This window comes from Psammomys obesus, unplaced genomic scaffold (assembly GCF_907164565.1).
Source record: "Psammomys obesus unplaced genomic scaffold, mPsaObe1.curated_primary_1811, whole genome shotgun sequence".
NCBI classification, from domain to species: Eukaryota; Metazoa; Chordata; class Mammalia; order Rodentia; family Muridae; genus Psammomys; species Psammomys obesus.
In genome coordinates, this window is record NW_026585689.1 from 16,372,066 (window position 1) to 16,444,154 (window position 72,089).

The 72,089-nt window shown below is 39.0% G+C and overlaps 2 protein-coding genes across 7 annotated transcripts in view; both read right to left on the reverse strand.

The window, feature by feature from the left end:
- Nucleotides 1-1,835: 1,835 nt before the first annotated feature.
- On the reverse strand, nt 1,836-59,899 carry Nsun3 (NOP2/Sun RNA methyltransferase 3). Its single transcript, XM_055593492.1, has 6 exons — nt 59,834-59,899; nt 58,884-58,993; nt 45,587-45,927; nt 35,617-35,771; nt 34,592-34,713; nt 1,836-3,111 (listed from the first exon to the last, which is right to left on the reverse strand). Exons 1-6 carry the CDS (start codon nt 59,843-59,845, stop codon nt 2,841-2,843), a joined length of 1,011 nt encoding a protein of 336 aa, XP_055449467.1. The 5' UTR covers nt 59,846-59,899; the 3' UTR covers nt 1,836-2,840.
- Nucleotides 59,900-71,437: 11,538 nt separating this feature from the next.
- Arl13b (ADP ribosylation factor like GTPase 13B) overlaps nt 71,438-72,089 on the reverse strand; it is a 65,111-nt gene continuing 64,459 nt past the window's right edge. For all 6 annotated transcript variants that reach the window (XM_055594466.1, XM_055594475.1, XM_055594483.1 and 3 more), the window contains one exon: nt 71,438-72,089. This exon is cut by the window's right edge and continues 1,364 nt beyond it. The gene's annotated coding sequence lies outside the window, so the exon portion shown is untranslated.

Sequence of the window (72,089 nt, forward strand, 5' to 3'; positions counted from 1 at the left end):
CACAGTACCACTAAGGGAATAATATGTAATTTAAGTATAAGGCTAAAAGGATATATGTAATAGGATAAAGAACAGTAGGCCACCTTGACGCCAAACCACAAATGGTATCTTATACTTTAAAAATTTAGTACAAACCATTTAAATGCATTACATTTGTTCTTAGTCTATTTGTGAAACTAGTGGCTGCTCAGTGCGCTAATGGCAGGGAGAAGGTAATGTGTTGGTAGGTAACCTAAATTTTTATGAAGCTGTTTTGAAAGTGACTGCATGCCACAGAAAGCAGCATCAATTATTTTTCAGTTTTCATTTGACATTGCAAGGCTGCCCAAATTTCTGTCCTTCAGCTCACCACCTGTGTGGAGAGGGAGGCATAACATACTTCTAAGAGAGATACCTTAGTATTACAATCACAAGACACACTTCCTCAGAAAAGGACTGAAATAATTCTTTTTTAAAATTTATTTGTTTACTTATTACAATTTATTTACTTTGTATCCAGGCTGTAGCCTTACCCCCTTCCCCCATCATCTCCCAGTCCCACCCATCCACTCTCTTCTCCCCCTATGTCCCTCCAATAGTCCAACTGATAGGGGAGGACCTCTTCCTCCTATCTCACCATAGCCTATCAGGTCTCATCAGGACTGTCTGTATCCCCTTTCTCTGTAGCCTAGTTAGGCCACCTTCCAAGGGGGAAGTGATCAAAGAGTTGGCTACTGAGTCCATGTCAGAGACAGCCCCTGCTCCACTTACTAGGGAACCCATATGGAGACTGAACTGCCCATAGGCTATATCTGAGCAGGGGGTCGAGGTCTTCTCCACGCTAAGTCCTTGGTTGATTCATCAGTCTCTGCAGGACCTTCTGAGCTCAGATTTTTTTGGCTTTGTTGGTCTCCTTGTGGAGCTCCTGCCCCTCCATGTCTTTCTATATCCCCTTTTTTTCCCAAAAGATTTCCTGTACTCTGCCCAATGGCTTTTCTTTCCCAAGTACTGGTGAAGCCTTTGATGCTCTGAGAATAGGGAATTGTGCATAAGTGGGAAACTGAATAGTGGATAACAGGTGTAAAGGCAGCCCAGCCGCTAATCTTGAAGCTCTTACAATCCATTTTGGGTGAGACAGCACAGTGACAGGAGGAGGGCCTGGCAATGGAGCCAGCTCTCATCTGGGTTCCCGGTATGTAATGAACAGATTAATGAACAGAACAAACAAATGCTATTGTTGATCAGTGGAATTTTATGCTCCCATAGTTGATTTTTTAAGTTAATTTTGGGCTAATGGCTGAGTAGTTAACAGCACTTGTTGCTTTTGCAGAAGACTAGGGTTCAATCCCCACATGGTGGTTCACAACTATCTACATCTCTAGTTCTAGGGGATCTGAAGCCCTTTTCTGACTTCCTCAGGCAATAGGTATGCACTTGATACACTGACATACATGTAGGCAAGACATTCATGCACATAAAATAGGATAAAAATAATTTGTTTAAATGTAAAAAGCTAATTTCTATGCTTTGTAAATTTCTCTCTCACTCTAGCTTTCCCTCCTTCCCTTTGTCCTCCTCCCTAGTTCTTTCTTAAAGAGGGTGTTACTAGGCAGCCCAGGCTGGACCTGAATTTATAATCCTTCTGCCTCAGTCTCCCAAATGCTGGGATTATAGGCATGAGCTGCCATGTATACTAGTATATTTTTTTTTCCTTAAAACATTTGGAAATATATGTTTGGATATAAGTGTATCAATTTCTAAATTAAAAAAAATCATGATTGAAAATTGACTCAAAAATCCTAAGCGCATATATATATATATATATATATATATATATATATATATATATGCACACACAAAACTCATGAGATATGACTAAATAGAGAGAGCCATTCAGTGAATGGTTTAGGGTCTTGGTAACGGGTAATTGACTCTCATTAGACAACTTCCTCTTCTACATTAATATGTGACATCACACTCTCATATAACATTTTATAACCAAGTGAAATAAAAAGCCCCTCCAGATTGCAACTGTAAGATAATCAGATTCTGTAGTACTCATTATGACTGCAATTATGTAAGAAAACACTCCAAATATAGTTCAGTTATTGCCGTTATTAATCATTCTGGGTTTGCTTCAAGTGCTTGCTTTATAGCCTGCTGGATAGATTCCATTATTCTACAAGCTGAATGTCGAAAGTCAAACCCGTGCATATGAATCTGCTGTTCTAAAGGCCTTTCAACATAATTTACCCTTTCAATTTCTATTTGTGAATAAAAGAAAATGGGGAGAAATAAAGCTGGTGTCAATAGAGTCACTGACCTTTGCAGTAAACAGAAGACAGTCCTTAACACAAAACAACTTTGCAAATAAGAAACTTATTTTGCTAGAACTAGAAAGTTGTGCTGCTTAAGAAGTTAGCCTTGGTGTACCAATTGTTTTCACAAAAAGTATCTACACATTTGATGAGGAAATGGTTAAGAGGATTGGCAAATACACATTTTTGAAGGATAAAACACCCATGTTTTAGAATACAGTCTTAAACATTTTATGCTCAGATCCATGTATTCTAGTTAACTATAAAATCCCAATTAAAAAAACAAAAATTTATTATACACAAACGATACCATATGTCCCACTTTAAATCATTACTATAGATAAGTTTGGTGGAACAAAATTATACCTGAAAATTTCTTAAGCCTAATCTTTGAGGCTGAAGTACTAACTAAAGAGGATTCTAAATGGTCCTAGGGAAAGTGACTGTAAGTATTTACATACTAACATGTGGTAAGCTCAGAAAATATACATATAATAACATATCAACACGGCTTACAAAATTCATGGTGCCATTTTCCTATACTCATGATTTTTTTTGTTTTTTCAGTTTGGCTATATACATTGGGCCCCAAGCTTTGCCCTTTTCAGGAATCACCAAAAGGCTGCATTTCTGGTTACTGGGAGCAAATGTGAAGTCTTGGGAGCAAGTTCTTGCTATCCCGCTAATATCCACAGGCATGATGTTACTGTCAGAACTTAAGACTTCACTGATCACGTCTTGATTTTCAGCCTTGGAAAGTGTGCATGTGGAGTACACAAGTAGCCCTCCAGGACGTAACGCTTTAATTGCAGACCTGTGTGTAATGGAAAAATGAAGAGATGAGTTAGGTACAAAAAGTAACATAGGGGATCCAAGTCAAGAAGATTACATACGAGCTTTACTCTGGCTCAGGATGCAGTAACTCTGGTGATTCTCTGATCCTACACATAGTTCGTTTGCATTTATCACTGATGACTAGGACATAGTAACCAGATAAATCAAGATGAAAAAGTCAGGAAAAGTGAGTTTGGTTAATGATTTGTTCTTTTAAGGGTAGGGAAAAGGAGAAAGAATTCGGGTAATGTGTTTGTCTTGTAAGCCATGAAAATAAAACAGAAATCAAAGACAGTAGCTGGAAACAGACATACTAAAGCACCGATCATAGTCTACATACTCTATGTTGGGCTATCAGGTGAAAATCAGAAGGTATTACCTAAGAAAGAGGAATAAGTAGTTTGTGGAGATATAAGCGAGTGTGGGCCATTCCTCAAACCAAAGACCTTGCATACTACTTTAAAGGGATCCTCTAGAGCAGTGGTTCTCAACATTCCTACTGCTGCAACCCTTTAATAGAGTTCCTCATATTGTGGTGACCCCAATTACAAATTATTTTCACTGCTACTTCATAACTGTAATTCTGCTACTGCTATGAATCAAAATGTAAATATTTTTGGAGACAGAGGTTTGTCAAAGGGTCATGACCCATAGGTTGAAAAACCACTGCTCTATATTAAGAGCCAGCTTAACATAGTGTGATATCAGCAGGAAAAAGCTCCCACCTTTATAATAAGCCTCCTGCCCATTGTTGTATTATTACAGACTAAAACAGTATGACCAAGGAGTCCCAAGAAATAAGTAATCAATACATAAGAAAAAGAACACAAATAGCAAAAATGTGGCCTAGGAATTAAGTGACAATGTAAGTCAGGAAACAAAATATGACACCATTACCACAAAAAGATCAGCAAAGATAGACCACTCATAAAATAGCAACATCCTAAGAAAACAACAAGACAGCTCATAGAAATTTAATATATGTTTATCAAAATAAAGAATAGTCTGTAAAGCACTGTAAAGTTAAAGGTCAACATATCCAATCCCCTTCAAAATAGAACAACAGATAGACTCAAAATGAAATCAATCAAAGTTGTCCAAAATTCAATTAACAGAACTGGAAAAATAATGCAAAGAATTTTTTTGACAACAGGGGTTGAATTAATATAATAGAAGATAACTTTCCAGAAATGCGAAAAGACATGACTCTTTAGTTGGAAGGAACATATCAAGAGGCTACCACATTCATTATTATTCATGTAATACCTAAGATATACTAGGTATTGTCTAGGTATTGGACATGTATCACTGAATAAAGCAAAACAACATAAACACTAACAATTTAAGACACCTCCTACCTGGTGTGATGTCTTACACATCTAAATTTAGCACTGGAAAGTCTGAGGAAAGAGAATTGCTATGAGTTTGAGGCCAGCCTTGGCTACATAGTGAATACCAGTGCAGCCAGGCTTACACAGATAGGCTGACCTGTCTCAAAATTCCCCAAGGAAAAGCACACTATATCCAATACCAAGTGCTCAGCCCTGAAAACATACATATACAAGTAACACTGTATAGGCTGAGCAGGTTGTATTTTCAAATTTAGGGACATACAAATATGTAAGAACAACTAATAAAAAAGAGGCCATGTGTTTGAAAGAGCAAGACGGGCTATGTGAGAGGAAGGAAAGGGAAGGGGAGGGAAAATGAGGTCATTATATTAGTCTCTTTTTTTCTTTATTCATTTTTAATATAATTTTTAATTTATTACAATTTATTCACTTTGTATCCCATCTGTAGCATCATCCTCATCCCCTCCCAATCCCGCCCTCTCTCCCTCCCTCATCTCCTCCCATGCCCCTTCCCCAACCCACTGATAGTGGAGGACCTCCTCCCCTTCCTTCTAACCTTAGCCTATCAGGAGTAGGACTGTCTTTCAGAGTCTTCCTCTGTGGCCTGGTAAGGCTGCTTCCCACTCAGGGGGAGGTGATCAAAGAGCCAGCCACTGAGTTCACGTCAGAGACAGCCCCTGTTCCCCTTACTCTCAAAATAATTTTAAAAAATCTCCTCCATTCATGAAGAAGAGTGGAGGGAGGGGAAATTACAGTTGGGATATAATGTATGAGAGTAGAATTTTGAAAAATTATCAAAAATAATAAATCCAGAGACCTAACAACAACATGCCTTTATTTTCACAAATACCACATTCTCACAGTTATCTCAGGGAGACTAACTATGGAAACACAAATATACCAGTGTATGATATGAGTCTCTTAAACAATGCTATGTAAACACACATTGTCTCTGCATGGAACTGAATTTGGAAAGGGGCTCCTTTATGAGTTAATTGAGCTGAAACCCAATCATTGGAGAGTGTACACTAATCAAATTTAGCTGATATTGTTACAGGAGGAAATTTAGATAGAGTTACAGAGAAAGGAATATGCAAGCAACAAAAGGGAAGGAAGTCATGGAGTGAGGCTTCAGAAGAAACCAGTCCTATTAGTGTCTCTCTCAGACCTGCAGCCTGTCAGCTGTCAGAAATAAAGTACTTCGGAAGCTCCTCGGTGTGGCGCACTTTGCCATGGTGGCCAAGACAAACTTCATACAAAGTATATGCACACATACAAACACAAATAATCCTGTGACAGCATCCATGTGAGTTTGTAAGAGCAAGAGCAGTGTGGGAAGTTTGGACCTTGTCAGGTTGCAAGGAGAAGGAGGTCTCCATGAAGAATGACTGATAGGTGAGAAAAATCAAGATATGTCATGCACAGCTGGGACAGAGAAAGTTTGATGCTCTCATTCCAGGAAAATTCAGTAGTACTCCTATCATAAAATTGAACTAATAGAAAGATAAAATTTAATTTTAACACATTACCCAAGTATACAATAAGCAATATTCATAGTGTTAAACAAACTGTTTATTGATCTTCAGTATTCAGAATCACTCCATAAATAAGTATTATTAATAGATAGTAGATAAAACTTCAGAAGGAATAGTACCAAGGTTGGCAACTATGAAAATGAAAATACCATCAAAATGTACTGAGAAATATATAAGAGAGATCTATGTTTGGCAGGGTCAGCACACAAATACACTTAATTTAGGAAGCAAGAAGAGGAGATGCCCTTGATTATTAGATAGATAGATAGATAGATAGATAGATAGATAGATAGATAGATATGGACAGATACAGATAGATAGAAAAATAGAAGATAGACAGACAGAGACTAGCCAGTAGTAGACTAAGAAATGGAGATCTCAGAGCTGACTCTGAAAGAAGTGGGTAATTCAGTGTCCAGGTGTATTACACTCATTATAAAATTAAGTCTGTGCAATCAGTAGTCACAGGATGGCTAAGAACACGGGATGCAGGGTCATGTAAGTGAGATAAATACCAGCAGCAGGTTATTAGCCAGTGCCCAAAAGCTACAGAAAGGAAAACATACTATTTAAAGATCTGGGGATGTTCTTTAGAGATTTGGCAGTGACCTGGAGAATAAAATAATATGAGAAATATGTGATAGTCATTGCCTCTGATAACAGGAGGAATTGTGGCAACATTTAAGGAGGAGAGAGCAACATTCAAGTAGACACTCAATTGTATTTCTAGATTTTTACCTTTATGGTTAATTTCAATGATAATAAAATGATAGGAGAGATTTAACAGTTGGATAAGTACCTACTTTTCCCACCATCATTAATTGGGAAAATTTGTACAAATTTTCATTGTTAGGGGATAACTTAATCTCCAGACAGCCTATGCCCTGAAATCCCAGATAGCTAACATTTTCTAGTACCTAGAATTTATAGACTTCCCATTCTAGTACCTAGAATTCAGACTTCCCTTTGCTGAATAAAATGTACTGTACACACATACTTGGGGAATTAAATGACAAAAGCAGTAGCAAGTGGCAAGAAGCATTTGATGGGAATCTCTAACGTTTTGCCTAAGGTTTTGAGATTAATCCAATATGTATTAAAAATAAAGCCTTTGTGTTATTGCATATAATTTTTAGTTTAGAAATTAATGTGGCCAGCTAAGTTATGCCAACCTAAGTTTAGAAGATAAATTATGGATTTTGGAATAAAAACAATGGAGAAGAATCAGAAGAATATTGTACAAATTAATTTAAATTTGCATCAAACCAGAAACATATAATTTGCAAATGGTGAGGCTTCTGTGTCCTTTGGTGCAACATTAATGCGAGGAAAAAACCCTCATCCTTACTTCATTAAGTACTAGCTTTGTTATCTGTGGAATTAAGACTAAAATAGTTCTTTTACTGGGAGTTTAAAGACATCTGCATTCAAAACTACATATATATCTTTTGCACAGTGACAACCTAATAGATTTTTTAAAACTACACACCTACTGCCATAGTCAGTATAAAGTGATCTCAATTGTGAGTAGGTCTAATACACATTCTGGTAAAATGACAACACATTTAGTGGCTTAAAGTATATCAGCCATATCTCCATCAGGTCTCTGGACCCCACAGTTTATAATAGGCTTCATGAATCAAATCAGGGTGTTCCTAAGCTACATTACCCCTGCAAGCTCCAGGGGAGGAATCCTTGCTTGTATTTTGTTTTGATTTTAGCATCCATGTACCTTGGCCGGGCAATGCTGTCATTCCAACCTGAGCTCTGTCACCACAGCTACTAGTCTACCTCTGTGCTTCCTTCTCATTTCAAGGACTTTTGTGATGACTCTGGTTCACAGAGATATGCTGCACAATCTCCTCCTCTCAGATCATAATTTGGTCAAATATTAAACACTTTCATCCTATTCGTGTGATGAGACTCTAGTCATCACTGTTCTTAGCACAGAGGTGTTATCTTATTGATAATTCTCATCTCTGGTGTCTATAGATAAGAAGCCTTTTCCTGACCCTAACACTATATGTGTACATACTGCAGAGAACAAGACGAACATATGGGTAAACATTAGGGACTAAAAGCATGCATAAAGAGTAAGTAGACCCTCTGGGGCAGGCAACCTCTAAGTATGTTTTTTTTTAAATTTTTTTATTAATTACACTTTATTCACTTTATATCCCCCCTGTGGTTCCCTCCCTCCTCCCCTCCCAGTCCTTCCCTTCCTCCCCCTTCTACACGTATGTCCCTCCCCAAGTCCACTGATAGGGGAGGTTTTTTTTTCCTTCCTTCTGACCCAAGTATGTTTTTAAGCAATGAAGTTTGGTAGACCTTAACAAACTCACTACAAGGCTAAAATTTGGGATGGAAAGGCATTTAAAGACCAGAGAGTTGAATAATACATTCTGGCAAATTAGTATGATGTTGGCCACATACAAAGACAAAGGAAGACCAGGCAAAAACAAATAAACAAAGAAACAAAGAAACCCCCCAAACAAAACAAAACAAAAAACAAATCCAGACACAAAGAGGCAGAGAGAAGTTAACAGGCTTCTCCCTCCAGCATGAGCTTCTGTGCTGTTGACATTATTCTTTTCTGTTTCTACTGAGAGGGAAGAACACTAAACTGCTATGCTAACTTTCTCCAAAGGAGCAATGGCCTTCTTTCTCAATATCCCTGACATACCTAGGTTAACAAGACCTTGGCAAACGTACCTGTACAATAACCATTAGCTATAATGCATAAAATGATCACAAATAATGTTGAGTTAAGACACATTATTTAGACAGGCACAGTGGCACATGCCTGTAATGCCAGCACATGGGCAGGCAAAGGCAGGCAGATCTCTGTGAGTTGGAGGCCAGCCTGGTCTACTGAGTGAACTCCAGGACAGCCAAAGATACAGAGTAACAAAAACAAAAACAAAAGCAAAAAAAAAAAAAAAAAGCGCATCATTCAACACTGAAAAGCAGCAGAGGAAGGCTTACTTAAAGTATCATGCTAACTAGAACAGAATCAGAAATGCTCATAACTCAAACTGTTACATCTCTATTTCTAAAATGAGAACAGATAAACATTATCCTGGGATATCCAATGTCAAAATATATCATAAACGTTGTTTGGAGAAGTGGAGAAGTCCTTTTTAAGAAAGCAGAATGCCACACTATACAATCCCTCTCATTTCCCTAAAGCACCTATATTTTCCCAGAAGCTTCCTACAGAAGTGCTCATCAGGCTTAAACCCCATTTGAAATATAAAGTAAAATTCTATCTCAGAGCACTGTTGTAGTAAACAGAGACAATACTGTTAAGAAAATAAAATGCAGTGGAAAATCCCTTATAGCAAGTACTACTAACAAAGAAAGAATGGCCACTCAGTACAGAAAGCATTCCACTTGCCCTGGTGTTTTACGGCTGATGTAGGATAGCTAGCTCTCTTCAAATCTTCTGTTACTTTTCAATGCCTTAAAGAAAAGGCTGAAATGCATCTTGTGCATAAGCATCTAGTTAATGACGCATCTGAAAACAAAGCCAGGCATAGTGCTACTGAGGAAGCCATTATGCAGAAGGGCATTTTGTGTTCTTAAATGAAACAAAACCCCTACTGTATCACTGGACATTTACTGAGTAAATGGGAATGGGATTTCAAGCCAACTCTCCCTTGTACTTTCCCATTAACACTAAAAAGCACTGAAACCTATAAATTTTGTTTTTCAAGTTTTCATTAGTCTAAAAGTAATAACTAACACAAATCTACTTATGGCATATGGTGTAACTATCTTTATGTTTTTGTAAGAGTTAACATGCCTGATTACAGAGTATCCCTCTAAACTCTCTGGCAAAGAAGAGGGTGTCCTATATATCAAATATATACTGTACTCTCTCAACCCCCATCCAAATGTCTAAGATCTGAAAACACCAACACCACACCGCAGGTGTTTTGAATCTGATTTTGAGCTTCTATCTTATATTCAAATAGGCTTCACTGAAAAGTTTTATAAAATAGGATCTGTAATATATCTACAAATAACCACATAGTTATCCATTGAACATTCTTTCAGTGCTTTATATAAGCAGACAATGAAAATGTTAATTTTAAAAGGCATCAGAAAGGGTTGATCATGTAGCACAGCGGTAGAGCACTTGCTTAGCATGCCTCAGGCGTGGTTCAACAGGGGCAAATCATCAGGCAGGCATATCTACTAATAAGTAGTCTGTAATGCACACCAGTGCTTTCTTATCCTAACATAAGAAGAAAAACTATTTTTTTTTTTATTTTGTAAGACATCAAGGGTTCCATCCTCTTGACATCAAAGTGCTTTGTGTTTGTATTAAAAACAACAAAACAAACCAAAAACCCCAGAGCTATGCGTATAGGTACTAACTGAAACCAATTGTTAAGGCATTCCTTTTATCTTTCCGAAAATTAAATTCTCTGCTTTTCATCCTTCAACGGTCTACTTACAGGAAGCTTCAACCATCAAGAAACCTTTGAGATACTGGCTCAAAAACAAGGTAAGAATGTGCTCCTTCTCTGTTCATCTTTTGGTTTCCAGATGGGCTCACTAGCTCCAACTACCAGCACTAGATTTACAGAGAACAAGAAGAAAAAGCAAACGGCTACCTGAATTTAAATCCTTGAAGGAAAAACATAGTACTTTCATAACAGCACATGTTTCATGAACCTAGAAAGCTAAAATAAAATAGATAAGCAAACATGTCTTAGTACCCTGACAGTTATCGAAGTACCAAAGGAAGGCAATGTAATACTCAGCCAAGATTTACCACATGACACAGAATGTCCTGTCCTATGTTCCTTATGACAAATCTCAATCTCAAAGAATATTCTATATGTAAATACTATTAAGTCCACCTAATATTTAAAAGCTATAAATTCCTCTTTCTCATCTATTCTTCTACTACCTGATTAGAAAGCCTGGCATTCAGCGGGGAGGGTCGCTGTTAATTAGATCAGCACATTTAACTGTTTTCTGCATTTAAAAAGGCCCAAAATTACATTATAGGAGAAAAACAAAACAAAACAAAAACCTATCAGCACAGCAACAGTGCCATCTTTTGACTAAAGAAGATAAAGAAGAAAATGGTTTTAGTTTTCCTTTTTCACTAATTCCTCAAGACCTGACAGTAGGTGACTTCCCTTTATGTCACCACTGTAATATAATATATTTAAAGATGTAGCTCCTGTCTCACCTCCAATTGCTGATGCCGAGGTTCCCTTATTCTTGAAAATACAGATGATGACTGAAAAATACTATAACTAATATATTTACTTTTCATATTCATTCCTGTCTTTCTACTATCATTGTAGAATTACGGCACTTGTACCATATTATTTGACATAAACATGGGCAAACAATAAAATGAAACTCACATACTCACTTTAGCAGACAGAACACAATATCAGCAAGCCTATCCTCCTTAGAAACTTTAGCATTACACTTAAAAAAAAAGTAAGGAAGACTCTTAACCAAGTGGTTAAGAACACTTGGTGCTTCCCAAATTGCTGAGATTGGTTCCAAGCACACAGACTAGGCAGCCCCCAACCATCTATAGCTTCAGCTGAAGGGTAGGTGTACCCTGCCTTCCTTTGGCCTCTACTGACACCAACACATATGTGACATATAGACACACATTTAGATATGAAAATAAAATCCTTTTAAAAATCAAGTAAAAGTAAAATAATTTTAAACATTTAAAGTAAGCATGAGAAGCCAATTCTGTAACTAGTTATGTTAATCACTTAGAGTCAAGCAATATTTTAGATTCTGGGTCACATTACTTTACAAGGCATTGCAACCTGTGCTGAAAAGAAAATAGGTCATGATAATATGAAAACTGGAAGTGTCCTACCTAGTCCCACTGCTCAAATGACAGCTAAACTACAAAAGTACGACACCTCGTTCCAGAGGACATTACATACTTGGCATATATCATCCCATAAAGACAATTTTACTCTTTGTTTGGGAATATATATATATATAATGCTCCTGAAAAAGGAAAATGTAGGTTTGGCTCCAATTAACTTGGAGCAGGCAAGCAAAACTCTCCTATTCTTCAACCCCATAAAAGGAAGCCTCACAGAATACTCAGGGCCTTGGAATATCTTCATTCAAGTGGCCCTCTGCTCTCTTGCAGCAAATCTGACCTGTGCTACTAATTTTTCTGAATAAAATATTTTTGCTATTCTGTAATCTGTGTACACTTTCATTTCATTCTTAAGATGCTAAGAACTTAGAAACAGGCAGCCTAAAAACCAACTGCTAACTACCAGTAACAAACTGATCTACCTGAAGGAAATGTGATCTGTCTATGTATAACATTATTTCCTGTTTACTTGATGCACTGCACATGCAGTCTTAATAAGACCTTACAAAGTGTACAAGTTAAATAGTCAGGCTCCATTTATCAAACCAAGGGTCACAAACCATGACTAAATCACATTGCTAATTAGGGAAGTGCAGACTCCCACCAGAGTTAGTAGCAGAGTAGGGCTACAAGCGTCACCACTGCTTTCCCCTAAAGCAAACAGTGAAACAGCTAACCTAAGTATGGAATCTAGGGTGACAAGACCTAGGATGCCACAGACATTCATTTATCATCCCGGCTATACCAAATACTCATGGAAGGAAAGGAAAACCTACATGGCTTCAGGCATTTTCACATAAACCAGAAGCTGGCATGTCTGAGGCAGTGACCTGAGAACCTGAGTGTACATAATGTTAGTTATACTTATTTACCCCTTCCTACAAGTAGAATTCTAATTCAACAGTAAGAACTGGACTGGCTGTCCTCATAGGCTCAGGCTCTGATGATTGTGGAACCTGGCTGTCTACTGATTGCCAGTATACTTTAGGAAGCTTACTTATATTATTATTTATTTAAGTCATTATTATATAAAGTGTCTCTTCTCTGTTATATCAGGAAAACAATTACTTTCATTAATACCAAACTTGGTATCATGCTGTAGTTGTTATAGCAGAATCTAAAATATGATAATGGTAAAATAAGCAGGTAATAGGGAACAAAGTTGCAAAACTAAACATTAAAATGCTAGAGTGATAACTGGTGACATTTTAAAACTTCATTGAACCACTATGCTCAGATACTTGGCTAAATATTATTCTGAGCATATCTGTGAGGGTAGAGGGGTTAAATAAAATTAGCATTTGAATTGAGAGACTAATAAAGCAGGCTGCACTTCATAATGTGGGTGGGACTTGAACAGTTAGTTGCAAGACTGAATTGAAGAAAATGATGACCTCACTTAATGAAGAAACTCTGTAGCAGACTGTGATGGACTCAAAGTGTAATATGGGCTTTTCCCTAGGTCTCCAACCTGCTGGTCTACCCTGTGAAATATGAACTTATTAACTTCCCTAATTGTAAAAGTTTCATTTGAGAACCCTAGCTAATTGGCCAATGACCTTGACTATTCCTCCATATTTTTTTTCAAATTTGCATTCTCTATCTCTTTAAAGAGTTATTTAATTGGCATGATTTCTTAAAGTCCACACACAACTACAGATCTACTAGTTCAGCCTGTATGCATAAGACAGTAGAAAATGTGAGCGGGGCAAGATGGCGGCGCAGGGAGGACTCTCATTCTGAGCAGCAGCAGCAGGATCAGCACAGTGACCAGCAATTAGAACTCGTGGCCATAAAACACAGTCATTGTGTTTCCCAGGTGAGAGGATAGCCCACGGTGGGGGATTCAATCAGCTTTTAACTCACCCAGCTAAACCACAAAAGAGATCCTGGTTCGGCCAGACGCTTGGCTACCCGCCGCCAGCCCCAGCCCCAGCCCAGAGCCACAAGCCAGTGTCTCTGGTCACGGTCCCAGACTGAACAATGCGCACCACACTATCAGAGACTGGAATTCCCAGTTGAGAGATAACCCCACGGTATAGGAAACAATTGGAACCGACCTTAGGTCACCCAGATATCCCCTGGAAAAGACTCAGGTTCCACCGGCACCCCAGGAGCGAGCCCGGAGCCAGAGCCGGGGACCCAGGCTCCAGCACAGAGCCCTGCCTGTCTGTGCGCCTGATTCACCACCTCAGATAGAACTGTGGACACCAGGACACCAGCGAATGAGTTTCACTGTCTGGTGCAAACACACAGGGAGGGAAACGGCTCGTCTGATCTCAGAGCACTCAGCCGACACCCCCCACCCCAAAAAGGTCTCCGGAAAATTACCCAGTTTAGGCAGACACCCAGGCTCCCAAAGGCTGGAAAGGCAGACACAGGCAGTTTCTGTGCACCAGCCAGCTGGTGGAGACTGAGCAGTGTGCACCAGGGCAAAAAAAGAGACTGAGAGTCCCTGTCTCCAGAGAATCCACAGGGTAGGAAGGAAACTGTACTGACTTAAATCACCCAATCCTTCCCTGGAAAAAGACTAGCAGACCAGCGGGGCCGAGCCGCTGGAGCTGTGCTCCATACACAGGCACAAACAGTTGCTGCGCGTCTGATGCCCAACTGGGTCACAGCAGCTGATCATTAAATTTACAGCAAGAAAGCCAGAAACAGGGCAGCTGTCCTCAGGACTTCCCTGGGGGAGAAGAGAACCGTCTCGACTAACAAAGACCACAGTTACCACAAAGGTCTCTATCCCTGAGGTGAGCAGCAGCAACTCCTAAAAAAACACCAGCCATCCAGGGACTATACCCAAAAAGCTGAGAAGATATCCTTCAGGAAAAACCAGCTTTCTGCAAAGGGGATTCTTTCCACCACAGGATCCACAGGAACCACCAGAAAATAACCCCAAACACCTAAGATAGCACAATGGGTAGAGGCCAGCGTAAAAGCTCAAGCAACAAAAGACAGAGCAATATGGCATCTCCAGAACCCAGTTACCCAGGGGCAAGTAGCCCTGGACACCCCAGCATAACTGAAATACAAGAAGATGATCTAATAACTATGCTCATGAAGATGATAACAGAGGAAACAAATAAGATACGTAAAGACATAGAGGAAGATAAACTCAAACAGAATGTTGCCATCCGTAAAGAAATAGAGGAAGCTGCAGCCAAACAGTTTATGGCCTTTAGAAAGGAAATGCTTAAAGCACTGAATGAAATAAAAGAAACAGAGTTGAAGGAACTAAAAGAAAAACAGGAAAGTACAATCAGAGAGGTGAAGGAAGTAAACAAAACAACTCAAGACCTGAAGATAGAATTGGAAAAATTAAAGAAAACACAAATGGAGGAAATAATGGAGAGGAAGAATCTAGGGAAGAAAACAGGAACTACAGAGGTAAGCATAACCAAGAGACTACAAGAGATGGAAGGAAGAAAGAATCTCAGGTGTAGAAGATACAATGGAAGAAATTGATGTATCTGTCAAAGAAAATGTTAAATCCAAAAAATTCCTGATACAGACCATCCAAGAATTCCAAGACAATATGAAAAGACAAAACCTAAGAATAATAGGTATAGAGGAAAAAGAAGACTCCCTTCTCCAAGGCCCAGAAATTATTTTCAACAAAATCATTGAAGAAAATTTCCCCAAGTTAAAGGAGAGGCCAATAAGACTACATGAGGCATACAGAACACCCAACAAATTTGACCAGAAAAGAAACTCAATCTTCCCGCCATATAATAATCAAAACAGTAAGTATACAGAACAAAGAAAAAATACTAAAAGCTGCAAGGGAAAAAGGCCAAGTAACATATAATGGCAAACCCATTAGAATCACACCTGACTTTTCAACAGAGACTATGAAAGCCAGAAGGGCCTGGATGGAGTAAAACACTCAGTCCTCATAGACAGAGAAAACAAGATATTCAATGACAAAAACAAATTTCAACAATACCTACAAACAAATCCAGCATTACAGAAAACACTGGAAGGGAAAATACAACCCCCAAAAATTAGCTTCTTTCAAGAAAACACAGGAAATAATTAACCTTACTACAGTAAAACAAAAAACAACCAAGCACACAACCTGATGACCACAGCCAACATCAAAATCAAGGGACCTAACAGCCATTGGTCACTAATCTCTCTCAACATCAATGGACTCAACTCTCCAATAAAAAGACACAGATTAACAGAATGGATACGTAAACAAAACCCAGCAATCTGTTGCATACAAGAAACACACCTAAGACACAAAGATAGACATTACCTGAGGGTAAAGGGTTGGAAGACAACTTTCCAAGCAAACGGACCCAAGAAGCAAGCAGGAGTAGCCATTCTAATATCTGATAAAATAGACTTTCAACCAAAATTAATAAAAAGAGTTGGGGAAGGACACTTCATACTCATCAAAGGAAAATTCCACCAGGAAGACATCACAATCCTGAACATCTATGCCCCAAATACAAGAGCACCCACGTATTAGAAACATTGATAAAATTTAAACCACATATACATCCCCACACATTAATAGTGGGAGACTTCAACACCCCACTCTCAACAAAGGACAGGTCAACAAAACAGAAATTAAACAAAGAAACAATATCTCTGACAGAGGTCATGAATCAAATGGACCTACAGACATTTACAGAACTTTACACCCAAACACAAAAGAATTTACCTTCTTCTCAGCACCTCATGGAACCTTCTCCAAAATAGACCATATAGTTGGTCACAAAGCAAGCCTCAACATATACAAGAAGATTGAAATAATCCCTTGTATCTTGTCTGATCACCATGGAATAAAGCTGGACCTCAACAATAACAGAAATAGCAAAAAGCCTACACACACATGGAAACTGAACAACTTGTTATTAAATGACAGCTGGGTCAGAGAAGAAATAAAGAAAGAAATTAAAGCCTTTCTAGAACTCAATGAAAATGAAGACACAACATACCCAAACTTGTGGGACACAATGAAAGCAGTGCTAAGAGGAAAGTTCATAGCACTAAGTGCTACAAGAAGAAATTCGAGACAGCTCATTCAAGCAACTTAATGGCTCACTTAAAAACCCTAGAAAAAGAAGAAGCAGACACACCAAGAAGGAGTAGAAGGCTGGAAATAATCAAACTCAGGGCTGAAATCAATCAATTAGAAACAAATAAAACATTCAAAGAATCAATGAAACCAAGAGCTGGTTCTTTGAGAAAATCAACAAGATAGACAAACCCTTAGCCAAGCTAACTAAAGGGCAGAGAGACACCACCCAAATCAACAAAATCAGAAGAGAAAAGGGGGACATAACTACAGACACTGAGGAAATCGAAACAATCATTAGGACTTACTTCAAAAGTCTATGTGCCACAAAATTTGAAAATCTAAATGAAATGGACAATTTTCTTGATCGATTTGACTTACCAAAGCTGAACCAGGACCAGGTAAATCAACTAAATAGTCGTATATCCCCCAAAGAAATAGAAGTGGTCATCAAAAGTCTCCCATCCAAAAAAAGCCCAGGACCAGATGGCTTCAGCGCAGAATTCTACCAGACCTTCAAAGAAGAACTAACACCAATTCTCTTCAAACTATTCCACAAAATAGAAACAGAAGGAACATTACCAAACTCATTCTATGAAGCCACAGTCACCTTGGTACCTAAACCTCACAAAGACCCAACAAAGAAAGAGAATTTCAGGCCAATCTCCCTTATGAACATTGATACAAAAATACTTAACAAAATACTTGCAAACCGAATCCAAGAACACATCAAAGATATTATCCACTATGACCAAGTAGGCTTCATCTCAGGTATGCAGGGGTGGTTCATTATACGGAAATCCATCAATGTGATCCACCATATTAACAAACTGAAAGAAAAAACCACATGATAATCTCCCTAGATGCTGAAAAAGCATTTGATAAAATCCAACATCCATTCATGTTTAAAGTCTTGGAGCGATCAGGGATACAAGGCATATATCTAAACATAGTAAAGGCAATATACAGCAAGCCTATAGCCAACATCAAACTAAACGGAGAGAAACTTAAAGCAATCCCACTAAAATCAGGGACAAGACAAGGCTGCCCACTCTCCCCATATCTCTTCAACATAGTCCTGGAAGTCCTTGCTAGAGCAATAAGACAGTGGAAGGAGATCAAGGGGATACAGATTGGAAAAGAAGAAGTCAAATTATCACTATTTGCAGATGATATGATAGTATACGTGAGTGACCCCAAAAACTCCACCAGGGAACTCCTCCAGCTGATAAACACCTTCAGCAAAGTGGCCGGATACAAAATTAACTCAAAAACAAAAAAAAATCTTTATCACCCTGCACAAAACTAAAGTCCAAGTGGATCAAGGACCTCAACATAAAACCAGATACTCTAAATCAGCTGGAAAAAAAAGTGGGAAACAGCCTAGAACTCATTGGCACAGGAGACAACTTCCTGAACAGAACACCAACAGCACAGGCTCTAAGAGCAACAATCAATAAATGGGACCTCATGAAACTGAAAAGCTTCTGTAAAGCAAAAGACACTGTCATCAAAACAAATAGACAGCCTACAGATTGGGAAAGAATCTTCACCAACCCTTTATCTGACAGAGGGCTAATATCAAGTATATATAAAGAACTAAAGAAGCAGAAAAGCAACAAACCAAGTAATCCACTTAAAAAATGGGGAACAGAGCTAAACAGAGAATTCTCGAAAGAGGAACATCGAATGGCAGAGAAACACTTAAAGAAATGCTCAACCTCATTAGCCATTAGGGAAATGCAAATCAAAACGACCCTGAGATTTCACCTTACACCCATCAGAATGGCCAAGATGAAAAACTCAAGTGATAGCACATGCTGGAGAGGTTGTGGAGAAAAGGGAACCCTCCTCCATTGCTGGTGGGAATGTAAACTGGTTCAACCACTCTGGAAGTCAATCTGGCGCTTTCTCAGACAACTAGGAGTAGTGCTACCTCAAGACCCAGCTATACCACTCCTAGGTATATACCCAAAATTTGCTCAAGTACACAACAAGGACATTTGTTCAACCATGTTCGTAGCAGCTTTATTTGTAATAGCCAGAACTTGGAAACAACCCAGATGTCCATCAACGGAGGAATGGATACAGAAATTGTGGTATTTTTACACAATGGAATACTACTCAGCAATCAAAAAGGAGGAAATCATGAAATTTGCAGGCAAGTGGTGGGATCTAGAAAAGATCATTCTGAGTGAAGTATCCCAGAAGGAGAAAGACAAACTTGGTATATACTCGCTTATATAGACCTACAAGACATGATAAACATAATGAAATCTACACAACTAAAGAAGATAATCAAGAAAGTGGACACAGGCGAAGGTGATTAATCCTCATTTAGAAAGACAAATGGGATGTGCCTTGAACTTATGACAGGAGTCTACCACAAAAGGCATCTGAAAGACTCTACCTAGCAGTGTTTCAAAGCAGACACTAAGACTCATAACCAAACCCTCGGCAGAGTGCAGGGAATCATATGAAAGAAGGGAAGTTAGTATGATATGGAAAGGATAGGAGCTCTACAAGGACCAAATATATCTGGGCACAGGGTCTTTTCTGAGACTGAAACTCAACCAAGGACCATCTATGGATATAACCTAGAACTTCTGCTCGGATGTGGCCTGTGGTAGCTCAGTAACCAAGTAGTTTTCCAAAGTAAGGGGGACACGGACTATTTCTAACAGGATCTCAAGGGCAGGCTGTTTGACACCTCCCCCCAGGGGAGGAGCAGTCTGTTAGGCCACAGAGGAGGACTTTGCAGCCAGCCCTGAAGATACCTGATAAAACAGGGACAGATGAAAGGGGAGGAGGTCCTCCCCTATCAGGGGACTTGGAAAGGGGCAGGGAGGAGACCAGGGAGGGAGTGTGGGGTTGGGGAGGGAATGAGGGAGCGGGATACAGCTGGGACACAGAGTTAACAAAATGTAACTAAAAAGAAAAAATAAAAATAAAAATTAAAAAAAAAAAAATCAGTAGCTTTCCTGCATACAAAAGACAAAAGGGCTGAGAAAGAAATTAGGGAAACAACACCCTTCACAATAGCCACAAATGACATAAGGTACCTCGGAGTAACCCTAATCAAGGAAGTCAAAGACTTGTATGAAAAAAATTTGAAGTCTCTGAAGAAAGAATTAGAAGAAGATATCAGAAGATGGAAAGATCTCCCATACTCATGGCTTGGCAGGATTAACATTGTAAAAATGGCCATTTTACCAAAAGCAATCTACAGATTCAATGCAATTCCCATCAAATTACCAACACAATTCTTTACAGACCTGGAAAGAAAAATTCTCAACTTCATATGGAATAACAAGATAACCAGAATTGCTAAAACAATCCTCTACAATAAAAGATCTTTTGGAGGTATCTCCATCCCTGATCTTTAGTTGTACTATAGAGCAACAGTTTTAAAAACTGCATGGTACTGGCATAGAAACAGAATGGTGGATTAATGAAACCGAACAGAGGACCCAGAAATAAACCCACACACTTATGGACACCTGATCTTTGACAAAGATGCCAAAACCATACAATGGAAAAAAGATAGTATCTTCAACAAATGGTGCTGGTCCAACTGGATGTCCACATGTACAAAAATGAAAATATATCCATACTTATCATCCTGCACAAAACTGAAGTCCAACTGGATCAAAGACCTCAACATAAAACCAGACACATTAAATCGGCTAGAAAAAAAAGTGGGGAATACCCTAGAACTCATTGGTACAGGAGAAAACTTCCTGAACAGAACACCAACAGCACAGGCTCTAAGAGCAACAATCAATAAATGGGACCTCATGAAATTGAAAAGCTTCTGGAAAGCAAAGGACACCGACATCAAAACAAAATGACTGCCTACAGATTGGGAAAGAATCTTCACCAACCCTCTATCTGGCAGAGGGCTAATACCCAGTATATTCAAACAAGCTGAAAAGCAGCAAACCAAGTAATCCACTTAAAAAATGGGGAACAGAGCTAAACAGAGAATTCTCCATAGAGCAATACTGAATGGTAAAGAAGCACTTAAAGAAATGGTCAACCTCATTAGCCATTAGGGAAATGCAAATCAAAATAACCCTGAGATTTCACCTTACACCCATGAGAATGGCCAAGATCAAAAACTCAAGTGACAACACATGCTGGAGAGGTTGTGGAGAAAGGGGAACCCTTCTCCACTGCTGGTGGGAATGTAAACTTGTACAACCACTCTGGAAATCAATCAGGCGCTTTCTCAGACAACTAGGAATAGCGCTTCCTCAAGATCCAGCCATACCACTCCTAGGCATTTATCCAAAAGAGGCTCAAGTACACAAAAAGGACATTTGCTCAACCATGTTTGTAGCAGCTTTATTTGTAATAGCCAGAAGCTGGAAACAACCCAGATGCCCCTCAACTGAAGAATGGATGCAGAAATTGTGGTACATCTATACAATGGAATATTACTCAGCAATGAAAAGTAAGGAAATCATGAAATTTGCAGATAAATGGTGGGACCTGGAAAGGATCATCCTGAGTGAGTTGTCCCAGAAGCAAAAAGACACACATGGTATATACTCACTCATATAGACATACAGCGTAGGACAAACACACTAAAATCTATTCATCTAAAGAAACCAAGCAAGAAAGAGGACCCTAACTAAAATATTCAATCCCCATCCTGAAAGGCAAAGAGGATGGACATCAGAAAAAGAAAACAGGAAACAACCTAGAAACCTGCTACAGAGGGCATCTGAAAGCCAGAAGAAAACAGGAAACAAACTAGGAACCTACCACAGAGGGCCTCTGAAAGCCTCTGCCCTGCAGACTATCAAAGCAGATGCTGAGCCTGATGGCCAACTGTCGGGCAGAGTAATTGGAATTTTATGTAAGAAATGGGAAATAGTAAGAGCTGGAGAGGACAGGAACTCCACAAGGAGAGCAACAGAACAAGAAAATTTGAACACAGGGAACTTCCCAGAGACTCATACTCCAACCAAGGACTATTCATGGAGATAACCTAGAACCCCTGCACAGATGTAGCCCATGGCAGTTCAGTGTCTAAGTGGGTTACCTAGTAATGGGAAGAGGGACTGCCTCTGACATAAACTGATTGGCCTGCTCTTTGATCACCTCCCCCTGAGGGGGGAGCAGCCCTACCAGGCCACAGAAGAGGACAATGCAGCCACTTTTGACGAGAACTGATAGACTAAGATCAGAAAGGAGAGGGGAACCTCCCCTATTAGTGGACTTGGGGAGGGGCATGACTGCAGAAACGGGAGGGAGGGTGGGATCGGGAGGGGAAGAGGGAGGGGCTTATGGGGGGATGCAAAATGAATAAAGTGTAATTAATAAAAAATAAAAATAAAAGTTAAAAAAAAATACAGTAGCTGTGCATACTTCCTATTGGAAACACAGGCTATCATTCAACTTCTAAGTCTGGACCACTTAGCTGATGGAGTTGTCCAACAGCTACTCTATAGACCTCTTACACCATTAATGTTAGAAGCTTAAGAGTAACAAGAGACCTACAAAGGGTTTGGAAATACAAAAATGGTATGGTAGTTTGAATAGGTATGGCCCCCACAGCTTCACATATTTGAATGCTTGGTCCATAGGGAGTGGAACTATTAGGAGGTGTGGACTTGTTGGAGAGAGTGTGTCATTATAAGGGCAGGCTTTGAGGTCTCTTATGCTCAAGCTATCCAGTGTGGCACACAGTCTCCTTCTGCTGTCTTGGGATCAAGGTCCTTCTCCAGCACCATTTTTGCCTGCATGTCACCATGTTTCCTGCCATGATGATAATGGACTAAAGTTCTGAAACTATAAGCCAGCCTCAGTTAAATGTTGTTTTTTATAAAGTTGAAATAGTTATGGTATCTCTTCATAAGAAAAACCCTAACAAAGAAGTATTCCTCTTCACTTTCCTGGGTTCTCCCCATTTTGTGTGCGGCCACCCTGCTCAGCTAAAGTGAAGTCTATGTAGCCAATTCTTGTAAGTAGATCAGATCTAATTGTCAGACTATATACATTGTAGCACACGGGGAGATTCTTCTCTAAACAAGCAAACATAGAATTCCTCTGCTCCCAGGCAGCCAGACAGGCACCATTCTGTAACTAAACACCTAGTCATGGAATTAAATTTTTTCTTTGTCTCTTTTTATAAGCTTAGTTCTAAGGTTTATGTAAGTCATCCCCCCTGAAAAACAAAAACAAACAAACAAAAAAACCGCATTGTTTTGTTTTGTTTTTTTAAATCAGGTGAACACAGATTCATCTGTCAAAACCCACTGCAAAGTATGCAGTCTCTGAAACCTTCACTGATTTTTTATGAAATCCCCTAGTATGTTTTCCCAAGCAATGTATTTTCAGCTTCTTTAAAATAATGGCTATGTTATAATCATTCTGCACATGTCCATTTATTTGGTTTGTTTCTGTTCTGAGATGGGTCTTACTACAAATTTCTGGCTGGCTTGGTACTTGCTATAAGTCAGGCAGACACAGAATTCATTCAAGTCTCCCGAGTACTGGGACTGCAGGCATAAACCACTATACTTAGCTTGTAATATTAAAATGTAACAGAATAGACTAGAGTCAAATAGTAGGGGAGGAGGACCTCCTATATCAGTGTATTACGGGAACGGCATAAAGGGAGAAGAGGGAGGGAGGGTGGGACTGGGAGGAGATGAGGAAGGGGACTATAGCTGGGATACATAGTGAATAAATTGTAATAAATAATAAATCAATAAAAAATTAACGTAATGAATGGATGTTACCTTAAGAGGGAGGCCATAAGGAAAATACTCAACATGAAACATGAGAATGTATTTAATTCCAGCAAACATTCAAAAAATTATGAGTAAAGAAAAGCTCAAGCAGCCTCTAACTTTTATGTTGCAAGACGTATGAATATAACAGAAGCCAGAAGCTTCACTGCAGAAAAAAATAAGGGTTTTCACAACAATGTATAAGAAATGAAAAAGGTCTTCATGCCAACATAGGTTTCAGGTAAGCCCCATGGTAAGTAAAGCAATCAGTAAGGGGGGGCTACTACTGAGAGTAGTACGGCCTCATTCTGGTAAAGTGGTATTGTTGCTGTTTTAATGATTTTGCTTTTAATTTTGTGTTGAATTGAGTGTCTTTTTGCGGCTTTGTACATGTAAGTGCAGTACCTGTGGAAGCCAAGGGAGGGTGATAAATCCCCTGGAGCTGGAGTTACCAGGATGTGTAAGCCATCTCTCATGGGTGCTAGGCACCAAACTCTAGGCCTCTTCAAGAGCAGTACTCACTCACGACCACTGAATCATCTCTCCTGCCTCTATGGTAACCTTTAGTAAGTAACTGGACTCCATAAGAGTTATTAATTTAAAAATTAGATATGTGGTACCAAAACCACAACTAATTAATTTTAAATACCAATTATCTCAGATCCTGTCTTTTCATTAAGAAAGAGAAATCTAACAGAAAATATTTGGTCTAAAAAAACAGGTAATAAATTCATTTTTTAAAGAAGATACTAGCCTAATCTGATGGAATAACAGAACCAATTTAATCACTGTTCTATAGTTTGACAAACTATAAAAGCATCTCTGAACTGACTCTCAAGAGTCCTTCAAATTTCTGCTTTGTTCTCTGCCTTCCTCAAGCCCAAATGTCTAATCCCTCTGCATCCATACCTTTCCTTACTCTGAGATTTGGGGAGGAGCTCTTCCATTTATTTTACCTTTCTATCTTGTGTATGTCTCTTTTTCACCCTCAGTTTCTAGTATTACTTTCAAATTATCCTGCTTTTGTTCCTTTATGGTGGTTCTCATTTCTTTCCTTCCCCTCTGCCTGTGCCTCATCATCCCCACTCCTATCAGTTTACTGTTGCTGCTGGAAAGCTGCAGTCTGGGCAAGAAGGCAAATCAAATATCCCTATGTGATTATGCATACCAATACAAAAGCATTATGATGAAAAGTTGGGGCTCATGTGCAATCTGTCAAATAAATGCAGATTTGAAATTAAGTTTCAGGTACTATAAACATCAAAACACAGATATTTCTCGGTTGATAGCTATCCAGTGCTATCATCAGTTTTAAAAGTATTATTTTACAAGCCTTGAGGGTACCTTTCACTGTGCTCACAGTAAGTAATCAAATTTCTAGGTAGCAAACTGTTTATTATCAAAGAAGTTCTGTAAATTCAAAAACAGGACCAAGCTTGCTATTTTCAGAAGCACCATGCCCACTGGCCAGACTTTTGTCAATATAAGAAAAGAAAGCACACTGATGATTACCGTCTCTCTTCTGGCAGTAAGTATTTACCTTGAAGAATGGATATTTCTTAAATAAGACTAGTAGAACAGAGAAATGGTATAAGATACTCCTGAAGCAGGGATTATAAAGGACAAACTTTAGTACATTTATTACCAATTTCCACTTGAAGATATCTAAACTTTGTGTACCTTTTGCAAAGTTAAATTATGTTGTTAATATGTGTATGGGGGAAAGATAAGTATTAAAATTTCTCTGCTTAAGACTGAATATAATAAATTTAAGATGCTGCTGCTGCCTAAATGAACAGAGTGACAACACACCATTAAGTTTGCCTAACTTCAATATAAGGACTTTGATCTACCAAATAAATCTCATTTATACACAGAAAGGAAATTAAAACAAAAAAATATTTAAGCAAATCAACAGAACTTGTGTGTGTGTGTGTGTGTGTGTGTGTGTGTGTGTGTGTGTGTGTGTTCTGGGAAGAGTTGGACAGGAGAGTCTAAGATGTGGGTTTGATCAAAGCACTTTTTAAACATGCAAAAAATTTTAAAACGAAAAGAAAATCCATGAGAACCAATCCACTTTGGTTAATGACAAACTTGTTTGTCAACAGAGAACTCTTTAGCAATGATTTTTAAATACCTTTTTTTCTAACAATAAAAGGTTTTTGAATAAAATTTCCATGCTTTTACCCAGATAAGATAACACATCTAGCTATATTTTGGGTGCAGATTAAGAGGCTCTCAAGATCAAGATCTTCTCATATATACCCTCAAGATGTGTTCTGAATCAATCCTGTACAACCCTGTCTTTATAGATGTTCCCTAGACCCGTGCTATAGAACCCTATGTCTTTATAGACATTCCTTGAATTGATGCTGTAGAATCCCTGTCTTTACAGAGCAGAGTCACAGTGACCTGAATAATTCTTTAGAGAAAAACAATCATCTCCTCTTAAAGAAAGAAGCCATTTGACTCCTGCAGTGGCCAGATTATAAGATAATTAAAAGCCTGTAAGGTTTAGTGATGGCATTTTAGTGAATCCATTTAGGTCAACAGCATGGTAACTCAGGAACCTGTAGTGAATGGTGGAATGAGGTCAAGTGCTATAGCACATGGTTCTGATGGAAGAAGCGTTGCAGGGAGCTGTGATTAGCAGGGTGCACTGATCTACTCGTATCTACCAGGTGAAGGGATCATTGTTTCTAATACAGAGAAGTTTTGGAGAAGACTATGAGGCACCAAATAGCACTTGAGAATACTCGAAGCCTTGTGTAGTAAGGCACACTTATGCCAAATCTCGAGAGGCACGGGTAGAATGCTCATTTTAGTTCACAAGGCTAGCCTAGACAATTCAGAAGGACCCTGTCTCAAAATCAGATTGGAAGGAGGATAAAAGAGCTGGAGCTAGGGCTGAGTGGAAGAATGTTTAGAAAGTGCAAAAAACATACATGGGTAGTTCAGACCTGTAATCTGTGGCACTTGGAAGGCTGTGTCAGGGCTTTAGGTTCAAAGTCTGCATCAAGTTACTATGGAAAACTTCTGGTAATACCAGTGGTGTCTTACATGTTTCATAAACTAAGGGAAGTTACACTCTACTTTGAAAATCTTTATGGAGATGGAGAGATGGCTCAGCTGGTAAGGTACTTGCCATCAATGCATGAAGACCTAAATTTGATCCTCAGGACCCTTGTGAAAGCTGAGCACAGCAGCATGGATTTGCAACCCCAATGCTAAGGGAAAGGTATGAGGTGGATCCCCAGAGCTTACTGGCTAGTCACCCTAGCTGAATTGATAAAGTCCAAGTTTAGTAATGACCCTATAACAACTATGTATTGGTGTTCCTCTCAAAAATCAGAAGAACAAAGAATTTTCTTTGAGCATCAGTCAGTGGTTAATGCAGAAACTCACTAGTCAAAGTGCACAGAATAAGTGTGTAGAGTGCTGTGTATATTACACTCTCTTGTCAAGGGTCAGGGATCATCATGGAAGAAGAGATGCAAAGATTGTAAGAGCCAGAGGTCAGAAAGAATCAGAACCAAAAAAAAAACAGTGTCTTCTAAACTTGATTTGACCACTGTACTGATGAACTCAAACAGCAACAAACTGATTCCTGCGCGCCTTTAATCCCAGCACTCAGGAGGCAGAGGCAGGCTGACCACTGAGTTCTAAGCATGGTGTACAGAGCAACTTCCAGGACAGCCAGGACTACACAGAGAAACCCTGTCTTCATAAACAAAACAACGCTCCCCAAAACAAACATAAAACCAAGTGTGGTGGCGTGCACAAAATCAAGCTAGTTAACATTGTACCTTGGAATGGAAAGGAATTCCTAAGGCCGCATCTCTAACTGAGCAGCTAGGAACTGTTGATGGCTTCAGCACAGGCAGTGAGTTTTACAAGGTTGTGGCTCCTAGTAGGTCAACCAAGCTCTAGTGGATGGCCACACACCCAAAAGTAAATGGACAGCAAAAACTGAAGTCAGTATGTCATTGAATCAAAATAGGAAGACACAGGAATCGTTAAGTGGAGGAAGGTGGGAATGGGTCTGTGAAGAGTTAAGGGAGAGAACTGGAGTTGAATATGGTCAAAACACAATGTATGGAATTCTCAAAGAATTAACAAAAATATTTTTTATAAAGTGAAATCAAATCACTGAAAAAGATTACTATTCCCTAATAATGAGTTATTTTCAGTTACATAAGATAGCTCTTAAATTAAATATTAGTCAAAGGTACAGTTAAACTTATAAGGAGAGCCCTACAAAAAGAGCCCATTATGGAATACTTGCCTAGTGTGGGCAAGGTCCTGAATTTTATCTTTAGCAATGAAACAGAACTGGGTTGTATATAGTCTGGCTCAAGAACAAATAGTTTGGCAAAAGAGAAATCAAGTGTTAGGGCAGTAAGATGCCTTTCTAGTAGCCATCTACTAGAAATCCCTGCACTTAGAAGGCAGTGGTAGGTGGGTCCCATCTACAAAGTGAGTCCAGGACAGCAGCCGGGGCTCTGTAACACAGAGAAACCTGTCTTGAAAAACCAAAAAGATGACTCTCCAGGCAAAGGGACTGTCGTCCAACTGGACAACCATCAGCTTTGCCCTCTGCCCCAAACATGCACATGTATCTCAAAACAAGGGGAAGACAATAAACTAGTAAGCACTGATATTACAAGCCAATATTTCTTTTTAAAATTATACTTATTTGTGTATGTGTGTGTTACTAATTTTCTTGCCTTAGCTACCCTCTAGCTATTTTCTCTAGTACAATCATTATTACATTTTCTGATGTTTTCCTGGGACATGAAAAGTACATACTTTATTATTTACAGTGTTTAGCAGGTATCATACAGAGTAGGTATTTAACAAATACTTGATACATTAATAAATACTGATAAAATCTTATACTAAGATTGTATTTCATAGTGCTAAAGACAGCCACTGACAAAATCCACAGTAAGTTTTCATTTATGAGTGAAAACACAATAACTACAAATTATAGGGTTTGATTTTTCCTGAATTTTCTCTAATTTCATTTAATACGAAAATTCTGACAACTATCATTAAAAAGGACGAATGTAAGGGCTGGGTGTATGTGTATAGGGGTGGTAGGAGGCATGAACCTAGTATGTGTAAGTTCCTGAGCCTCATCCTCAACATCAAAAAACAAAATAAAACAACAAAAAGCATACTTTACTAAATGAGAGATGATTAGCCACCTAACCCTAATTGAAATATGAAAAGAGACAGGAGGAGAAAAAAAACAGGAGGAAGAAACTCAGTGTTACTATTATTGGCAAAATAATTTGTTTCTGTTTTCTGGATTCAAAACATGTATGACTAAGCATGTGATGACAATATGCAAAGTAGACTGATAAGAACTCTGAGTGGAAAACATACCTCATAGCAGAAATAGTGGAAGCAACCTCCCACATTGGTGGAACCACACAGCCTGTGATTATACAAGGATACCCAGACTGACTCTTTGCTCACCATTGATAAATGATAAAGGCTCACAGTCCACGTCACAAGCTCCGCTCCAGAGCATCAGACAGTAAAAGCTAGTGATTTTTTTATTGCTTCTTTTAAAACACAATTCTTGCTGTCAGCGTACCACTTTTTAAGACTTGTTATCTGGAAGATTTATACAAATTTTCAAAACATTACCCAATAATCTAAGCTTCCTCTTTCAATGAGTTCTCAAATTAAATTTTACTTGTCAAGTGGTAAGAAAAGAAAACCAGAAGGGGTCAGCATTTTGCGTGTGATTGATTTTCTTCTCGGAAATGGATGACATGATACATTACTGCAATAAGATACCTATATTTTTGTGATAAATCATACTCTTCAGTTAGCACTTTCCCAACCCCAAATCATGTAAAGTTCTCCAGCACAAATATCAAAAGGACTTTCTAAAAGGATGCCGTGTTCATCATTTTCAGCATATTTCTCTAATCTATATTCTTCTATATACATTGAAATGTAAATGGAGTGACAGAATTCTGTTGTGTAGATGTATATACACATGGTAGGAATGACTGGCTCAAAAATTATTTTGAAAAGCAATCATAAAGGTGTACTTTAAACAGCATTTCATGAATAGAACTGCATTATATTCAATTATTCTTTTAATTCTTAATCTTAACCCTCATATTCTAAGACTAGGTTAGGGGATGTTTGTGAAATAGAATTTTATATAAGTTGGATCTTCAACCTTGAAAAGCTCAGAGATTTTCATATAAGCCAGAGTCCCTACTTAGTTTGCAATGAACTCATATGCTTTGAGAATCTGTCTTCTGTGATCACTGTGCTTTTCATGGTTTTAGGTATTAATGTTACAAACAGTACATAAATTACTATTGTCATAATTACATATAAACTGTATATAGATCTAGTTTTAAAAGATTTTGTAAGATAATATTAGAGCTGAAGACAGAGAGACTCAGCTATAGAGTGTTTGCCTGGCATCTGCAAGGCTCTGGGTTTGATCTTCAGCACCAAAGAACACCTCCAACAACAAAATAGCTTACACAGCAACTAACAGTTCTTTTTAGAAATTGACATAAAACCTTTCCATGAACTAACACACTATTTTTCATTTACGTATCAACAAAACATGTGCAATATTAATATATGACTATAGATTATTAACTTTCAAAGCTAAAATTCTAAACTCTATGAAGGAATCATAACTCTAAGGAATCATAAAAAAAAAAAAATTCAGCAAAGGGTCCATAGATGGTTTCAGCTCTCTCAAGTGCCTGAGGCACAAGTCTAGCTTACTATCTGGATCTACTGCTTCTCTCACTTTTGAGTACCATCCTTTGTCCACAGTATCAGGCCAGGCAACACGTGTTTGCTTTTTCCTAACTGTTCCTCACAGATGAAAGCATGGATTTATCAATTCTTTACAGTTTGGCCAAGACTCATACATATCCATTTCCTCTCTTGTAAATTGCATATAAATCCATTTATCTCATATTACAGAATAAAATGATTTTACAGTTCTTTAAAAAAGTATTCAAGGAAAATTAAAAACAGAGGCTGAAAAAGCACCTTTTTAAAGGACAGTGGTCTCTCTGATTTACAAAATTATCATAATCGTTTTCTGAAGTGGAGAATGGGAGATAAGGAAAGATTGTTTGGTATGCTTTATCTTTTTAACCCTAAGACTTGTCTGTATAAGGAAATCATTTTTTAATGTGTCTGTGGCTTCTGTATTTGGCTCTCTGCCCTTTTCATCACTATCACTTAGCCAGATACGAGTATCACCTGCTTCTAGCAATCTCCCTCCAGAGCAGCCTAGGAATCCAAGGCAACACATGCAAGTCTGCAACCACCGCGCACAGGAGAGGATGGAGGAAACCTGCAGTGATGGCCTTTCCCAGTTACATATGAGACATGAACACTGACGCTGATTGTGACTGACAGTTTTGTGCCCTGTCAATCAACTCTAACATAAGCCATCTTTTCAATGTGTTACAAAAACAGAATAGAGGGCCTACTTAGAAACAGCACTCTTAGGAGATAGAAGTATGTAATGATCTTCATAATGACTAACATCCTATAGCATCTTAAAGAAAATTTAGTACATAAAGAAAATAACATTAATCTCAAACCAAAAGCATGCTTTGTCTATGTAAAAGCTATAGTAATTAAAATGTAGTATGTAAATTGCTTTACCTTCATGCCTAATTACCTTACAGCACAATAATGATTACAAGATTATTTTGATCAGATTAACTTTGGCCGGTGTAATTATAGCTGTGTATACCAAATATTCAGGCTTTGGGATTTCCTGTTTTTTAAACAATTATTAACTGAGCCCTTTATATGTTGGGCACTACACTGAAAATAAAAATTCTAGTGTCCAAGATGTTTACACTCTTGTTGAAAGAAAGAGATAAGGATGTCTAGTGGAGAGTGATGACACACACAGCACAAACACACATACGCACACAGGCACACCCATACACACCATTTTCAATAAAGCTGAAGATATCCTAAGAATATCAATAAATCCTAGACCTAGTGAGATGATTGAGGCTTTAATAAAGGGAAAGTAAAGCTGATTCCTGAAGGAAAGGTTAGAATGAATTAGAGCTCTAAAGCAAAGTAAACAGGAAATGTAGACCTCAGGCCTGAAAACAGCAGAGACTATGAGGTGCTGCTCTCCTGAAACACAGTACATGGGAAGACTTAAGATAGTGAAGATTAATGAAGAAAGAGCTAGTCAGGCTGAAGACTGGCCTTGACTATTATGTTAAAGAGCTGGTCTCATCAGGACTGGCTGCATCATCTTTCTCTGTGGCCTGGCAAGGCTGACCCCCGCCTCCAGGGGAGGTGATCAAACTGAGTCCATCAGAGACAGCCCCTGCTCTCCTCACTAGGGAACCCACATGGTGGCTGCCTATGGTGAGCAGTCTGAGCAGGGGTGATAGGCTAAGGTCAGACAGTAGGGGAGGAGGACTTCCCCTATCAGTGGACTAGGGGAGGGGAATAGGGGGAGAAGAGGAAGGGAGGGTGGGACTGGGAGAATATGAGAGAGGGAGCTACAGCCAGGACACAAAGTGAATACATTATAATAAATAATACATCAATAAAAATAAAAGAGCTGGGAATCTGGCTGCTAAGGGGGAAGCACTACAAGACTGTCAGGACAGTCAGAGTTCAGATTTCCATGTTAGATGCATCTCTTTGGCTTCTGTGCACAATGAAGTGGTAGAGCTCACACCAGAGAGCTGTCAGAAGCCAGCTGAAATCATTTTAGAGATAGATACTGGCACTATCTAGGTAAAGCTGTGAAGAATTGAGAGAACTAGATGGAGTTGACAGATACATAACAGTTACAACTGAAATGTCTTAGTGATTGATTGGATATAGGAGAAAAAGAGTAGTTGAGGATGGCTTTTTGACTTAGGCAAAGACATGACAGCATGGCACTTACTAAGACAGAGAAAAGGCAGTTTGATAAGGTTTTTGTTTTCATTTTTAATTTTGCTGATTTTGGCAGTGGGACTAATAAAGCATTATGACCTATGAGTTTTAACCTAACTGAGACTTATGTATCTAGAGCTCTCAGGTAGGTTACTGAGTGCATACGTCCAAGGCTAGGGAGAAAACTCAGTTTAGATATATATTTGAAATAGAGCAATTTATATCATTTTGAACCCATCAGACAGTAAAATGATATTTGCCTCATAAAGAAACAAAGTTTTGTGAGATGAGATAAGTACAAATTAAGAAAAATATAGAGAAGATACAACCTCATGTAAGGAGCAAAGCAAGAAAACATAATCACAAATGTCAGGAAAAGAACAGTTTAAGAGGGATTATGCAGTCTCCAAAGTAAACTGTGATGAAGACTACACAGTGGCATCATATATTTTGAAACGTAATACGAATAAAATCAAGAAAAATCCTACTGTGCCTGTCCACTGAGACAAAAGACAGCATGCAAAAACATTTTTGAAAGAGAAAGAAAACAGAATTCATTAGACTGTTCTTCTTCAATAGTTCACAGAAGTTGAGAACAAAGTAGATGTATACAAAGACTGAAATACTACAAATAAAAATACAAGTTATAGAACATATGCACACAAAGCACCTGGTATTTTTAATCTATTTCTTTATGTATATTTACATACACAGAGATTGATGCAGAAAGTTTACAGGAATATAAAACAAACTTAAGTCCAATGGTTAGTCTTGTCTTAAAGAAAGTTGGTATGTGGTTATATGTATGGCCAAGAGGCTTATATCATTTAACAATTTTTACAGTATCAGTATTTACAGATATTATAAGTATAATTAAAAATACATTTTAGCTGATGTGCTGGCTCATGCCCATAATCTGAACACTTGAAAAGTCTTAGAGGCCAGCGTAGGTTATATAGCAAAATAGTGTAAAAAAATTTTATATATATATATATATATATATATATATATATATATATATGAAAGAAAGAAGGAAGACATCTTAAGATGTTATCAACTCTGTGCAGGTGAGATATCTGAACAAGAAAAAACATTTGCCCTGCAAACCTGATACTTGGAGTCCATGGTAGAAAGAAATAATCAACTTCCAAAAATTGTTCTGTGACTTCCATAAATGCACCATGCACCACGGTGTGCATGTCTGCACACATACACACTCGAAAAAAGAGGAGGAGGAGAAAGGGTAGGAAGAGGAGGAGGAAAAGAAGAAACAAAAATTCAAAATCCTGACAAATATATTTTAAATGTAGATTGAGTAAAATTTAAACCAAAATACTCATTTAAAAATTAGCAGATATTTAAGAACTTTAATAAGAAATGGTTTGTAAAAATGAAGCAAGCAGAAAACAATATATTGAGACAAAGTGGGAAGGAAAACATTAAATAAAATAAAAAATCCAAAAAGACTGGTAATGGCAGAAATACAAAACAGTGAAGGATATTTCATGAGAGATAAAAAAAACAAAACAAAACAAAAAAACAAAAAAAAAATACTTGAAGCCTCACTGCTTACAGCTTAGAAAAAATAAAAAAACACTGAGGGAGTCAAATGTGAAAAACTAGTAGTCACATCTCCCTAGGAAATTCACTTGTCTAGAAAATTACCAAAATAAGAATCTGGTTCAGAACTACTTCCTCAGGAAGACAGCTCTAAGTCTGGTTAAATAGCATGATAAGCCCTTGGCTTGGGACAAAACAAGTAAGAAAACAACTTTGAATCACAGAAAAATCCTTGATGTCTTTTGAAAGACACATTGAGCAGAAGAGGCAATACAGCAATAAAGCTTGCAATATTTTGCTTGCAACCTTTGGAGGAATTAATCAGAACACCTACAAGAAAGCTTTCCATTTACCTGCCTGACATGCTTGGCTGCAGCTATTTTAAATTATATCAGGAACCCAAATAGCTTTTGAATAAACAGCCCTCACCTTAAGAGTTCTACCTGGAGGACAGGCAAATTGTTCCTTTGCTGGATCCTACACGCAGCTTTCTGAGAGTCCGAGGAAAAGAGCCAGCTTCGATCATTTGAACATGGAGCATCAACCAACACCTGGAGGGAACAAAAACAATGCAAACAAACTTAGGATGAGGTATGTGGAACAGCTATAGGACGAACCATATATAAATAAAACCACTGCCTTAGGGAACCAAGATTCGACACTCTAAGTCCTTTTATATATTTGCCTCAGTTGACAAAAAATTATTTGCAGTGTCTTCAGTGGAGAGAAGAAACATGAGCAGGCTAAGCATCTATTTATTAATTGAATTTAATAATATTCTTTTTTCTTTTCTTTTTTGGTTTTTCAAGACAGGGTTTCTCTGTGTAGCTGTTGCTGTCCTGGAACTAACACTATAGACTAGGCTGGCCTAGACTCAAGAGATTCACCTACCTTCCATTTATTGGCATTAAAGGCATGCACTAACACACTTGGCTGAATTTAATATCCTTGATGACTATAGCTAAAGCTTACAAAAGTTACTCAACTTCAGAAAACATAACTGTTATTTCTGAACTCGTGAGTATTTTTTTCATATCTTAAAAAAATTTTACACTGTTGGAGGCTGAACCCAGAGTCAGTGTTTATTTTTAAGAATTAAAAATTCAATTTTAATTTACTGAAATGAGTAAATATCACACTCTGATATGAAATGTTTCTGAATTAAAGTAAAATGTACAAATGTTTTTTACTGGTTCAAATGATAACTGATCATTTCCAGAGTAACTTTGAGGTACCAGAAAACAGAAACCTTTCTATAATAGCCAAACCCGACATCAATGTTTCCATTGACCCATACTAAGCATCAAATGAAAAATGCCCCCATATCCACTGTATCACAATCTCCCAGAGCACTGAGAAATGTACCATCTGGAAGCAGACAGAAAAGAACAACAGAGCAACACAATACCGTCTCACTGGTAGGGTGTCAGGTTTTCACAATACAATAAAAGTACCTTGTCAAATGTTTCAGGCTGGGCATCTCCCATAGCTCTGCCATCCAATTCCGACACTTTAATTACATTTATCAAAGGTTGTGGGATGAAAGATTCCAATGTCTGTCTCAGCCATCTCACTCTCAAGCTATCATATTCGTTACAAAGAAGATAACCTAAATATAAAAGATTAAAAAGTGTTCCAACACAATGGCATTGGTAAATTTCTACTTTTAGCAAGTAAACTTCAGGAAAAAAAAATCAATGCTTCAGATTTACATAGAGATATAGCTCAAAGGTAAACATTATATAATTTTAAAAACAATACATACATACTTTATAAAATATTTACACAATGTTTTGCCTCATGTCCTCCCAAAAGCTCTCATGCTTATTCAATCAAATTTAGTTTGAAAACTTACAGATTCCTAGATATGCTTAACAACAAATACCTCACATACAATTTTCACCCTGAAGTACCAGCTGTTGAAAATAAGCAATATATTCTGATAGGCATGTAAAGTTTCTTGCTGGTACAATATAGTCATTTTAAATGAAGGTAATACAGTACATATACATATACATATATATATATATATATATATATAGACACACACACTATATTATATGCAATTATACAAGCTCCCAGTAAGAGAAACATGGGTTCAAAAAGTGAGCTGAGAGCCTAGGAAAGTTAGTTAGCTGAGTAACAGCCTTGGTTTCCTTGTGGGGACTGGTAAAGTACAGATCATACATGCATAGTGGCTGTTATGATTAAATGTGACAGAAACTGAGAAAGAGATGGTGGCTGAAGAAAACCCTTCAGTGTCTTCCCAGAGAGATACTGCATTGAAAGGTTTGGGAAGCCAGGTGAGAGATAGTGTCTGGTTTTAGCACTGAAGAAAGCAGAAAAGGAAGAGGTGTCCTTGTCAACATCCCTCCAATTCTAGGCAGTGTGATGAAAGAGATCTGTCCTGCTTGGGAGAAGGGAAAGTTAAGAAGTCCAGATGTAGGCTTGAAACCCAGTAGCACGGCCTGTCCCAGACAGTCTCACAGCCCTCACAGCTAGTCTAGTACTTGCAGACTAAGGCTACACACTCTCCTTAGCCAGGCAGCTACATGCTGACACCATTCCTCCACCACCCTTGGGAAGCAGACTAAGAAGCCAGACTCCAACCTGGAAGACAAACAGAAAACTGAACAGGGGACTTTGCCTTTGCGCAGAATGCTAAGACCACCACGGTGGATCCAATTCCACTTGCTCAGACCAAAGCTTAGACATGGAGCCCTGAGTCATGCCTAGTGTCATGGGAAGGTGTTTACGTCTGTGGGGCAGACTTGTGTGTATATCACCATTAGATACACTCTTGATACTGTTCAGTACCTCTCTGTGAAATTCAGATGAAATCAAGTCTGGTAGCCCAGGAAAAAATCTATACTCCTTCCACAACCTGGAGGACAAACAAACAAATGGGATTCATCCTACTAACCAGTAAGAGAAGTGAGCACAGGAATTTCCCTAAGAACTGGAAGTGATACGTTATTATGAAAATACATTGAAAGAGACTAACTTCTGAAACTCATAGGCAGAGTTAACAATACACTTTGAGGTTACTTAAAACCGGCATCTTAAGATAAGGACTTAAGACTGAGTACTATGTACTCAGCCTGTGCCTTTAAGAGAAAATTGTAACAATCAGCCTTAATTGTGGAGTTCCTATGTAACTAGTTTTTATAATCTAAGCAAATGCATAGCTGAAATATTAAATATATACATTTCCATGCCCCTGGCCCACAAGTAATGCATGTGTGAATATACATTATGGTATTAAATGCTAAAAATAGAGAGGCTGAAAATAAGGTTTTAAAGCAAATATTCCTAATGACTATTGGGAATGTCATTCATATGGGTGATAGGTCTGTTTGCAGTGGTGTTTGCAGCATTGTTTGTTGGGGTCAGCTGAACTCAGTGAAGTTTCATCCCTTGAAAACTCTGCTCTAAAATCCTGTATCACTTCCCATGTATGTTTTCTGTGCTGTTCAAATAACTACAGATGGAAGTTCTTTGTTAGGGATACAGACATGGACACAGAAGCAAGGATAAAAAAGACAAGACAGCAGTCAGGCATGCACAGCTTCAGACTCATATAACAGAAGAAAGACAGGAGAAATGATGGAAGACACAGGAAGAGAGAACAGAGAAGTCAAATATCGGCTCACTCTTGGTAAAACTACTCCAAGGGCATTGTTTTGATTTCTTTTCGTTAATACATTTGAGGTATGTTGAGATTGTTACCAATATGTTAAAATTGATGCAAAAACTCAATGCCAGGCTGGTAAAAGTAACACTGGGAAGATTCTAGCAATCCTAATCTACAAGCCAGTGACTGTGACAGAGCTCCTAAACCTGCCTTAATGCAACCATCAACTAAACTTTTAACCTTGCCAGCATCTCTTGTGGCTGGTTGTAGATGTTCTGGACCATGACTGAACATAAATCTACCTAAAGAACAGACAATATATAGCAAGGTAGGGCTCAGTGTCCCACTGCTATGGTGGTCTTGGTAGGCTGTGGGCTCTAGGTATAACCCAAGGTTACAGTATTTTTAACCATGGAACTAGCCACTCCGTTTCCTCCCTGACTCCAGACAAAGCAGAGGGCGCAGCTGTCTACCTCAAGGCAAGTAAAGAGGGGTACTGGGCTGGCGAGATGGACAGTGGGTAAAGGAATCTTCCGCAAAGGAGTGTGAGTTGAGTTTGAGCCACAGATGCACAGAAGAAGACAACTAACTCCTGGAAGTTGATCCCGTGGATACACATGTTGGAGGAGATAGCTGACTACTGCAAGTCAGTTTGACCTTAAGTCAAACCCTGGCAAGTATACATGTGTGGCCCCAATGCACGCATGTGTGCATACACACACAAGTCAATGTAAAGAAAGGAGGTTTGTTTATTTATTTATTCATTTATTTATTTATAAGAAAAGAGGAGGGAGTTGTGCATCAATTTGCATCAAGCCACCAAGTAAGAACCTGGCTCTGTCCTTTCTTGTGTGGCACACAACCAGACATAGCTTTAGTGCCTGACCATTGACCAGTGAATGGCTGAGCCATATGGGTCTACCCCAGCTTTGGAGTAAGGTTTGTAATGACAAACTACTACATTTAGACACACCTGTAGTTCATTCTGAACTACATACTATGTGACAAAATGAGGCTTGAGGAATCAGGTTGCTGAGCCAGCAACAGTAATGAAAAACAAAACAAACAAACAAAAAAGAAAAACCGAACAGTCGAATTGTAATAAACCTAGATTTATGGTGCCATCTAGTGCTCAAGTACCAGAAAGGCCCAAGACTCATGCTAACCACTTAGAATTTCTGAAAGAGCAGGCATAAACACAGCTAGAGCACAAAGACCTGATAAAATACCTAATGTTTAAGCACAGACAAAGTCATATGTTAAGCTTCAGAAATCTTTACGGAATCCTGATCACATCTAATGGATAAAAAAAGACAAGAAACTGAACATAAAACAAGCAGCACCTGCATAATGGAAAGAGCCAAAAGTAGCACGTTTAGGTTAACACAGAGAATCAACTTAATACCTAAACAGATAAACAAAAGAATAAAGGGACTCTAAAACATCAAACAACTCAGAAGGGGAAAATAGAATCTACTTCAAAAGTGACTGAAAAGAGGGAACTCGGTGGGGGAGGGCATGGGGATAGGAATGAGGGTAGGGAAAAGATGTGGGGAGAGTGGGGGAGGGAAGAGGGCAGGGTGAGAGAAGTGAAACCAGTGGGGGAGGACATCTTGGAAACAAACTGGAGAACTTCCACAGAATAGGTAGGCTCCTGGGAGGATATGGGGTGACTCTAGCTGAGACTTCTAACTTCAGGGGACATGGAGACTGAAGTGGCTACCTCCTAGCCAGCCAGGACTTCCAGTGGAGAGAGGAAGATACCAACCCACGCATAAACTTTCCACCCCAAATTTACCTTGTCTACAGATGTGCAGGGAAAAAGACGGAGCAGAGAATGAGGGAATGGCCAACCCATGACTGTTCCAACTCGAGACCAACCCCACAGAGACAGCCAACTCCTGGCACTATTAATGATGCTCTGCTACGCTTGCAGACAGGAGCCTAGCATAGCTGTCCTCTGAGAGACTCCAGCAGGACTCTGCTGCTTTCCCCTAACTGGGCTGCCTTTTCTGGCCTCAGTAGAAGAGGATGTGCTAATTCCTGATGCACCTTGATGTGCTGGGCTGGATTTGTAGTGCAGGAGTGGTGGTGGTGGCTCCCCTTTCCTGCGAAAAAGGGGAGGAGGGAAAAGAGGGTGGAGTTTAGGATGGTGTAACTGGGAAAAGAGGAGGGAGGGGGCTGTACTGGGATAAAAAAAAATGAATAAATTTAATAAAATATTTTTAAAAAATCAAAAAAATATTTAAATGCAATAAAAGGCAGTAACAGCAGAGCAGATCAAACAACAACAAAATGCCAGTTGCCTTGAAAGCAGATTATTTGAAAACATACTGTTGAAAAAAAACGAAACAAATAAAAGGGGTGGAGATGAAGAAAGTCTGTGAGAATTTGATGTTACTATCAAAAGAGCAAAAGTATGAGTTGTAGGGGTTCAAGAAGGAAGTAAGGACATCGATGGAGTAGAACACACTTCACTAGAAATCTCCCCAAATCTAGAGAAAGATACAAAAATCCAGACACAGGGATGTCAATGGTCACATCAGATCCAACACAACCAGATTCACCTTGAAATATATTATGACAAGCCCTCAAAGGTTAAATAAAAGCATAATACTAAAATACTAAATACTAAATACTGAAATACTAAATACTGAAATACTAAATACTGAAATACTAAATACTGAAAAAATGTCTACAGATTTAAAGGAATAGCTTAAAGAGTAAATATAACTAAACAAAGGGTTCGTTCTAATTGTTCCTACTACCAAAAGTTAACTACATGGGTAAACCATACCACTGGAAGTAGGAGAATTTCACTCTAGATGGACTACAGTCCTTGTGGAGAAGCTTGACCATGCCACTCCATTAAGTTGCATCATCCTTGGTTAACAGTTCATGTTTTACTATTTAGGATCATAATTGTTTGCTCTTTTTCAGTAAAACCAGCACAACTCAAAAGCTGTTTTAATTAAAAAAGAAGAAAGACAGCCCATCACTGTCGTGTAGGTGAAAGCAACTGGATCAACAGACAGACAAGTAAGCTAATTCTTTAATCACCTTAAGCTATTTCACCAATCAAAGCCTCCAGCTTTGTTGCCTAAGATAATGTCTAGTGTGGATGTCATGAAATTCGCTGTATGAACTGCACATAAAGCCATTATTTTAAGTTTTGATTTTCTGTAAGCACTGACTAGCATTGCTTCTGCATTCCACATTTGAATACTGTGGCTAACTGAATTTGGGCTTAAAATATCAGCATGAAGACAACAGTGACTTGTAGGGAACCATTATCATTAGTCCTACTTAGATAGAAAGCTTCTTCATTTGGAACACTGCTGGTATGATAGTTCACTGTCTTAGAGGGCACTCTTCCCCTCTTCAAAGTCCTAGAATGTTATCCGTTTGCCTTTGGATTCCTGAGCCATCACCTTCCTCACTACAAATGGGTAAAGTATCTATAACTTATGCATGAGGTGGGTTAATATTAAAATGCCACTTGTCAAAATGGAATGAGATTCAGATATTTCTTTTCCACTTTTTAAAATATTAAACAGTCTATACCTGAAATTTATAAGCTTGTAAGAATCGATATAAGTACATCATAAAGGAACACATAAATAGTGGGTATAACAAATACTCCTTGTAATAAATGATTCCAAGCACAGCTCAGATTATAAAAATAATAATGTAGCCTTATTAAAATGTAGCCTTATTATTTATTTTTATTTCTTATGCCAAAATACAGAAAGCTTCAGTCGTAGAGTTATATCAGAAATTTAAAACATTCAGGTTTTTTTTTCTCCTAAAAATCAATATATTGATATCACTAGCCAAGTACAACTGGCTTCATATTTTGAACATGTTTCCAAAATTTTTTATTTCAACAGCAAATGTTCTCAAAGGAAGAGGTAACTTAGCAGTCTACAAGCTACAGCATGCATTTCCTGGGAAAAATAATACCTTTCTAAGAGACAGGCAAGCTTGGAGGATCTGAACAAACCACTTTTTAATCATCCACTTTTTACAGACATCTTCTTACACATGGCCATTCACCAATTTTACAAATAAAAAAAAAAGTAAGCTTCTCACTCAGTCATAATCTAAAGAAAGAATGTGCTAGAGTTTAGAAGCCTCCAATACATCCAAAAAGTACAATTTAAAACACGAAAAGGCTGAAGACAAGGCTCAGCTAGTAAGAGTTCTTGCTGCTCTTTTAGAGGACCAGAGTTTGAGTGTCCTTGGCTGCTGGCTCACAGCTGCCTCTATTTCCAGCCTACTCAAAGCTCCCTTCTGACCTCCTTGGGTACTTGTTTGTGCGTGCACAAACAAGGTTGTTTAAAAGGATGAAAAAGCCTCTGTGCTACACTAACTCCAGAAAGTCTGTATAGCATAAGCATGTGTTTATGCAAGCATAAAATTATGCAAACAGATGAGAAGACACGTTTCCTACGGGAATCAGCTTCCTGGAAGTCCCTAGCAAAGAACCCTAACATGGCCATCTAAGCCAAAAGACGTATTTTAAGTCCCACGCTTACTTGGTCGCAGGATTAAATTGATTAGCTTTTTTGCTGTTTCTCTATTATTCTTGAAACAGTACAATTAACTATTCAAGGAAACATTTCTAATAGATCACTAAGAGCTTTAGCAAATAAGAGTAGAAGAAAAATAAAATTTAGGAGACGTAATAAATCAGATTCAGCATCAGGAATTGCTTGTGGAAAAACCAAACATTGTAGGTAGTAAAAGGACAAGAGTTTTAGGGCTTTCTAAAGAAAATGTTTAATCAGGATCTGTTAGGATAAATGCTCTGGATATTCCCACCGCAGTAAAGCTACTACAAAACCATTACCTAACACAGGTATTCATGATGAGGCAGAAAGAAGATAGGCAAACATAGGAGGTCAAAAAGTTTTGTATTATACTGTAAGTTTTACGGACAGGCTAGTTCAAGCATCTTATCTAAGGAAAGATTGTAAATCATTAGCCGACCTAGTTCGGAGGATTATTAACAACCCCTAATTAACTAACAATAAACTACGTAAACAGACCACAAGTTTAACAAGCCCCTGGCCCTCTACTTGCTAAATTGGCAAACAAGTCACTAGTTCTATGTTTGCTCTGCTTAAGAGGCTGTTAGGCCAAGATTTTTTGTAGACACTGCTTCTACCAGGTTACTCTTTCAGTTAAAATATAAACTTTATAAACGTTCCAGGGGATATGTCAACTTTAAGGTGCTTCTTTGTAAGATTACTATAAAAGTGTTGGCTTGACTTCAGTAAAATGCAAAAGATCCAAACCAATACCACCTGGTGTGGGTCTGACTGTCATTTCGCCTATCTGTGCCTTCCTGATATCCAAATTCCCTGATTCTCCCTTAGACGCGGGGCACCCGAGGGGGCCGGTCCTAGGCACCTCTGATTTCTTTGTTGAGAATGTGCTAACAACTAAGCAAGTAAATAAATGGGCTTCAGGTTCACTGTTGAAAAACTGGAAATCATATTTTAAAGTGTGCTCACCTAACAGATCATTAAAATAATGCCTGCTGCACCTGGCTACTTGCAAACATCACTCAGAAGAAATTTAAACACCATTGTGACCATTATAGCACAGCCCTCAGTATTACTGTTTTTCATCTGTGTGAACAATATATAAAAATAAGATCATAAAACACAACCAAATACAATTGCAACTGACTTTGCCTCTTGTCATAATAACTAACATCCAGAAAAACTAGGACTATGGTTTTAAAAATTTTAGCAAAATAATACCTATATTATTAAGAAAGTCATTTACAATGAAATGGACTTATTTTGTGTGTGCATGTATGTGTGTGTGTGTACATGTTCATGAATGTCACTACATGGGTAGTTAAGCAGCATGTAGAGGGAGCAAAGGTTGAAATCTTTGTCCACTGCTCTCCACCATAGCCCCAGGACCTTCTTGTCTCAGTGCTAAGATTCCAGGCAAAAGTCAATACTCATAGTGTTTTCTTTTAAATGTGAGTGCGGTGAAGCCAAGCTGATTAAGTCCTCATGTTTACATGGCAAGCACTGTACTGGCTGAGACATATCCCCAGCACCTAGACTTTATACCAATATTAACAACAATAATAATGTCACTATAGAAGAACTTACTGCATTGTTTAGTACTAGCTTCTTTTGCCATATGTGGTTAGTAGAACTTGCCTGTCCTCTAGGAATAAAATAATTTCAGACCTCTAAGTGTAAAATACTTCCTCTAACACCTTTATTGTGATTGTGTGATCAAGTGTTATTACCTAAGTACTCTGAAAAATGTCAAATTATTTTCACCTCTGGTGGTTCTCCTCCTGCCTGGGAGTTGCCTCCCAGCAGCGCCTCAAATTCAGGAGGGGCAGGAAACTAGAATGCCTGGAATGGCCTGCAAGAACCCTACAAGGATCAGACACCCTGTGAACAGCTGATGGCAAGTTCAACTTTAATTCCAGAGAACAGAAGTTATATACCCCTAGGGGAGTGGGTAGGGGGCTCCAAGAAGAGGTGTACATAATTGGTTGGAATTAGGCACTTTAAGGATGCTTGATTTGCATTATACAGCACACTCCTATCATATGAATAGAATGTCAGTACCTAATTAACATATAGGCCCACAAAAAGGAGAGCAACAGAGGCCACACACCCAGGGTAGTTAGGGAAGTCTGTATCTAAAGATACTGTCCAGATGAAGTCAGGCAGAGCAGAGATCCTGTGGAGGGGAGGGAGTTCTGCCTTTAGTGCCCAATTCAAAATGGCTATCCGGTCCAGGCAAGAACTGCAACCTCAACCAGCAGGGTACCTCCAGAAACCTCTTGCTACTTCTCAAATAAGAATATTCAATGCAGTGTCCAAGTGGGTGCCCTAGTAATGGGAACAGGGACTGCTTCTGACATAAACTGATTGGCCTGCTCTTTGATCACCTCCCCCTGAGGGGGGAGCAGCCTTACCAGGCCACAGAAGATGACAATGCAGCTATTCCTGATGAGACCTGATAGACTAGGATCAGAAGGAAGGAGAGGGGGACCTCCCATATCAGTGGACTTGGGGAGGGGCATGCATGAAGAAGGGGGAGGAAAGGTGGGATTAGAAGGGGAGGAGAAAGGGGCTTACAGGGGGATACAAAGTGAATAAAGTGTAATTAATTAAAGTTAAAAAAAGAACAGAACTGATAGAATGAATTTATACATATCATATAAATATAAATAATACATAATTATAAATATATTTATATAAAATAAATATAAATTATATATTTAAAAAAAGAATATTCGAAAACTTGAACTTCTGTACATAATCTACTGAACAGAACCCCTTTAGAACCACATGGCTTAAGGAATAACGCAACACAATAGTTTTAAATGGATTTACAAAGAGCTATGACAATGACATCCAGACAAACCTGTCAAGTGTAAGGAATTCAGTGGCAGAGTACTTACTCAGTCTGAGAGAAACCCTGAGTGCCATCCCCAAGTGAAACTAAACACAAAAAGCTAACGGAAGTCCCCAAACCTTCTGCAATTAGCTTATGAGCATTCCCTTTTATTCTCTGGGAGATTTATGTTCCCAAAATGTACTTTTGTAACCAGACAACAGGAAAACAATGCTCTGTACACTTATTTCCTCGGCTGTAGTTTTCATTCTTACTCATGGTTTCCTCTTATTCTGGCTTCCTAACTGAGCACACTCATTCTCACATTCCTCTTCATATATTTTCAAGGTACTTGAAATGCTGATATGTGAAACAATGTGAGGTGTAGAAAGAACAGACAATACCTGGATATGCACACTGCAGCAGAGCTACGGATTTGCCCCCAGGAGCGGCACACAAGTCCAGGACTGCCTCCCCATCACTCAGTTCCAGAGCCAGGACTGGCAGAAGAGAAGCAGCATTGAGGAGATAGTACTTTTTCAAGTTTCCAGTCTGATGTCGTTCTGAAGGCATTCGATCTGGAGTTCGGCTGAGGTAGCACTTCATTGATTTAGGATAATATGGTAAAGAGCCTTGAAGGGTTCGATAGCCCCTCAAATATAAGTCTTTTTCCAGTTCAAAAGGATAATTGAATCGGTTGAAGAGGACAGCATATTGCCACAGTGATGGAGATATTAGAATATCCCTATGGCAGCAACAGAACAATAAATGAGTAGCAGGATCACGAACTAGTGTGATTTTAACAACTGATAGTGTGAATGTGGTCGTAGGTTTACACTTGATTTACCTGTGATTTTTCAGACAGAATCTGCAATGGTTATTCTGCACTGCCAGTGACTGGGCTGAGAAACAAGTAGATTTAGTAATGCACTCCTCTGGATGTGTCTGCGAGATGATTAGTTGGTGAGGCTCTTGCCTAATCAATAGATTAATCCCTGGTGGGTTCATATACAATCCGTAATTGGAGATGATGAAAAGCCAGATGTGGGCCTGGTTGGGAGGTAACAATCACTGGGGCTGTGTCCAGGGGAGGTAAATGTTGCCACAGCCTCTCCCATCACCTTTTCTGTATCCAGGCCCTGATGATGAGAGTGGCTTTGGTCCACTAAGTTCTTCCCACTGACTGTGAACTGACACTTCTAAATCTATGAGCAGAATAAGTCCATCACTTTACATCACTTCCATAACTTACTCTGACACAGCAACCTAAAAACTGACTAATACCGGATTGGTCTTCTTGACTTTTCCTTTTGCCTCAGAAGGCTCTGACACAGCTCACACTGATTCTACTTAAAAATATGATTTTCTTCATTGTAGCTTATTTTAAAATTAATTTTGATTAATGTATTAGGATTGCAAAGAGGCTGGGAAGAAGGTAGAAGGTAAGAGAACTTGCTTTACAAACGTGAGTATACCCAGCAGCCAGCTACAAAGTCAGGAAGGCTATGCATACCTATAAGCCCAGCCCTAAGGGGCAGACGGCTGAGCTCCCTGCCAGGTAACAGCGAGCTTGCAGTTCTATGAGAGACACTATCTCCAGGCTGTAAGGCAGAACACAGTTGAGGAAGACACCTGAAGTTCTGTTCAAACCTCTGCATGATGGGCAGATACACACACCTGTACCAGCATGTGCAACGGCATACTCACATGCATACAGCACAGAAAGATATCTCTCTCTCTCTCTCTAACACACACACACACACACACACACACACACACACACTTAAGCTGTAAATCATAGAGGAATGCCTTACTTCCTTCTGAAGTACCCACTGAAGTCTTGCCCTCTAAAAGCAGCACAGCTAGATTTTACATAGCTTTGAATCTGCCAGAAGGTGTTTTTGGTGGGAATAGAGATGGGTCAGTAAGACTCATCTTGGAGAGGAGCCACATTACAGTTCTCGGGACCCACATGACAACTCACAACTGTATGTAGCTCCCTTTCTGGCCCCTGATGCGTCCTGCACACACGGCACACATAAACTTGTACAGGCTCAAATTTAATAATGACAGACCTTTCAAAACATAAAATGGAGGAAAAATGTTTTTGTCTGTCAGCATTTGCACAAAGAAAGATTTTCCTTAGTTAAAGGAATTTAAAGCCAGGGACTCTTTACAGTAGAGGGAAAAGTACTATCACAAAAATAATGTTTGAAGGGTGAGCATTAAGCTCTTTTCCAACAGCAATAAGGGTTTGCAAAGCTACCTTTGGGGAAACTCTCCAGTAATAGAATTAATGAGGTGACAAGAGGCTCAGATGATACAGACCCAAGGATGATTTAAGCATCGCTTATTGGACTTATGGCACAGGCTTCCCCAGCAGCTTTTCCTTCATAGATTTGTATTCCAGCAACAATTAGGTCTCTTGACAATCACAAGCTCACATCAACCGACAGATGATGCAGCAGGAAACATTTAATTTATTTACTAGCTGACCTTTCTGGCTCAGTTATTTGGGAGTCTCATTAACCATGGTCAATTAAATAAATTCCAGCTGCTACTCACCCTGAAGTTGCTTATGTGAGAAATGGCTGGATTGAAATGTAACACCTGTGACTCATGCACGCCATGTGAATTTCAATTACACCCCAAATGTGGGCTGCCTTCACCTTTCATTGCCTCTTGCTTACTACAGACCGTACATCTATTGTATTTATTTTGCCACTGGATCCTGCTTGGAGTTACTGATTCAGCAGAATCAGGCCTGAAATTTTTGTTTCTTTTAAAGAAAACTCATTTTGTAAAAATGGTGACTCATTTACTTATCTGTGTGTGTATACAGTGTATGGTGTGCATGTGCAAAAGTGTGGGCGCATATACATCTCAGTGTGCATGTGGAGGCCAAACAACAACTGGGCATCAGTAGTCACCCATGTGCACCTTCCTGGAGGCAGGGACTCTCGTTTCTGCTGCTGCACTCAGCTGTCATGAGTGCAACTGAGTGCACTCACTTCCTGGAGGCTGGCCAGCCCTCCAGCTTTCAAGTAAATCGCCTTCCTCCAGTTCCTATTTTGCTCTAGCACTGCTGAGATTTTAGATGTGTGCAGTAGTGTTTAGTGAACATGAGCTGAGGTCATGCTTGCTCAGTAAGCATTTCTTTTATCTACCCCACCCAGAGTCCGAAAATCTAGTTTCTAACAACTTTTCAGGTGGTACAATGACCTCTGTTCTTTTGGAGCACACTTTGGGAACTACAGCTTTAGCACAGACAGCAAACTGAAATTGAGACTGTCACTATACATTTTAAGAATTTGTGTACCACTCACATTCCCCACACTGGATGGAAATTTGCTCAATGCTGACAGTCGTGTGCAACAGTCTGGAGTGGCTCAGCTTACATCACCTGCACAGCTCTTAAGAAACAAGGGGTACTCTCAACTCTTTGGTCTCAGACAGTGTTTCTTTTAAGAAATACCCAAAGATATTCTTGGATTTTTATTTTTTCAAGGGAATTTAGGAATCAATTGATCAGGTAAAAAAACAAAAGCTAAACAAAACAACAACAACAACAACAACAACAAAAAAAACTGTGGCACATACTCATAATCCCAAAAGTCAAGAAGGTAAGGCAGAAGGATCACAGTAAGTTCAAGGCCAGACTGGGTTATTTAATGAATTCCAGATTGTGCTAGAGTGAGAACCTCCTTAAAATTAGGGAAAGTATGTTGGGGAACTGAGAGGCTGTGATTTGATGTACTGTAATAGAGAAGAATAAATAGAAGAAAAAAAAGAGAAGAAAAAGTATAGGAATCGTGTATATAGAAAGTTCAGTAAGGATTATATTAAAAGCATTAAACTTGGGGGAGGATTAACATTGCCATTGCATTCAGTCATTCTAACCCCCAAAAGGTTGTTTTTACTTATTAAGATATTCTTTGAGCTTTCTTAGTAGAAGAATAATGTTTATGAAGGATTATTAGTTTTGGAACATCCTTGTCCTTGACTATTATCTAATATGCTAATTGAAAAAAACAAGAAGTTCCAGGACAAAAGCAACTGCACATGCTCAGGTGTGAGGAAGGGCTGGCATCCCATTGTGGTGTTGGCTCATGGTGGATGATATGGACAGAGTGGCATTTAAAACTTTGAGTTAGTGAAAGGGAGTGATTCACAGACTTAAGGATGAGAGACATGTGGTTATAATGTTCTTGTGAAATGTATACAATTTACTATTGTTCATTCAAATGGTGATATCTCTACCCCACTATCTAGTTTCAATCCAGACATTGCAGTGTGTAAACATGCCACCATTTGTTCTTTGTATTGTCAATAAAACAATCAGCCACAATGCTGAGCAAGGGAGAGAATAGGGTGGGAGATCCTGGTCCAGAGGGGAGGAGAAGAAAGCGAGGGGGGGGGAGGAGGAGGAGGAGGAGAGCAGAGATCTGCAGGAGAGGTCTTAGAACCATGAGGAGAGATGAACCAGACCTAAGATATGACTAAAAGCAAGTATAATGGGTAAAATCTGAATGGCAGGAAACTATGCAGGCTTGGAGGTTTAGGATGGAATAATCATTGCCCAGCACTGTGCTCTAGGTTAATTAAATATATCCTAGTCTCTATGTGGTGATTTGGTAAACAGCCGGTTTAGGAATAACCACTGCTTAACTGAAAGATAAATCAAAATAAATATTAATAACCCATAACAGAGACCCCAATGATATATGAAATTAACTGTTGCGGTGGTGAAGCAGAAATCTTCAGAAATTATTTTCCTTCATTTACAAACTAGTCAAACTAAAGTCTCACTAAAACAAGTAAAATTGGAGTCCCTCATGATCTACACCTAGACTCATTGAACCATTTGAATTCCTGTGAAAAACGTTCGTTTGAGACAAAATGTCACTATCAGGTCTAGACTGAACTCTTGCTTCAACTTTTTGAAGTGTCTAACATAAATGATTCTCCCTGAAACCCTGATCCTACAGCATTAAAGGTACAGAAGGGAGAGAGCTAGAGCATTTCTATCCTACTGTACTGAGGCAGGCCTATTGTTTCAAAAATAAAATAGCTTTCCCCCTAGGAACAGCTACAACTGGACCACCCCAATGAAGCACTGCTAGGAGCTGCTGAGGCTGGTGCATCTAAGTCCTGGAAAGTGCCACATTATACCATTATAGGACTCAGCTCCTCTGAGCAGCAGTGCCTCCTTCTCTTGGCAGATATGGAGTCAGACTCAAAGCATACGCGCACACGCACAACCAACACACACACACACACACACACACACACACAGAATGAGCTACTTCTTTTAGACCGCAGCTCTGGACAAGTAGAATTTTAAAAAATTCAAAGATAGACTATACAATTATGCTATTTCAGTTACTGGTCTCCTAGGTCTAGAGAAATCATGTATATCTGAAGCTAGCATGACTGGCACCTTCAAAGTCAATGACCTAGACACAACTATTTATGCACAAAGAACTAGAACAGTGTGCTATCAGCTTTCCTCAAAGCTGTGTTTTCCCCCCACACCCTTACCCCCGGTGGTCAAGAATGAATGTAGAAACTCATAGCTGGCAAGAGTGTTGAGAATAAATAACTGTTGAATGTCCAGCTCTAAATGACACATCTCTATCATAGTTTTCCCAAAGGTCAAGGGATATTTTGGAAGAAGCAGAACAAAGAGAAAGATGGGGGTTGGGTGGATTGCTGACTTCTCTGGATGACATGGCTGTTGTATTCTTGGACTCACAGCAGTGTTATTACATGCACAAGATCTGGCCAGTCAGCACCTTACCCTGGAAGGGAAGGGGACTCATGAAGACTTAAACACACTTAACGGTTAGTGGAAGACAAAGAAACACTTTTTTTTTAATTGGTGCAGCCAGTGGTAAATTGCCCACGCTTCTGTAAACTATAACCCATGCTCTAATAGACAACCTTAATGACAGTCATTAGGCTACACACACAAGCACTTGCACACTCATACAAAGACACACACATATACACATAAGACATGAAAGTAAAAGTAGGGTACTTGGGAAAAATACTATCATAATCAGTAAAGGGGGGACAAGACAAGAGAAGGCAACAAAGTGTATGAATATGATCAAATACATTATGTACATGCATGGAAATTGCCAAGAGTCACTGAATTGCAGAAGCAGGCCCGTGGGCTTTCTGGAAGGTAGTCTGGTATTTTGCAAGGTCTGTACCAGAATACACACTCAGAATTGCTTCCAGCCTCTGATACCCCTTCTTTTTCTGCTGCTGTATATCTCAAAAATCTGGCAGGGGTTGAACCCTCATTTTCTGGGTACTTGTCCACTCATGATTGAACAATCCTCCTAGAGGATCTTTATTAAGATGTACTGCTGTTCAGATGAATTAATTCCTGATTGTAGAATTCCTGATTTGATTCAAACAATTTCAGAAGTTGAAAAGTTAATAGAAAGTTTACAGTTGCAGGAAGTACTTTTGTGGTCCTCCAGATGCCTCACAAGGAGACAGGCTTGAGGCAGATTTGTGGTTTCAGAAGAGCTCTAACTCTAGAGATGGGACCACGAATCCTGGTATGTACCATAAAGATAGGCAAGTTGGTTTGAACTTCCCATGAACCCAGAATATAACGGAGCTACCAAGAAATGTCTAAATTAAAAACAAACCTCAATGTTAAAAATTACAAACTGTTTTGTTGTAAATCTTTATACCTTGTCTGATTATGAAATAACATACTGTCATTCTAAATTTACTTTGTATCTTGGAATGAAAGACAGATAAAAATTATTGTCCTACACTCACTATAAACTAAGAGATAGCTGGAAAATGTATAGCCAGGTCAGTCCTAATCGAAAAGACATATATTCTTGTAACCTCTTGGACACTGTTAACCTTTAGGCCTTGTCAACCTTTGTCACTCTGAACTCACTATGAACTTATATGATGGATACATAGGTAAGAAATGTTTAGTTTTAATGAAAAAAGATGTTTTAATTTTCAAATTTATCTGTTTTGTGATTAATTGCTTTTTTTTTTTTTGGCTATAAGGTAATTCCTTTTCTGACATAGACAAGCATAAAATTGTGACCAAACAGTAAACGAAGTTTTTAACTTTATCCACCTTTTCCTCTTGAATGCTTCTATGTGTGTGTGTGGTCTATTTCCTATCTCTTATTTCCTATTCCCTTGCAGATTCACAAACAAGTTAACAGACTCAGGGCCCTGCCATCAGCAAGCATACTTAAGTTTACTGGAGATCTCTGCATAGAGGCTTATCTACAGAAAAAGAGCCTCCTTTTACAATCCCCTGCAGTTTTTGGCTAGAAGCTGCTTTTTGCCACCCTGGCTGCAGGAAAAAAAGTGATCAGTTTAAGTTTTTCATGTTAGCCACAGTGCAGCCACTCCCAAATCACTAGAGAAGGAATCCTTGGCTCCCTCCCCTCTTTCTTGTTCTTTCAATCCTCTGCCTGAGCCATCAGCTCAGCAACCTAAGAGGTAAACCAAATGCTGGATTCTGTCTGGTTTAGTTTTTCCCCTGGATCTGCCAAAGCTGGACTTTGGTAGAAAAATGCCATAATGAAACCTATTATGTATAACTAATACATGCTAATTTAAAACATTTTTTAATGCATCTGTGAGCAGGATATGGGGTATGACTCCCTCAATTCCAGTATTCCAGAGTCTGAGATAGACTGTGCTACACATCAAGACCCTGTCTCAAAACTCAAACAATTATAAATAAATTCACCCTGAGGAACATGAATACTGGACTGACTTGAGCCTCCACTGTCCACTTAAAGCTCATGTACTGATGCTTCTTTAATAAGTAAAAATACATTCTTCCTTTCTTTAAGCTTTTCCAATGTATTTTTATGTTTGGACACCATTTTTATTCACCATTTTATTTACACTTCCCTGGCATGCCCACTCATAAACTCACTTCACATGTACTGTAACATTTGTTTTCCTAGTGGTCTTAAATCTCTAAGTGTAATAATCATTATTTTTAGATTTCATTATCAACAACTTTTAATACAAATTTGTTTAAAATTTGATATTTATTAAAGATAAGACTAAGATTTGACAAGAAATCCGGGTGGTGGTGGTGAATACCTTTAATTCCGTAATATGAGAGGCAGAGGCAGATGGATCTCTGACTTTGAGGCCAGCCTTGTCAACAGAGTGAACTACAGGACTGCCAAGCCTGCACAGAAAAATCCTGTCTCAAATAGCCAAAAAAAAAAAAAAAGGAGATTACTTTTTGCTAGAATGATTCAAGGTTTGATATCAATTTTATACCTATGTTGGACTTTTATACGGTAGGGAAAATTCCCACTTAGGTCAAATAAAATTAAATGCTTTGTAAAATTAAATACACTTGTCATGTTTCCCATCTTCAATTCTTTTAAGTTACATCTCCAAAACTATTATTGATCCATAACCAAAAATATTTTAATGAGCTGTCAATTGTAGTTCATTGAAATCAAGCCATAGAAAACCTCTTAGCTGTCAAACAATTTTCCAGTTACTTTCTAATACCTGACACCGACATCCCACATCTTGGGCATATGTAAAGTTTGACATCCTAGGGAAGTACTTTATAAAGGCTAGATAAATGGACAGACATTAAGAGCATTTGTTGTTCTCATAGAGGACCCAGGCTTTATTCCCAGTACTCACAACCACTTTTAACTCCAGTTCCAGGGATCTGATGCCCTTTTCTGACCTCTTCAGGCATATACGGTACATACAGACACCAATGCAAGCAAAATACTAATAAAACAAAATAAATAAATCTAAAAAATAATTTAAAAATGAAATGCTGAATAGAAGTCAGGATGGAGAAGGTACGGCTCTAATTGTGAATATATAAATGTGTGTTTTGTTTTGTTGCATTTTTGTTCCTTTCTGGTTATAGAAGAACCAGAGAATGGAAAATTGGGAAAGGACAATAAGTACTGGCTTGGGTTGATGGGAGGATAGTCCCACCTACCTTTTGAAAGGGCTTAGAGACCACTGAAACTTGCTCTGTCTATCCCTACGAAAGTCTTTGAAACTCATGTTTCTTATTGTTATTACAGCATGCCAAGTCATTACTGTCTTCTTGCTAAGATTTATTCATTCTCTAAATAAATACTATGCTTTAGCTATATGCAATATCTATTTTTAATATATATTTTTATGTTTAAATTTTATGTAAAGAGACTTTGGATGCTTAAGCTATGGATAAAGTAAAAGAATCAGTTTTGTTCATGGATTTCTTACCCATTACTCTTACTCTAATTTTGGTGCCATGATGAACCCTAGTGTCTCATGGATGCTGACTATGTTCTCTACCAGTGATATATACCTTCAGCCCTATAATTACTATTTTAATGAAAGTCAAGCACTTAAAAAATAAAAATGTTGAAAATTACATTGTTATTTGGTAATGCAATCTTTTTGTTTTCATTTTGTTTTTCTTTATTTAATCACTTTACAGCCTGATCCCAGTCCCCTCCCTCCTTTCCTCCCAGTTCCACCTTCACACCCCTCCCCTTTATTAAGCTTTCCTGTTACATTTTTTCTTCTGCTATTCTGTTCCCTCTCCAACATTCTCTTCAGTGATGAAGCTAACTGTACAGTTATAGTTTACATTTCCAGGGTTGAAAAAAAAAAAAAAAGCATGTCCTTGTGCAATGCCCATACTGTCCACTAGAGGGTATTCAACTGGCCATTTTAAGAGTTGGTCTCAGAAATAAAGGATTCATGGAAACACACTGAAGTTATTTCCAAGGCAATTCATCTTTACTCTTCAGAGATTTTAACAAGGGACTACGACTTCTCACAGTCTCCTGGCAATGCTTCACAGGGGTTGCCTAAGACCACCAGAAAGCACAGATATTTACACTACAATTCATAATGTAGCAAAACTAGTTATGAAGTAGCAATGGAAATAACTTTATGGTTAAAGGTCATTATAATACTGTGGAACTATATTAGAGCATCACAGCATTAGGAAGGTTGACAACCACTAGGGTTTATAACTATATGGAATAGATAGTAATTTGCTTGTCTTACAGTTATGGCAATGATTTCAATAATTTATCTAGGTTATGGGCTACAAGATGCTGAGAGACTTGAAGGCACGCTCCTAACTAATATAAGGAAGGAGGAGGCAGAGAATCTAGTCTCAAAAAGAAGCCTCTACACTCCTAAGATTTTTGGTTCAGATGTAATACCATATACAGTGAAGGCTTAAAGAGGGTCTGTGGACAGGGTGGCACAATGGAATACAGCAGCAGTAAGAAGCAGCATGACAGTGATTATGAATAATCTACAAGCCCTCTCCAAAGAGGTGATGTGTATTCATTCCTTCACCAGTTATCTGACTCTGTGTGTTTCCATCTGACTATCTGTGAGTGGAAACTACTATACCTCAGAAGGCTATACAGGGGATTGTGGTTGGTTTTAAAATGATGAGAGTATTACCTGCAACACAGTGCCATGCCAGCGCAGGGAGCACAATGTTGTGACAGTAGAAGCTAAAGAAAGCCAACAAAAGTTTGGAGATGATGGCTACTGCAACATGACAGAGAGATGAGGTAAAGTTAACAGTAGTGACAGAGTTTATAGTGTATCCAAATAAAAAACATTCTTAGAGGGGGCTGGAGAGATGGCTCAGCGGTTAAGAGCACTGATTGCTCCTTCAGAGGGCCTGGGTTCAATTCCCAGCACCCACATGGCAGCTCACAACTGTCTGTAACTCCAAGATCTGACGCTTCACAAAGGCATACATGCAAGCTAACCACCAATGCACATAAAAATAAATTAAAGTAAAAAAAAAAAAATTCCTAGAGAGAAGCAACAGCCTCTGGGGAGGGTGCTAGGGAAGAGAGTGATTTGTGGTAATACACAGATACAGATTTGCCAAGACTGTGCAGTGTGCATCGGAACTACAACTTCAGGGATCCCAGGGGTCAACCCCTCGCTCCTCAAGTCACAGAACACAATGAAAACTGTTGTGCTTGCACTCATGGGTGTGGTGTACGAGAGCAAAAGCACTCAAACTCAAATATGTCGTGGGAAGAGACAACTTATTGTTGGCTCCAGTAGAAACATGGAGCAGCATGGGGTAATATTGCCAGCTAAGGATGCTTACAAAATCTAGCTTTTTTGAAGAGTCTGTCATGAAGTTAACTGACTGTCCATCCATACAGGCAACTTTAACTAGACATCAACCCCTCTGGAAGTTGTTCCCTTAGATTAGCAGGTGTGGCACAACTCCCCAGATAAAGACCTGACTCTTATCTGGGCATTATCAGTACATTTCAAGGACTCAGAGATCACCTCTAGGGAGCTGAGGGAAAATCCCAGACTTGCTTCCCAGTAAATACAATTTCTTTATAGCAAAGATAATAAAGGTACAATGAAGTAAAGACACAAGATTCACAGTGATCCCTCCAAGAGAACCTAAGTAAATCCTCAGAGTAACACGGGTTTAGAAGATAGTAACAGCAAGCATGCACATATGTAGAAAGGGAGAACTAAGAGTGATTGCTAGAAGACAAAAGTAATGCACTCAATCTGGAAAAGAACTGCATAGTATAAGATGACATCATATAGATGCAAGTGGAAAATTCTGCTACAGACTTCCCTGAAGGGAACAAGCTGGAAGCAAACACAGCAAAAGGTGAAGTTTGGAAACCTTGAAACCAAGTCTTCCCTACTGCTACAGATATCTGAGAAATGTGAATTACTTTCTAGATGAGAGGAAAGGAGAACAATGCTGAAAGTAAAAATACTTAAACAAAGTACAACGTAACTGTTTGCAAATAGCTCTAAAACATGTATTTCTGTTCTTATTTCCCTAGGCTACCTTCCAAGGTCAGCCTTTCTAAGAAAGCTTTTATTTTGCCTATGGCAAATTTAGTACATGTTTATGCAAAACTTAAATTACCATGAAATCCTACCAAAAAGGTAGATGGAGCAGAAGGCACAGCTAATTAAATGGCTTTGAGGTTCACTGCTCGTTTTGTTCAGGGTCAAATAGAAATTTATCAGTCTTTCTGGGTATATGGAGTAGAAAATCAACTCATTACAGGTTATGAATAGCCAGGTTACTAAAAGGTCTCCAGACAAAATACTTCTTGCAAAGCTTTTGTTTTAAATAACCCAAGTATGCTAATTATATCCCAGGTATGAGACATAGTACTGTCAGTAGTGGGAGATCTGGACTCAGACACACTGGGCAAAAGTCCCAACTCTACTTACTAATCAGCTAAATAAATTTAGGCAAATTACTTTAACAGTATGCTATAGTCTCAGACAGGAAACAAAGCACTTAAAGTAGGTATTGTTTGCACACAATATTCATGCAAAGTGTGAGTTCTTTAGGTAGTTCATATGAATAGCTTTTCATACTAAAAGCCTCATGAATTCATTATATACTTCACTATTCACTTTTTGATAGAAGACTCATTATGAAGTGTAGCAATTGTCCAAATAACAGTTGCATTTTCATATCATAATATTTGTTTACTAGATATCTTAATGTCCTAAAATCACCTTTGAACAACTTCCTATTTTATTATCTTTATTAGTAGGATTTAATCTTTGGTCCAAATATGCTTAAAGTTATTCTAAGAAGAACTACCTATAGAGTTAATTTCAGAGATTGTATAAAACAATCATTTGAGAGATTACTGATCGAGTTAAGTTTCAGACTATCTACAGTCATATTACTTTTCCTTTCTGCTGTGCAAAATAGACTGAGCAATGTTCACTCATTCCTGAATGTCTGGTTCCTTTTGCCAAGCTAATTCTAAAGGCACCAGAGGCTTTCACTGGCACCCACACACTTCAACAAATAAAATATCCTATTGTTGCATGTTTCTGGAACGTTCACCAAGTTCCTTCCATTTACTTCTCCCATGAACAGACTGTATATAAAAAGGATCATAGTGTTCTTTGTATCATTTATACAGATCAGGCACTTCATACAAAATCCTATTTACTACCATTTCAATCAATGCAAAAACTCACAAAGAAAGAAAGAAAGATAGATATTTGGCACTTTAAAACAAAACCTGATTTTGTTTTTTTATGGAGTATGAGCATGGAGGTCAGCCAACAACCCACAGTCCTCACCCTGGGGACTTAATAATGTTCCCTTAATGTCAAGTGCCTTCTCTTCTCACCAATTCAACCTCAACACCACGAAGGCCCCTTTGCTACTTTTTTGCATTATATGCTTATTTTTAAAAAGACATTTAGATACGTCTGTCCATGTGCACGTGTCTTAAATACAGACCTAATGGTGATGGTGAGTATGACTGCTAAGATAGAGCACTGGCTTGAAGGATTTATTTTCTTAAGTTCAGAAGGTGCAAGTTCTTCAAAGTTGGGATTTTTATTATAGCATTGTTTTAAGATGTAGTGCATTCCTACTTTACAGATAAAAGCAACTGCTTGAGAGGGGGGCCATTCATTTTTACTATCCCTGTAACATTTTCATTTTTTTTTAACCATTTATGCCTCATTTCTACAGCTCAAGAAGGAGAGGGCAGCTAGGGAATCCCTTCACCTTTATTCTTAATGTACCCTTCCTCCCAAAATGAATACTAAATCTTTCCCTTCACTGTGTTGCTCTCATCAGTATATACTATTATATACTTCCACCGTCCTGTCATAAAATATCAACAGATGAGTTATACTAACCTTATTGTATTCCAGGAATCCCCAAGTTCTTTGGAATACTGTTTGTCAAACTGATCCAACACAACTCTGCATATCTGTTTTGCAAGCTTTCTCTCTGATTTTGCTTTCAGCTATGACAATAAGAAAAAGTTGCTGAAGACACACTGTAATGTCACAAATTTATTGAAATCTGACATTAACTGGACCTTAAATTGTTTGTATTTATTCGTTGAGAATCTCATACATGTACACAACTTATTCTGAAAATAAAAAAGGACCCAAACTATTCCAACTCCACCCAGACTCCCCAGGTAAGTTCCCCTCAAAAGAAACTTCAGTGTCCTTTTTAAAGATCCGCTCAGTTCAATTAGTGCGATCATTACAAGGTGTGGAGCCACACCCAGAATAAAACTCCTGCAGCCACAGGCAGCTACTGCCAATAGCCTCAGCAGCGAACGGGGCTGCTGGCTAGTTCTTGCCATGGGATCAACACCTCACTTGTAACAAAATCATAGTTTTGATATTCTACGTACTTATGAAAATGACGTTTCTCAAAGTGGTAATTACACAAATGTAAGGCACAGGTGACTCCTAAGGAAATTTCAGAAGGCATGAGAGGGTTTTCGTTTTGTTTGTTTTTTTAAACAAACATTGTGGAACTAGGTCACCACCGCGACCTTTCCGTAAACGTAAGGTTGCTTCAACATAAAGTTTATTTACGAAAATACGCGCTGCCCTAAGTTTCTGGAGCGCCCCTAGTCACCCAAGTGCACCGCAGGCCCAGAAAGTATTAATGGCACCGGCATCCCAGCGCCGACCCCAGGCTCGATCCTCCAGCGGGCGCGGGTGGACAGAACCCACAAGGAACACGTTCAGCCTCGTTCCAGGCTTTGGGCAGTGCGGCTCCCATCCCAGTCCGCCCTGTCCCTCCGCGGCTTCCGTCCCAGGCGCTGGACCGCCAAGGGCCTCACCCGAGTCAGCATGGTCCCGCCTAAGCTCGCGAACTACGGTTCTTTCAGAATTCGCGGAAACCCACAGACAGGCTGCACTTCCGGGCTCCACTCGGAGAGCTCGGGTTGCCTCACAGTACCTCCTCCCGTTCTCGCGAGACTGTGGCTCCGCGAAGGCGCTGCGCGTTCTTTCCTCGGGCAAAGGAGCGGGTCTGAGCGATCCTTTCTAAAGTTACCCTTCTCATCTGTGCCTACGGGGTCGGGACAAGACCTGTGTCATCCTTAGGCTGTCACAGTGTTTTAGTACCAGAGGCACAGCTAATTTACAAGTCTGAGCCCCTCATTGAGAAAAGCGACCGAAAGATTAAATCGTGGCTTCCCTTAGGCGTGCCTGACGTAAGGTACTCCTAGAAGGGCAAGTGGTAACTAGTACATCGAAATGCCGAGCAGAGCTCTCGACATAGGACGGAAGCTGGCTGTTAGTATGTAACTAACCTGACAGGCAGGAAAGCTGTTCGTATGTTTTGTAACCAGCCTGACTGGCGTGAAGATATTCTTGAGACGATCACCTTGTCAGCCTGTTGAACCCATGCTTCTTCGTTCCTCCCCTTCCCCCGAAAAAAAAAAGTGGAATTTCCCCTGTGAGAAGGCAAGTAGGGTAGTCAGAGGGGGAACTTACCTTCTGGAAAGATGTTTCCAACATTTCTAACATGTCAGATCGTCTTCTAATAGGATGGGATTGAAACCAATGATGCTCTACTAGTCCCAGGGACCATGGCTCTCTCATTAGAACCCCAAAGAAAGATATAGGGGGTCTTTGGCTGGATCTTTTTGTTCCTTTTCCCAGGGTGCTTACAAGGAATAAATGTCCTTGTTCTGCTTTCCACTTTCAATTTTGTTTTTAAAATAGTCTTATTGAGGATAGGTGGCAGGACTTGATTTAAGACTGTTACATCATTCATACATGAATAATGACTGTTATCACCAAGTTCGAGATCATACTCCTGGGACCAGGAAGAACACACCAAACCTCCAGCCCACTACAGCAAGTAACAGTGTTGATGGTGTTAAGAATAACGGTTCGTCGGCAAACAGATAGGATGCAGGAGCGGACTTAGGCCCTCTGCATAACAGTTGTACAGCTGGGTCTTCATGTAGGACTTCTAAAGCAGGAGCAGGGCTGTCTCTGACTACATGGCCTGCCTTTGGATTCTTTTCTCCTAACTGGGCTGCATTATCTAGCCTCAATAAAAAAAATAAATAAATAATAAATAAATGCACTTAGTCTTACTACTACTTGATATTTGCTAAGGCTGGTTGATATCCATGGGAGGCCTTCCTTTTCTGAGAAGGGAAGTGGGGGTGAATGTGTCAGGAAGAGAAGACAGTACTGGGAGAAGAGGATGGGAGGGAAGCTGAGATCTGGATGTAAAGTAAATAAATAATATAATTTTAAAAAAAAGAATAACCATTCATTAGTATTCATTGTGTTCCCTGGTAAAACACCTGCAATTTCTCAATAAAGATGATTTGGTCTATATTAACTAGGTATCATCATTTTCAGATTGCAGTAGATGCTCAAAATGTCAGTAGATGTAAGTGCAGTAAATTGGTGCTGGTCTCTTAACCCTATGCAAAGAAATGCCCTCACCACTAATGAAATTTAATGCTTAGCATGTTTATTTAGGGAAATTCCTCAGTAATCTAAAACGTGTCTTGTTAGTCCTCTGATTCAATGCAAAATAAAATATTTGGTGTGAAAATGATTACATGAATACCACCTTTGTATATTTGGGAAAAAGTAATTCATCTATCTTTTAGAGGTTATATGTAGAGATATTTCTTGTGTTTCTTGTGTTTTCTGTGTTCCTTATAAAATGTCTCAACTGCTGAATTAATATATTAGTTTTATATTTGCAAAGTAGATCGAGGAAATGGGAGGTAGACTCATTAGGATGTTAAAAACTTAGAAAGGTCAGATCTCTTAGTAGACTTGTTTTGAACTACCGAAGACATAAACAGAACCAACACTAAATATTAGGATGTTCATGTCTTGTTAATATTGTATAGTATTTCCTGTAGCTCAGATTAGCCTAGAAGTCACCATAGTGAAGGATGACCCACACTGATACAAAAAGATACATTATACCAAAATGTATCTTTCAATGATAGTGTAAAGGACTTAGTAAGTTAAAAGACTAATAACTTAGCTGTAGGTAAAAAATTTTAATCTAAGCCTTTTTAAATTATTAAATCATTTGATGCAAAGTTTTGGATATATTTTATAGTCTAGTTCTTATTCTAACAATTTTATATTTATATAAACCATGTCTCAAACTCTTGTTTATGTTGCCAAAAAGGTAAAGACCCACTGGGTAGTAAAACCAGTTGGACATTGTGAGAACTCTTTGTTCCTTAAAACAAATGGAAGAAAAACATAGAGGTACTTGCAATCAAAGCTAGAGAACACAGTTCAGGCAATCACAGACTTTCATTTCAGGTGAGACTTCTATCAGTTTAGGGGCCCCCAGGTATTGTATAGAAACCCAAGCAGACAAGCCACTGCTGGAACATGTAAATATGATCTCTATTTTGTTCTCAGCTTTTAATGTTGAAGTTTTAATCCTCTGTATCTTAGGTTGGGACTGCCTTTAAAAGGGAGTGATCAGGTTAAAATAATGCTGTGAGATGTGAGCCCTACTCCAGTGTAACTAACAGTGTTTGAAATGGACATACCGAGACATACTAGGAGCAACAGAGTAGTGAAACAGTAAACTGGCAGTAAAGTAAGAAGCTTTGGAATCTTGCTGGCACTTTAGCCTTATGCTTCCAGCCTTGAGAATTGGAAGAAAACAGCTGTCTGTCCACTAAGATGCTGGTGCTTACTTATGCTAACCCTAGCCAGCTAACAGTAACAGGTACAGGAGAATATACAAATGTTCTCTAATAAAACAAAAATTTGGAGCTCAGTCACTAACTCACCTGTGTCATAGTTTCCTCATCATCAGTACATAAAAGGAATTTACAACTGATGATTTATATCCTACTTACCCTTTAATTACAAAGCTGACCCACTAATTAACGAAAATCCCATTTCTCCTTTCCTACCTTTTTTTTTTTTTTCTGAAAAATAAGCTTCTACAGCTCTGTTTCTACAAAACAACAATATTTTTACTATTTTCATCTTCTCTACCATACTTTTAAGATCTGGATTTGTTCTGTGGATCTGATAATACGTGTACTTCTCAATAGATGAGTATCAGCAAACCCTCGCTTATACAGTATCCTCTATTCAGACAAAAACATTAAAAGCCAAGGATAATAAGATGTATAAGCTATAGCTGTATTTACACAAGCAGTTTCAACTCTTAAAAAGATAATACCCAGAAGCATGGGTTTGTTTACTTTGGATGGGAGGAAATGAATGCCCTGTGTAAAATGGCACACAACTCTGAGCATCAAATTAAAATATTTTTTTAATTATTCGTATGTGTGTGTGTGTGTATGTGTGTGTGTGTGTGCATGACAGTGCAGAAGCTCTCAGAAGCTTAAGATCCACAGCCAGTTGAGCTGTCTGACACTGGATTCTGGGACCAGAACATAGGTTTTCTGTAAGACCAGCACATGTTCTTTACCTCTGAGCCACCACTCAGACCCCAAAATATTTTCATAGTTTGAGACCAGTGTTTTCTATAAATGAACTTTCCTAGACTATACAGAGTAAATTCTAAACTCAGTAAAATAGCATTTAATTTTCTGCTCAAAAAAACGTGGCTTGGGGCTGGAGAGACCTGCTCTTGCATCATTTCCGGGTTGGGTGCAAGTGCTCGCAGCAGCTCAAGACCATCTGTAATTCTAATTCCAAGGGGTCTGGGGGTGAAGAAAAAGAAAGAAAACACCACTTAAATAATTCATAAAAATTATAAATTTGCTTCCCTCAGTATAAAAAAGTAGTGAAGTTCAGTTAGCACTGTTGAAAGCTCAGTTAGTACTTCATTACATACAATATCATATATGTAATATATACATATGGATTACCCAGTAGGAGTACATGAAATTTTCTTGTAAATAAGTTACAATCTATCTTTTGGGCAGTAGGGTTGACAAAACATTGAGAGCAGTAACATTAAAAAGAAATCAATGTGGAGGAGGGGCAAGATGGCGGCGCCGGGAGGACTCTCATTCTGAGGAGCAGCACAGCAGGATTGGCACAGTGACCAGCAATCAGAACTCGCAGCCATAAAACACAAGTGATTGTGTTTCACAGGTGAGAGGATACCCCACGGTGGGGGATTCCATCAGCTTTAACTCACCCGGCTAAACCGCGGAAGAGATCCTGGTTCCGCCAGGCGCTTGGTCGCCAGCCCAGAGCTACCCGCCAGCCCAAACTGGTCACGGTCCCAGACTGAACTGTGGGCCCACAACACCATAGACTGGATTTCCCAGTCGAGAGATAACCCCACGGAGCAGGAAACAATTGGGACCAACCTCAGGTTACCCAGACATCCCCTGGAAAAGACTCGGGTTCCGCGGGTACCCCAGGAGCCAGTCCGGACCCAGAGCCGGGACACAGGCCCCTGCCTGTGCGCCTGATTCGCCACCTCAGATAGAACTGTGGACACCAGGGCACCAGGGCACCAGACTGCGTGTCTCTGGCAGGAGGAAACCCCCAGCGGAGGGGGTCAGCAGCTCTAACACTTAGGACACCCAGCACCAAAACACTTCCTGGACTAACGCAGATTCTAGTGCAGGCAGGAGCTCTGTGCTCTGCTGCCATTATTGAGTTCCCCTAGGGCACTGGGACACACAGCTGCATCCTCAGACCTACAAAAGCCAGAGAGCCATTACAACAGCCCTCAAATACTGTGCCAAGGATCAACCAGATATTCCTAGCTAGACTGTCAAAACTGTGGGAATCCCTGGTTTTTCAAGAGGGCTGCACCCACAGCGTCTGGACCAGAGCAGTGCCTACAGCCGCCATCCCAGACAGAGACACACAGCTTCTGGTCCAGAGTGAGGCACCCAGCCTCCAGACCAGAACAGTGCCCCCAGGCGACAACTCAACCTACGTGCACATTCTCCAGGTCCAGAGCAGAGCAATCAGCCTCTGGCCCAGAGACTTGCTGAGTGCACCTCCCACTTTCCCGGACAGAACTGTGCACCCCAGGATAACAGACTGAGGTTCCCTGTTGGGAGAAAACCCACAGCTAGGGAATCAGCAGTTTCTTCAAGAGGACTGTACATGGAAATTTAGTGAGCAGCAGCACACTAAATTTATAACAAGAAACCCAGCAGTGGGGCAGCTGTCTTGAGAAATTCTATGGGTAAGAGGAGATTCCCCCCCTGCCTAACATAGACCACAGCTACTACTCAGGGCTATAAACCTGAGGTGAGCAGTGGCAACTCCTGAGAAACACTGGCCATACAGTGACCATAACCAAAAAGCAGAGAAGGACTCCTTCAGGAAAAATCATCTTCTGGCCAAGGGGATACTCCCTACCTCAGGACTCCAGGAAGCACAGAAACTAACAGCCAACACCTAAATCAGCCCAATGAGTAGAGGTCAGCGTAAAGGCTCAACCAACAAAAGACAGAGCAATATGGTATCTCCAGAACCCAGCCATCCAGAGGCGAACAGCCCTGAACAATGCAGCATAATAGAAAATCAAGAAGATGACCTTACATCTATGTTGATGAAGAGGATAATAGAGGAGACAAATAAAATATGTAAAGAATTAGAGGAAGATAAAACCAAACAGATCATGGCTATCCGTAAAGAAATGGAGGAAGATAAAGACAAGCAGATTAGGGCCATCCGTGAAGAAATACGGGAAGATGCAGCCAAACAGCTTGTGGCCTTCAGAGAAGAAATAATTAAATCACTGAAAGAAATCAAAGAGACAGAGTTGAAGGAACTAAAAGAAAAAGAGGAAAATACAAGCAGACAGGTGAAGGAAGTAAACAAAACAACTCAAGACCTGAAGATAGAACTAGAAAAATTAAAGAAAACACAAATGGAGGAAATAATGGAGAGGAAGAATTTAGGGAAGAAAACAGGAACTACAGAGGTAAGCATAACCAACAGAATACAAGAAATGGAAGAAAGAATCTCAGGTGTAGAAGATACAATGGAAGAAATCGATGTATCTGTCAAAGAAAATGTTAAATCCAAAAAATTCCTGACACAGACCGTCCAAGAAATCCAAGACAATATGAAAAGACAAAATCTAAGAATAATAGGAATAGAGGAAAAAGAAGACTCCCTTCTCCAAGGCCCAGAAAATATTTTCAACAAAATCATTGAAGAAAATTTCTGTAAGTTAAAGGAGAAGCCAATAAGGATACATGAGGCCTACAGAACACCCAACAAATTTGACCAGAAAAGAAAATCCTCCCACCACATAATAATCAAAACAGTAAGTATACAGAACAAAGAAAAAATACTAAAAGCTGCAAGGGAAAAAGGCCAAATAACATATAACGGCAAACCCATTAGAATCACACCTGACTTTTCAACAGAAACTATGAAAGCCAGAAGGGCCTGGACAGATATCATGCAGACCCTAAGAGAACACAGATGTCAACCCAGGCTACTATACCCTGCAAAACTCTCAGTCCTTATAGAAGGAGAAAACAAGATATTCAATGACAAAAACAAATTTCAACAATACCTACACAAATCCAGCATTACAGAAGACACTGGAAGGGAAAATACAACCCCCAAAAATTAGCTTCTGTCAACAAAACACAGGAAATAATTAACCTTACTACAGTAAAACAAAAAGCAACCAAGCATACAACCTTATAAACACAGCCAATATCAAAATCAAAGGATCTAACAGCCACTGGTCATTAATCTCTCTCAACATCAATGGACTCAACTCTCCAGTAAAAAGACACAGATTAACAGAATGGATACGTAAACAAAACCCAGCAATCTGTTGCATACAAGAAACACACCTAAGACACAAAGATAGACATTACCTGAGGGTAAAAGGTTGGAAGACGACTTTCCAAGCAAATGGACCCAAGAAACAAGCAGGAGTAGCCATTCTAATATCTGATAAAATAGACTTTCAACCAAAATTAATAAAAAGAGATGAGGAAGGACACTTCATACTCATCAAGGGAAAATTCCACCAGGAAGACATCACAATCCTGAACATCTATGCCCCAAATGCAAGAGCACCCACATTTGTAAAAGAAACATTGATAAAATTTAAACCACATATAGATCCCCACACATTAATAGTGGGAGACTTCAACACCCCACTCTCAACAAAGGACAGGTCAACAAAACAGAAATTAAACAAAGAAACAATATCTCTGACAGAGGTCATGAATCAAATGGACCTCACAGACATTTACAGAACTTTACACCCAAACACAAAAGAATTTACCTTCTTCTCAGCACCCCATGGAACCTTCTCCAAAATAGACCATATAGTTGGTCACAAAGCAAGCCTCAACAGATACAAGAAGACTGAAATAATCCCTTGTATCCTGTCTGATCACCATGGAATAAAGCTGGACTTCAACAACAACAGAAATAGCAAAAAGTCTACACACACATGGAAACTGAACAACTTGTTACTAAATGACAGCTGGGTCAGAGAAGAAATAAAGAAAGAAATTAAAGCCTTTCTAGAACTCAATGAAAATGAAGACACAACATACCCAAACTTGTGGGACACAATGAAAGCAGTGCTAAGAGGAAAGTTCATAGCACTAAGTGCCTTCAAGAAGAAATTCGAGACGGCTCATTCAAGCAACTTAATGGCCCACTTAAAAACCCTAGAAAAAGAAGCAGACACACCAAAAAGGAGTAGACGGCTGGAAATAATCAAACTCAGGGCTGAAATCAATCAATTAGAAACAAATAAAACAATTCAAAGAATCAATGAAACCAAGAGCTGGTTCTTTGAGAAAATCAACAAGATAGACAAACCCTTAGCCAAGCTAACTAAAAGGCAGAGAGACACCACCCAAATCAACAAAATCAGAAATGAAAAGGGGGACATAACTACAGACACTGAGGAAATCCAAACAATCATTAGGACTTACATCAAAAGTCTATACTCAACAAAATTTGAAAACCTAAATGAAATGGACAATTTTCTTGATCGATTTGACTTACCAAAGCTGAACCAGGACCAGGTAAATCAATTAAATAGTCCTATATCCCCCAAAGAAATAGAAGCGGTCATCAAAAGTCTCCCATCCAAAAAAAGCCCAGGACCAGATGGCTTCAGCGCAGAATTCTACCAGACCTTCAAAGAAGAGCTAACTCCAATTCTCTTCAAACTATTCCACAAAATAGAAACAGAAGGAACATTACCAAACTCATTCTATGAAGCCACAATCACCTTGGTACCTAAACCTCACAAAGACTCAACAAAGAAAGAGAATTTCAGACCAATCTCCCTTATTAACATTGATGCAAAAATACTTAACAAAATACTTGCAAACCGAATCCAAGAACAGATCAAAGATATTATCCACTATGACCAAGTAGGCTTCATCCCAGGTATGCAGGGGTGGTTCAATATACGGAAATCCATCAATGTGATCCACCATATTAACAAACTGAAAGAAAAAAACCACATGATAATCTCCCTAGATGCTGAAAAAGCATTTGACAAAATCCAACATCCATTCATGTTTAAAGTACTGGAGAGATCAGGGATACAAGGCACATATCTAAACATAGTAAAGGCGATTTACAGCAAGCCCGTAGCCAACATCAAACTGAACGGAGAGAAACTTAAAGCAATCCCACTGAAATCAGGGACAAGACAAGGCTGCCCTCTGTCTCCATATCTTTTCAACATAATGCTGGAAGTCCTTGCTAGAGCAATAAGACAGTTGAAGGAGATCAAGGGGATACAGATGGGAAAGGAAGAAATCACATTATCACTATTTGCAGATGATATGATAGTATACATGAGTGATCCCAAAAACTCTACCAGGGAACTCCTACAGCTGATAAACACCTTCAGCAAAGTCGCCGGATACAAAATTAACTCAAAAAAATCAGTAGCACTCCTGTATACAAAAGACAAAAGGGCTGAGAAAGAAATTAGAGAAACAACACCATTCACAATAGCCACAAATGACATAAAGTACCTTGGTGTAACCCTAACCAAGCAAGTCAAAGACTTGTATGAAAAAAATTTCAAGTCTCTGAAGAAAGAATTAGAGGAAGATATGAGAAGATGGAAAGATCTCCCATGCTCATGGCTTGGCAGAATTAACATAGTAAAAATGGCCATCTTACCAAAAGCAATCTACAGATTTAATGCAATTCCCATCAAATTGCCAACACAATTCTTTACAGACCTGGAAAGAAAAATTCTCAACTTCGTATGGAATAACAAAAAGCCGAGAATTGCTAAAACAATCCTCTACAATAAAAGATCTTCTGGAGGTATCTCCATCCCTGATCTCAAGTTGTACTATAGAGCAACAGATATAAAAACTGCATGGTACTGGCATAGAAACAGAATGGTGGATCAATGGAATCGAACAGAAGGCTCAGAAATAAACCCACACACTTATGGACACGTGATTTTTGATAAAGATGCCAAAACCGTACAATGGAAAAAAGATAGCATCTTCAACAAATGGTGCTGGTCCAACTGGATGTCTACATGTAAAAAAATGAAAATAGATCCATACTTATCACCCTGCACAAAACTGAAGTCCAACTGGATCAAAGACCTCAACATAAAATCAGACACATTAAATCAGCTAGGAAAAAAAGTGGGGAATACCCTAGAACTCATTGGTACAGGAGAAAACTTCCTGAACAGAACACCAACAGCACAGGCTCTAAGAGCAACAATAAATGGGACCTCATGAAATTGAAAAGCTTCTGTAAAGCAAAGGACACCGTCATCAAAACAAAGCCACTGCCTACAGACTGGGAAAGAATCATCACCAACCCTTTATCTGACAGAGGACTCACATCCAGTATGTATAAAGAACTAAAGAAGCTGAAAAGCAATAAACCAAGTAATCCACTTAAAAAATGGGGAACATTTTTTTAAGAGCTAAAGAGAGAATTCTCTGTAGAGGAATATCGAATGGCAGAGAAGCACTTAAAGAAATGCTCAACCTCATTAGCCATTAGGGAAATGCAAATCAAAACAACCCTGAGATTTCACCTTACACCAATCAGAATGGCCAAGATGAAAAACTCAAGGGACAACACATGCTGGAGAGGTTGTGGAGAAAGGGGAACCCTTCTCCACTGCTGGTGGGAATGTAAACTGGTACAACCACTCTGGAAATCAATCTGGCGCTTTCTCTGACAACTAGGAATAGCACTTCCTCAAGATCCAGCCATACCACTCCAGGCATATACCCAAAAGAGGCACAAGTACGCAAAAAGGAAATTTGCTCAACCATGTTTGTAGCAGCTTTATTTGTAATAGCCAGAAGCTGGAAACAACCCAGATGCCCCTCAACTGAAGAATGGATGCAGAAATTGTGGTACATCTATACAATGGAATATTACTCAGCAATGAAAAATAAGGAAATCATGAAATTTGCAGATAAATAGTGGGACCTGGAAAGGATCATCCTGAGTGAGTTGTCCCAGAAGCAAAAAGACACACACGGTATAGACTCACTCATATAGACATACAGCGTAGGACAAACCCACTAAAATCTATGCATCTAAAGAAACCAAGCAAGAAAGAGGACCCTAACTAAAATGTTCAATCCCCATCCTGAAAGGCAAAGAGGATGGACATCAGAAAAAGAAAACAGGAAACAACCTAGAAACCTGCTACAGAGGGCATCTGAAAGCCAGAAGAAGAAAACAGGAAACAAACTAGGAACCTACCACAGAGGGCCTCTGAAAGCCTCTGCCCTGCAGACTATCAAAGCAGATGCTGAGCCTGATGGCCAACTGTCGGGCAGAGTGATTGGAATTTTATGTAAGAAGTGGGAAATAGTAAGAGCTGGAGGGGACGGGAACTCCACAAGGAGAGCAACAGAACAAGGTAATTTGAACACAGGGGACTTCCCAGAGACTCATACTCCAACCAAGGACTATTCGTGGAGATGACCTGGAACCCCTGCACAGATGTAGCCCATGGCAGTTCAGTGTCTAAGTGGGTTACCTAGTAATGGGAAGAGGGACTGCCTCTGACATAATCTGATTGGCCTGCTCGTTGATCACTTCCCCCTGAGGGGGGAGCAGCCTTACCAGGCCACAGTAGAGGACAATGCAGCCACTTTTGATGAGAACTGATAGACTAAGATCAGAAAGAAGAGGAGAACCTCCCCTATCAGTGGACTTGGGGAGTGGCATGCATGCAGAAAGGGGAGGGAGGGTGGGATCGGGAGGGGAGGAGGGAGGGGCTTATGGGGGGATACAAAATGAATAAAGTGTAATTAATAAAAAAATTAAAAGAAAATAAATCAATGTTTTTTTCTCTTACATCTTCTAAATAGTTTTCATATAAAACAAAAAAAGTACATATAATTCAATCTACCAATTTACCTGTTTCCACAGTAATGAGGCCCCCAAAATTCTGATTAGCTAAAGAAAACCATTTAAAAATAAAAAATAAAGAGAAATGGTATATTGTTGTTAATTATTTTTATTGTGTGAAATGTTATAATTCATGATGAATAAGAATGAAAATGTATAATATAACAAAATAAGCACTGAAGTGTTAAAATCCAACAGGATTTACAAAACATCTTCTAAAGGATTTTTACAGTGTCTTAAAAAACATATTAATTTTTGAGAGTGCCATAGAAAACATCAATTCCAGTTTATGTTACATTCAATTTCAAAATCATTTTTATGAAACAGTTATTATTGTACTTTACAGTAAACACTGGTAGAGAGCAAGAATTTTTAAAAAAATCTTTATCTTCAAACCTGATGAATGTTAAAAGACAGCTAAAGTGCAAGTTTAGTTTTAAAAGAGAATTTAAATATTATAAAACAAACCAAAAAGATGAGCACTTTTTCCTCTAATATCCAGGTCAGAATTTACATTCTGTCTTCTTGTGATTCTCCTCATTTCTGAGCTATCTACTAATGCTGCATATGGGGTTTGCATAGAAATAAAAAAATGCTTTTTCCTCAGCATGCGAGGTAGGTACCATGCACAAACTCACAGAAATTCTACCAGTGCTGACTAGTATCATGTGACATGACTGATCTAGATCCAGTGAGCTAAAATCTGAACACAATGCATTATAAATATTTAAAAGGCAAATAATGGTATCATTATTTTGATGGACTTCCACTCAG

Bases quoted from the DNA above. Each gene is read 5' to 3' on its own strand.
- Nsun3 (XM_055593492.1), bottom strand. The intron at 35,772-45,586 runs GTATTGTCTGTT...TTTTATATTTAG, and splicing joins GCTGCAGTGTGCATATCCAG to GTTATCTTCTTTGTAACGAA. The intron at 34,714-35,616 runs GTACTTTTATTG...TGTTCCCTCCAG, and splicing joins AGCCTGAAACATTTGACAAG to GTGTTGGTTGATGCTCCATG.